Below are 72,089 nucleotides of genomic sequence, written 5' to 3'. Positions count from 1 at the left end.
CAGTTGCCGGTAGACGACGCCACAGCGATGGCCCAGACCATTGTGACGCACCGCAGGGCGTTTAAGTGCAATCACCTCCAATTCGGGGTGAGTGTCGCCCCTGGGCTGTTTCAGTGTTTGATGGAGCGATTGCTCCATGGGTTGGAGGGCGTCGTTCCATACTTCGACGATGTCCTCGTTTCTGCGGCTAGTCCGGCGGACCTGGCCGCGAAACTGAGGACCGTTTTGTCCCGTTTTAGGACTGTGGGGCTGAGGCTCAAGAGGCAAAAGTGCCAAATTAGCGTACCACAGGTGGAGTTCCTGGGATTCCGTTTGGACTCTCAGGGAATCCACCCTTCACTCTCTAAGGTGGAAGCTATCCAAAAGGCTCCGGCTCCGACTAATAAAATGGAGCTCCAGGCCTTTTTGGGGCTCCTAAATTTCTATGCGGTTTTTTTACCGCATAAGGCGTCCCTAGCAGAACCTCTGCACCGTTTGCTGTCAAATAGGTTGCCTTGGCATTGGGGAAGGGAGGAAGCTGCCTCTTTCGAGGCTGTCAAGGGCCTCCTCACCTCTCAGGCAGTCCTGGTCCAGTACGACTCGCACCTCCCTGTTACCCTGACCTGCGATGCCTCTCCTTTTGGCATCGGTGCAGTCCTGAGTCACATACTGCCTGGTGGGGCTGAGGTGCCAATTGCCTATTATTCCAGGACGCTATCAGCGCCTGAACGGAATTATAGTCAATTGGATAAAGAGGCCCTTGCAGCAGTTGCCGGAATCAAGAGATTCCATCACTACATTTATGGCCATCATTTCTTATTAATAACGGACCATAAACCGCTCTTGGGCCTGCTGGCGGGAGACAGACAGTCCCCCCAGATCCTGTCCCCTAGAATGTCACGTTTGGTTGAATTTTTAGCGGCCTATAATTACACAATGACCTATCGGCTGGGCAAGGCGATCGGGCACGCAGACGCGTTGAGTCGTTGCCCTTTACGGGTCCCATTAATTGACCCTGCTCCGGCAGCGTCAGTCCTTCTGATTGATGAGTGGCGGGCCCCAATATCCTCTTCGGATATTGCCCGCCACTCTGCATTAGACAAGACTGTGTCCCAGGTTTTGGACTGGGTGCGCAGAGGGTGGCCCCGGGACCCAGTGGCAGAAGAATTTGTCCCCTTTCGGCACAGGCAGCAGGAGCTGTCAGTCCTGAAAGGCTGCCTGTTGTGGGGAAATAGGGTAGTGGTCCCACGAGATCTCAGAGGAGGGGTGCTTGATACGCTCCACGAGGCCCACCCAGGAATTGTCCGAATGAAATCCTTGGCCCGCAGCTATGTGTGGTGGCCAGGGGTGGATTTAGAGATAGAACTTTGTGTCTCTGGTTGCTCACGATGCCAGCAATCGAGGCCGGCTCCCCCGGCGGTCCCTGTCAGGGAGTGGGAGGCCCCCCGTTCGCCGTGGTCTCGAATCCATCTGGATTATGCGGGACCATTTTTAGGGCAGTCCTTCCTGGTGGTAGTGGACGCCTACTCCAAGTGGGTGGAATTGGTACGCATGTCCTCTACCACCGCGGAGGCCACCATTAGAGTACTCGAACGTTTGTTCGTAACCCATGGGTTACCGGACCTAGTGGTTACGGACAACGGCCCTCAGTTTGTATCAGCACCATTCCAGTTGTTCTTAACTAAGCATGGCATTCGCCATGCCCCAACGGCGCCATTCCACCCGGCTGCGAATGGCCGGGCAGAACGGGCCGTTAGATCGGCCAAGGATGCATTGGGCAGAATAGGGGCCACCAATTGGCATGACCATGTATGCCAGTATCTAATGGCGCAACATTCCACTCCATGTCCAGACACCAATCTTAGCCCAGCTGAGTTATTGATGGGGCGGCGGCTACGGACAACGTTAGATCGGCTGCGTCCCCACTATGATACAGGAAGGGCCCCTGATAATTCCAGGGCAACAAGGGCATTTCATACCAGGGACCCAGTGTTTGCCCGAAATTTTGGGTCGTTCCCTAAGTGGGTGCCAGGCAGCATTACTCAAATAACGGGCCCCTATTCCTACAGGGTCCGACTGGCTGATGGAAGAGAATGGCACCGCCATATAAACCAACTTCAACGGCGGCTGCCAGACAACCAGGACACACCAGTTGAGCGAAACTACCCGGAAACTACAGAGCAGGATACTCCCGTTCTACCCTCCAGGCCAAGGGTCCTGGGAGGAAACCACAACCTTACCGCTTCCACTCTGGGAACCGGCCTTCCGGACCTGCAGGCCGGGGAGGGACTCCAACCCTCGAAACGCGGATCGATCTTGCCGGCTAACGTACCTGGGTCTTTTGTAGTTCCTGCATCGCCCAGGCCTGCCCCTAGGGTGGAGTTTCCATCTGCAATAGATCCATCAGCAGGGCCAGCCACTCCGACAGCATCAGCCACTCCTCCTCCTTCGGTGGCCGGCCCCGAACTGAGGAGATCTGGGCAGAGCCGACGTCGGCCTGCGTATTTGGCCGATTTCGCATGCGTGATCCAGGAGGGGAAGAGTGTAAAGTCCTCGGAGTTACGACGCGTCTTATTCGCCTGACAACAGCCAGGCGATTGCTGATTGGTTAAGACGCGTGGCTTTGAGGAAGCGGGAAATTGAAGCCCTGCCATTGGTTTAGCTCTCTGAGGCAGCGAGTATATAAGAGCTGTCAAGAGAGAGCCGAGTTGTTGCTGTTTTCTTTGCTGTTAAACACAGTTGTTATAAATAAAGTTATTCTTGCCGTTCCGGCTGAGTGGTGGTCACGTTCTCGTGGCAGATCTAATAATTACTCTATCAAACTATCTAACTTTATTTTAATGTACTTATGCACGGTCGCTCATGCCCTTGTTACATCCCGCCTGGACTACTGTAATGCTCTCTACATGGGGCTCCCCTTGAAGGGTACCCGGAGACTCCAACTGGTCCAGAAAGTGGCTGCGCGGGTGATAGAGGGAGCACCTTGTGGCTCCCGTGTAACATCCCTCCTGCGTAATCTGCACTGGCTCCCGGTGGTCTTCCGGGTTCACTTCAAGGTACTTGTTATCACCTTTAAAGCGTTCCATGGCTTAGGGCCGGGATATTTACGGGACCGCCTATTGCCACCATTAACCTCTCACCGACCAGTGCGCTCTCACAGGGAGGGCCTCCTCCAGATACTGTCAGCTAAACAATGTCGGCTGGCGACCTCCAGGGGGAGGTCCTACCCTCTGGAACGAGCTCCCTCTGGGGCTTCGTCAACTCCCCGACCTCAGGTCCTTCCGCCACGAGCTGAAGACGTTGCTGTTTCGAAGAACAGGACTAGCGTGAACGTAGTTTTAAATTGGGGTTTTAAATCAGGGGTTTTAAACGGGGTTTTAAATTTGTATTTAAAAGTTTTAGGCCATCAATTGAATTAATTTTCTTTTTTGCTGTTTTATTTGTATTATATGTTTTCTGTTGTTTTATTGGCTGTGAACCGCCCTGAGTCCTTCGGGAGATGGGTGGTATACAAATATAATAAATAAATAAATAAATAAATAAATAAATAAATAAATAAATAAATAAATAAATAAATAAATGTTATAAGCTCTGTCAAGTAATTTATTTCATTCCCCCAAAGTTAGCACACAGGACTATTCAAATAGAATAGAATAGAATAGAATAGAATAGAATAGAATATTACAGAGAATATTCTATAGAATAGAATAGAATTACAGAGTTGGAAGAGACCTTGGAGGTCTTCTAGTCCAACCCCTTCCTTAGGCAGAATGCCTATGCCATTTCAGACAAATGGTTATCCAACATCTTCTTAAAAACTTCCAGTGTTGGAGCATCCACAACTTCTGGAGGCAAGTTGTTCACTGATTAATTGTTCTAACTGTCAGGAAAATTCCTTAGTTCTAAGTTGCTTCTTTCCTTGATTAGCTTCCACCCATTGCTTCTTGTCCTACCTTCAGGTGCTTTGGAGAATAGCTTGACTCCCTCTTCTTTGTGGCAGTCCCTTACAAAATAATGATGCACTGTAGGTCATTATATACTAAGAATGTTGTTACTTCATAGAAGTTTTCTAGCATTAGCCAGTTTATGCTAAAGAAAAATACCTCATAATTATTTAACATTTTAAAAAATGAAAGTGTATTTTCATTTTAATATTGAACCTTATTTACTAAAAGATGCTGCAACTGCAAGTATATAAACAAAGTACTTCTAATAATTAGGTATCACTTTACACAAATCCTGCACAAAGAATAAATTAAGGAAATTTCATCTTATTCACAGAAAGTTTCAAATGTAAATATATTAACCACAAGGACAACAATTTACCCTTTTGTCCCAGTGATTGATCAATATTTAGATACAGAATAATTTTGCTTCTACTCTATTGTTGTATGTGTACCCGTATTGACATACCATCTTAAGAGGTTGTTTCATATAGCTTTTTGAGACTTATTTTCCATACACTTCAATCTAACCTTAACACTTTATCAACACTTAAATTTAGATCTCTCCTTACGTAGCTACCTGTGTGAGAATTTGCAACCTATGTTATTGGATGAAACCAAACTTTGGGAATAATTGCTTGGCCCAATTCATTTCTCTAGAAATGTGTAATTCTTCCTAAAAGAAAGTTGTGGTTAATGATCTTTCCCAGTAAAGCCTCTCAGCCCAGGTGCTGACAATGATAGGAGAATGTTATCTCTGAAATTGTACAATATGTTTTCAATCTTGATCTACATATTGACAAATCTAAAGCTCTGAATTATGCCCCAGGGAATGTTTATTATAATCCCCACATTATTCCAAATTACTTTTTAAAAGAGACTTTCCCCTTCAAACAAAAAAGCTATTACATTAGCAATTTTCAGTGCTCTAACTGTAATTTTTGCAGAGAGATGAATAGAAGGAATTATCCTTTATTTGTACTGCTGCTTTTTTTTTTTTGCATTATCAATTATATCAGGTCTATCAATCTGTACTGTTCAGAGGTGGGTTTCAGCAGGTTCTGATCAGTTCTAGAGAAATTTTGAGTAGTTTGGAGAACTAGTAGTGGAAATTTTGAGTAGTTCAGAGAACTGATAAATACCACCTCTGACTGGCCATCTATTCTCTGCCTCACGAGTCCCAGCTGATCGGGAGGAAATGGGGATTTTGCAGTAACCTTCCCCTGGAGTTGGGTGGGAATGGAGATTTTGCAGTATCCTTCCCCTGCCATACCCACCAAGCCACACCCACCAAACCATGCCACACCCACCATGCCACACCCACAGAACCGGGGGTAAAACAAATTGAAACCTACCACTGGTACTGTTGTATCTGCCTTTTGTTGGTGGACTGAGTTCAAGGTGCTACCATTTTTACTAGCAAACATCTGTACTGAAATGTCTAAGGAAGTCCATAATTCTTGCAATTGTCACTAGAAGCCAATGAAAGTAAACCTTATTTGGCTTGAAGCAGCCAGGCATTATTCAGGGGACCCAAATGGTAATTTTTAAATTTGAGTTATTGCCTCACAATTTATTATTTTATTGTGTTTGAATCCTTCTCTCTCTCTTTCCTGTTTTAGCTTATCCTATCTGTTTCACATATGCATGCTGCTTTTTTTTTTTTTTTGGCCTCGGATGGCCTATTATTATTTTTAAATAATAATCCACATTTCCAGTCTATATTTCATTGTTATCCAAGTTCATTTTGAATTTAAAAAATCATTTCAATTTGTGTAGATTTCTGAATACAGTTTAACTTTTTTTCCCCTCTCTCTCTCTCTCTTACCAAAAATGTTAGGACTTAAAATGGAAAAAAAAACAACCAACAACAATCCAGTGGGAGTACAATAAGAACAGGAAGCAACATATAAAGGGAAATAGAAACTACTTTTGTCCAAGATATGTCTTTTTTTTTAAAAAAAATGCTGCTTAGGATAGAGTCGTCTGAATTAAACTGGTCATGACCTTCCAGGTGTCTTTAAGGTTGAAGTGTTTCCTGGACCATTTAAAGCTACTCTGGCTGGCTCATGTGACCTGCCTGACACCAGAGATGGGGCTTTTAAGAATGTAGCCACCTTGTCAATGGAAGAGAGGTCACTAATAGCCTGCCTTGGGCCTTCAAAAGGGTCACGTTTGGATTTCTAGTCCTGTACAAAGGAAGAAAAAAAGAGTGGAAGACAGGCTGAGAAAGGGTGAGAAGGAGATGGGGGTAATTATCATTCTCTCCCCCCAATCTTCTTTCCAGGCTCAGAGTTATACTCCCATGTCACTTTGTTAATGTGCTTGCATCCAGGGAGAGACATAATGCTCCTCTCAGCCCTGTTTATTAGCAAGATCCATTTGTGCAAGGCCCTTCTCTTTCATGCCATAATGTGAATGTGCTTTGATAGCAAATAATTACTCTAGTCCTTTTGACATGGAGGATCCACAGGCTGCCCTAGTTAAGCCAGTAATTAGCTTGTCCTCCTTTTTTTATTATTATTGAGAAACTACAAATTATCCTTGTATGAGTACTGGCCATTCCTTCCTTCCCTCCCTCCCCTTCTCTTTTTCTTCTGTTCTGTTTTTTTTTTCTCCTTTCTCTTTCTCTCTCTCCCCTGTATTTCTTAGCACTATGGATAAGCAGAATGCAGCTGCACCCGAACAAGATAAAGCTGTTCCATCAAGATGATGAACAATTTGGATGAAGAGGCTTCGCAATGAAGACAAAAGCTGAAGAAGTGAAGCTGATACAACCCGGGACAGCTAAAGAATGCAGCAGTCTGTAGATGAATAGCCCTCATTTGTGAATATACAGATTTTCCATGATGAATAAAAACGGAGTGTAGGTCACAATAAATAAACTTTTTTTTCTCTTCTTCCCCCATCCTCCCACCCCCTCTTTAAATAATAATTCAGGTTCCCGGCACCAAGCAGCTGTAAATTGAAGGTTGTGCTTAGTTTTTGTAACTCTCCCAGGGAATAATTAAGCTAAGCTCATATTGTTTGATATATTAGGGTAATGATGAGCCAGTATAATCTAGCATGTTCGTTATTTTGGCGTGTGTACATGTTTTCCCATTAGCGTTGTGGTTCTTTTAAGATTACACAGTAACTGTAGGACAGTATTTTGGAAAACAGCTTGGGTTGTGAGTGTTGATCTAGTATGAAGTGAAATTATTAGAATATTTAATTAAAGAAGCTGTATTTCAGTGGGCCAGTACCAAGGTAAAAATATTCCCATTATCTGGTATATATCCTGACATCAGTTCAAACCTGCTGATCCAATTTCCTCATTGGTAGAAGATAATTAGAGTGAAATATCTTCCTTATCAATTGAGTCTATCATTAACCTCCTGAAACTTCATTGTCAGTATTTCTTGGCAACATTCTGGGAGGAAAAAAAGAGAGCAGAGCACTTTTTTTCCCCAGCATGTTCCCAAAGATCAATATGGAAAATATAATGTCTGAAATCTATAGTTCGGGTAATTTCATCTTTCAAAATACTATGAATTCATTATTTTCTGGTATGTGTGTGTTTTCAAAAAAGCATCCGGCTGATCTTTATTTTCTTTGGCCTGGTGATCATCACAGATTGATTCATTGGTCCTAGCCTGGATTCTGAAACATTGAATAAGTGCAGGCTCGCCCAATCCAGAATTTATACTGAGCTTTGTGGAAACTGTTGTTATGTGGCTGTTGCTATCCTTTGTGCATAAAAAAAAATAAATTCTTAAAACTCTAAATGCATATTGTTAAGTTCGGGAAGTAACGAGGCTGGAGACCAGGATAGTGACAACAGCTCTTTAATATAGAGTGAACCCAGCAACCTGGCTGGGGAAAACCTCTCTTTATATACTGTTTAACCGGCGGCTTCAACCAATCAGCAACGTGCTTGTTTCCCGCCAAAACATTCAAAGATACATAACACTCCTCCCCTCCCAGAAAACACTTTACCTATATTTACATATTATTTACATGTTATTTTTCGACGTAGTCACGCAAATAACCTGGGCGTCTCCTGATTCTTTCGGACCTGCGCGGTTCAGTCTTTATTTATTTATTTATTTATTTATTGATCAAATTTATATACCGCCCTATCTCCCGAAGGACTCAGGGCGGTGTACAGGCATTTAAAAAACATATAAATACAATATAAAAACAATTAAAAAACTTATTCTAAAAAAGCCCGTTAATTTAGAATTAAAAATATAAAATAAAACCCAATTTAAAACCAGTAATTTAAAATCTAGCTCAGTCCTGCACAGTTAAATAAATATGTTTTAAGCCAGCGGAAGGTCCGGAGGTCCAGCTGACGAAGTCCGGGGTAGTTCATTCCAGAGGTGGGAGCCCCCACAGAGAAGGCCCTTCCTGGGTGTCGCCAGGCGACATTGCCGCTGGCGGCACCCTGAGGAGACCCTCTCTGTGAGGCGCACGGGTCGGTGAGAGATATTCGGTAGCAGTAGGCGGTCCCGTAAGTAACCCGGCCCAATGCCATGGGCGCTTTAAAGGTGGTCACCAGCACCTTGAAGCGCACCGAAAGCCACAGGTAGCCAGTGCAGTCTGCGCAGGATGGGTGTTATCACGGAGCCACGAGGGCTCCAGCTATCACCAGCGCAGCCGCATTCTGGACTAACTGCAGCCTCCGGATGCCCTTCAAGGAGCCCCATGTAGAGAGCATTGCAGTAATCCAGGCGAGGCGTCACGAGTGCGTGGTGACCGTGCATAGGGCATCCCGGTCCAGAAAGGCGCAACTGGCGTACCAGGCGAACCTGGTAGAACGCTCTCCTGGAGACGGCCGTCAAATGATCTTCTAAAGACAGCCGTTCATCCAGGAGGACGCCTAAGTTGCGGACCCTTTCCATCGGGGCCAATGACTCGCCACCGATGGTCAGCCGCGGATTTAGCTGACTGTACCGGGATGCCGGCATCCACAGCCACTCTGTCTTGGAGGGATTGAGCTTGAGCCTATTTCTCCCCATCCAGACCCGTACGGCCTCCAGGCACCGGGACAGCACTTCGAGAGCTTCGTTGGGGTGTTCCGGTGTAGAAAAGTACAGCTGGGTGTCATCCGCATACAGCTGGTACTTCACACCGAAACCACTGATGATCTCACCCAGCGGCTTCATGTAGATGTTAAACAGAAGGGGCGAGAGGATCGACCCCTGCGGCACCCCACAAGTGAGGCGCCTCGGGGCCGACCTCTGCCCCCCCGTCAACACCGACTGCGACCGGTCGGAGAGATAGGAGGAGAACCACCGATAAACGGTGCCTCCCACTCCCAATCCCTCCAACCGGCGCAGCAGGATACCATGGTCGATGGTATCGAAGGCCGCTGAGAGGTCTAATAGGACCAGGGCAGAGGAGCAACCCCTATCCCTGGCCCTCCAGAGATCATCCACCAACGCGACCAAAGCCGTCTCCGTACTGTAACCGGGCCGAAAACCGGACTGGAACGGGTCTAGATAGACAGTTTCATCCAGGTGCAAGGGAAATTGATATGCCACCATACTCTCTACAACCTTCGCTGAGCGGGTTGGAGACAGACGATAATTACCTAAAACAGCGGGTCCAGGGACGGCTTCTTAAGGAGGGCCTCACCACCGCCTCTTTCAAGGCGGCCGGAAGACACCTCCACCAAAGAAGCGGTCGTAATCGCCTGGAGCCAGCCTCGTGTCACCTCTCGGTGGCCAGCACCAGCCAAGAGGGCACGGGTCCAGTAAACACGTGGTGGCATTCAACCTACCCAACAACCTGTCCATGTCCTCGGAGCCACAGGGTCAAACTCATCCCAAACAATGTCACCAAGACCACCTCGAGCATCTCACCCGCATCACTGCAATCTTGGTCCAGACCATCCCGAAGCTGAGCGATTTTATCGTATAGATAACGTTAAACTCCTCAGCACGTCCCTGCAACGGGTCATCCCGCTCCCCCTGGTGTAGGAGGGAGCGAGTCACCCGAAACAGGGCGGCTGGGCGGTTATCTGCCGATGCAATGAGGGAGGAGGCGTAGCTACGCCTCGCTTCCCTCAATGCCACTAGGTAAGTCCTGGTATAGGACTTCACTAGTGTCCGATCAGCTTCCGAACGGCTAGACCTCCAGGAACTCTCTAGGCGTCTTCTCCGGCGCTTCATCCCTCTCCGCTCCTCGGAGAACCAAGGGGCCGGTTGGGGCCTGCGCCGGGTCAGGGGGCGCAAAGGCACGACACGGTCTAAGGCCCCCGCCGCGGCCCGTTCCCAGGCCGCAACAAGTTCCTCAGCCGAGCCGTGAGCCAGACCCTCAGGAAATGGCCCAAGCTCCGTCCGGAACCCATCCGGGTCCATCAGGCGCCTGGGGCGGAACCAACATATCGGCTCCGCCTCCCTGCGGTGGTGAATGGCGGTCAGAAAGTCCAGGCGAAGAAGAGAGTGATCTGACCATGACAAAGGTTCAATGACTATTTCCTTTAAGTCCAGATCTCTCAACCACTGACCAGAGAGAAAAATCAAATCCAGAGTGCCACCCCCAATGTGAGTAGGGCCATCAACTACTTGGGTCAGGTCCAAGGCCGTCATGGAAGCCGTGAACTCCCGAGCTGCCGTCGATGACGAGCCGGAAGATGGCAAGTTAAAGTCCCCCATGACTAAAAGTCTGGGGGTCTCAACTGCCACCCCAGCCAGCACCTCCAGGAGCTCGGGCAGGGCAGCTGTCACGCAGCAAGGAGCCAGGTACGTGATCAGCAAACCCATCTGACACCTACGACCCCATCTCACAAAGAGGGATTCACACCCGGCAATCTGAGGTACAGTGGTCTCCCTCGGCTCTAGACTCTCTCTAATCACAACCGCCACTCCCCCACCCCTACCCTGGGCCCTCGGCTGATGGAATGCACGGAAACCCGGTGGGCACATCTCAACAAGGGGCACGCCCCCTTCAGTGCCCAACCAGGTCTCCGTAATGCCCATAAGGTCCGCGGAACCCCCCTGTATAAGATCACAGACAAGACTTTGGGAGTGGGTTGAGCTGGTCGGAGGGGCTGTTTGCTCCTCCCCGCTCTTTTGCTAGGCCATCCGGCCGTGGATTACTTGCAGACTCTTTTTCTAGGCCATCCGGCCTTGGATTACTTGCAGAGTCGTCCCTGCTGTTTCCAAGGGGAACCTGATGGCGTCGCTGGACCTCCTGGGACTCAGCTAAGTCTTGCGCCTCTCCCGGGTTACGGTCAGCTGTGGGTTCAAATAATGTGTGGTCATGGTCTGTGTCATTTAGCTCGGATTGTTCGGCTATTCGTTTTCTTATTTGATCTATGTGGCGCCTCCATACTCGGTTGTCTTGTAACTCAACTAAGTATGACTTTGGACCGGTTGCTTTTATGATTTGCCCTGCCAGCCAACTTGGGCCGTCCCCATAGTTGCGGGCCCACACTCGGTCGCCTATGCCCATCTCTCTAGTTTTTTCCAGTTCCCCCTTGTAACCCTCTGGTGTGTAGTGGGGATTTAAACGGTCGAGTGGGCACCGGAGCTTCCGTCCCATCAATAATTCTGCTGGGCTTCTGCCTGTTGCAGTGCTGGGGGTTCTATGCTGAATGGCCAGAAAGAAATCTATCTTTGTTTGCCAGTCGCCTGGCTTGAGTCTGGACAATGCCTCTTTAGCGCTCCGGACGGAACGCTCTGCAAGGCCATTCGACGCAGGGTGGAAAGGTGCAGAGAGGGCATGTCGGATGCCCTCATCTGCCAAGTATTCCTCAAACTGGGTTGCCGTGGTGCGGGCGTTATCGGATACTAGCGTGTCGGGCAACCCGTGGGTTGCAAATAGGTGCCGTGGGGCTGCGATTACTGCCTCGGCTGTCATGGATCTCATGAGAATGATTTCCAGCCATTTAGAAGCGTCGACTACCACTAGGAAGGTTTGGCCGTGGAAGGGCCAGCAAAATCAATGTGGATTCTTGACCAGGGCCCTTGGGGTTTTCCCATTCCTGACTGGGGCCGTTGGGGGTAGAGGTCTGGACTCTTGGCAAGCCTGGCATTTCCTACCCTCTCAGCAATTTCTGAGTCCATTAAGGGCCACCACACATAGCTTCTTGCTAGCCCCTTCATCCTTACGATCCCTGGGTGACCCTCGTGGAGAAGGTCCAATACCTTTCCTCAATTTCTCCGGGATCACCACTCGATCTCCCATAGCAGGCACCCCTTGAGCCGACAGTTCCCACTTTTTTCAAATTCCTTAAAATGCTCGCCCGGCGCAGCGGGCCACCCTCTTTGTACCCAACCGAGTACAGTCCTCAAAGTAATGTCCCGGTATGATGCCCGAGCCACCTCCTTAGATGTGATTGGGCCAGAGTCCAAAGAGTCAATTAGCAGGATGGGCGTCCCGGAGTGGGGTCTTCGATCGCCCCTGGTAGTGGGCATCTGCTTAAAGCGTCTGCATGCCCCACTTCTTTTCCGGGTCGATGCTGCAGCTTGTAGGAGTAAGCGGCTAAGAAGATAGTCCATTGGGTCAATCGTGGCGAAAGTGCCACAGGCGTTGGGCGGTCGCCAGCCAGTATCCCTAACAGCGGTCTATGGTCAGTAACAATTTCAAAGTTTCTACCAAAAACATATTCATGAAACTTTTTTACCCCTGACACAATTGCTAGCGCTTCCTTATCCAACTGGCTATAGTTCCTCTCTGTCGAGGACATCGTTCTGGAGTAGAAGGCTATTGGGGCTTCTGTGCCGTTTGGAAGTCTGTGGCTGAGCACAGCCCCCACCCCGTATGGGGAGGCATCGCAAACCAGTAATAATGGCAATGAGCTATGATACTGGATCAGTAGGCTATCGCTCGAGTAGGTTTTTTACTGCTTCGAAAGCCCTAGCTTCCGACTTTCCCCAAGACCAAACATTATTCTTTCCCAGAAGCTTATGCAGCGGCTCAGCAACGGTCGCCTTTGTTTTTAAAAGACCGTAAAATTCACTAGCCCCAGGAATGCCTGTAGCTCTGTTTTGTTTTTGGGCGCTGGAGCCTTTCTGATTGCCTTGACCTTGCTCTCAGTGGGGTGAATTCCTTTCTTGTCTATTCTGTAGCCCAAGAACTCGACGGATTCTACCCTATCTGGCATTTGTTCACTTTAACCTTTAGTCCGGCTGACGGAAAATGCCCAGAACTTTCTCAAGCGCTCCCCAATTCCTCTAAATTTCGGCTGATATCAATACATCATCGAAATAGGGGACTACCCCTGGGAGCCCTTGCAGAAGTCGTTCCATTAAATTTTGGAACAGCCCCGGTGCCACACTCACCCCAAATTGTAATCGGGTACACTTGAAAGCACCTCTGTGAGTTACAATCGTTTGGGCTTCGGCTGTGTTGGCGTCTACGGCAGTTGTTGATAGGCTTGAGCCAAGTCTAACTTTGCAAAGACTTGCCCTTGCCCCAACGAGTGCAGCAAGTGTTGCACCACGGGAACCGGGTAAGCGCTTTTCTGTAAGGCTTTGTTTAACGTCGCCTTGTAGTCAGCGCAGATTCTAACTGACCCATCTGGTTTTACTGGGGTGACGATTGGTGTCTCCCATTTTGCGTGATCGACTGGCACCAGAATCCCCTGATTTATGAGCTTATCTATCTCCTTGTCAATCTTAGGTTTAAGGGCAAAAGGGACTCTCCTCGCCTTTAACCTAATGGGGGCTACCTGGGGGTCTAAGTTGAAGGAAATAGGGGTCCCCTTGTACTTGCCCAGGCAGTCCTTGAAGACATCTTCGAACTCGTTCATGAGTATGTCTTTTAGGTTACAGTCACTTCTGTAGATGCCAGTCACTCCCATGCCCAATGCACGGAACCAGTCTAGCCCCAACAAACTAGGCAGGGTCCCTTCGACGATCGTGATGGGCAGGGTCTTCTTATGTGGTCCGTACTCGACTCGGACAGAGGTGGTCCCTCGAACAGGGATGCGATTCCCTTGGTAGTCGTGGACTCGTAGCCGTTGTGTTTGCAGGTGGCGCCATGACTGATGGCAACGCTTCGCCAAAGTGTCCCAGGACATGATGGTGATCGCTGACCCGTGTCCACTTCTAGTCGGCACGGCACTCCTTCTATTTTGGGTTTGGTGAAGATCTTCTCCACCGGGTTAGGCGCGCCTATGATCACGTCGTTTGGTTGATTCGCGCCTTTTTGTTTGAGCCAATCACGGGTCGCCTTGCCGATCCCGCGCTCTGATTGGCCGATTTGAATTTTCAGCGGGAAGGTTGGGGAGCTTGACAGACTTGAGCTAAATGCCCCTTCTTCTCGCACCGCCGACATGTAGCGTCCTTGAACTTGCAGTGTTGGCGCTGGTGTTGACCTCCGCAACTTCCGCATTCGTCCCGGTCTTCTTTGCCGTGTTTCTCGGTTCGGCAAACCCCTTCCTCATCCTCACCGTCGGATTCGGTCTGGATCTCTACTTGGTGCACCGGGGTTGATTTTGTCGCCTTTGGTGTGAGTGGCTTTGCAGGGTCTCCGCCGCTTGGGTGGACATTTCATGCGCTCTGGCCGTCCAGGCGTTTGCCAGCGTTAGATTGCTTTTGATAGCAGCCGCCTCCATAAGCGCATGTCTCTGACCCCCGGATGAGTTGCTCCAGCAGCGCCTCGTCCAGTCTCGGTACCCACAGTCTTTGGAGGCTTTCCGCAGGCGGCCATGTAGTCGCTGATGGATTCGCCCTCTGCTCGCTCCAAATTCAAAGCGCCGCACGTATTTGGACGGCGTTGGCGCGAAATGGTTTTTTAGCAGGGTTTGCAGAGTTTGCCACGATACCGATTGTACCGGCGTTGGCTCTGCCAGGGCTTCCGCGATGTCGATGACCTCGGGACCGCAGTGGCTCAAGAAGTATGCCCTTTTGCGGTTGTCTGGAACTCCTTGCAGTTCGTTTGCTTCTAGGAAGCTTTCGAAACGGGTCATGTACGTTCCCCATTTCTCTCGGGCTGGGTCAAACGGCGCGGGCGGAGTGTAACTGGCCATCTCCGCGTTTCTGCCCTGGGTTTGCTGGGTTCGGTTCTTCCGTGCTTCAGCTCGGTTCTGGTGCTCCTTAGCTTCGAGATCCCATCCTCGTCGCCAGTGTTAAGTTCGGGAAGTAACGAGGCTGGAGACCAGGATAGTGACAACAGCTCTTTGATATAGAGTGAACCCAGCAACCTGGCTGGGGAAAACCTCTCTTTATATACTGTTTAACCGGCGGCTTCAACCAATCAGCAACGTGCTTGTTTCCCGCCAAAACGTTCAAAGATACATAACACATATAAACAAGATTTTCCTATTGGTTGGTTTGATGTTTTGAATTCTTACTAAATCACCATAGGCTGACCAGCTTTCCAATGTGGAATGATCTTCAAAGAGCTGGAATGCTTCTCTTCTTACCCGCTTTTCATTCAAATATATCAGAATGCACATTACAGTGTACAGTCTCATGGTACCTCTTCCCCATTCTTGGAATTGGCCGAGTTTTACCTTATTTCTATTGAAAATGAGATTTATTGTTTCATTTTGCACATAATAAATGACACTGTTAGTAAAGAGATAATTCAATTATAGTTAATGGCAGAAAATCCTTCTACAATTCTGTTTATGTATTTGGGTACTTATTATTATCATCATTTTTATTATTATCAAATCTATTTGCTGCATCTTGCCATTCACGGTGACTCTGAATGGCTTATTAAGATATTATTTTTATCTTGTTTTACAAATTTATTGTAAGAGCAGAGTAGGAGATGAAAAATTAAAGGAATCAATTACCCCATTATTGTTATCTAGTACACAGACAGAAGAAAGACTGAATGAATTTAACCAAATTAATTTAGAGTTGCAAAGGAAAATAGAGGAAATTCAAATTAATTTGAATTTAGAAAATAAAATAGATGATATTCAGGTTAAGGCTGATAAGGCAGAGGAAGAAAGGGTTATATTACAATATAAATTAATGGAATATGCTATAAGGGTGAGAGGAATAAGAGAGTGTAAGGAAGAAAAATTTGAAAGAGATTTTTATTCAGGCCTTTGCTCAGATAGAGGAGTGGAACCAAAAGATTTTGAAGTTAATATTGAAAAAATTTATCGTGTTAATTCTTGGTGGGCAAGGCAGAAGTGTTTACCGAGAGATGTGGTTATTTATTTTACAAATAAGAGGATTAGGTATGGAATTTTGCAAGCATTTTATAAAATAAATTTCAAATATTAGGACAAGATATAATAATGATGAAGGAAATTCCTCCTAAAATGTTAAGAAGAAAAGAATTTGCCTTTCTGGTGGATGAGCTTAAGAAACATCAGATATATTTTAGATGGGAGGTTCCAGCTGGTTTAACACTGAATTATAAAGGAAGAAAGTATTTTCTCAACACAATTTGTAAAGCACGAGATTTTATACTAATGTATTAAAGATTGGGAATTCTTTGTTAACAGATGTTAAGTTGAATGGTGAATAGATGGTCGAAAATGTGTAAGACAGAAGAAGGGGAGGGAGAATGTTTAACTTTATTATATATGATTATGGTTAATTTTAGTAATTGATTTATTGTGGATATAAATGTGTATTTTTAGGGGTACTTTTTGATATATTTAAGGTATAAAGGAATAGGAAGATGGAATATTGTTTAATTCTGGAGGATAGATAGTAAAATTTAGGAATTTGGATTAAATATTATATTTAAGAGATGGATGTAATGTTAATTAGAATGTAATTGTTATAATAGTTATATTTTGGATAAGGTATAGGTGTAATTTTAATAATGTTATTTGATATAAGTAAGGTAAAGTGAAGATTTTAACTACTACAATTGATACTATGAATATTTGTAACATTATTTGTTGTATATATAAATGTTAAAGATGTGAAAAGATGGACTATTGCTTACCCTTGAAGGTTGGACAGAAAAATTAAAGAAACTAAGTTGGAAAATATGAACTATTTTGAGAGACTGCTAAGGAAGAAAGACATTTTAGAAGAACCCTTGGTGAATATTGGAAGATGGAGCGTTGTATTGATATTGATTGATGAAGGTTGGATATTAAAAACTATGTACTTTATTCAAGAATAAACACTAACTCAATCGGAAACTTCTGAGAACTCTAGGAGTGGAATGGTCTGATATATAATGGATTGGAAGAAAAGTATCTTCTTTGTCTTTGGAAGGGGAGTGGAGGTTTTAAGGAATGACTATGGATTATGATTTGTGCTAGATTTTAATTTTGTTGTTAGTTTTATACCCTGTATTCGGTTCTCGGAAGTCCTGGGGGTGGGGAGGAGGGGGAAGGGAGGGGGAAGGGGCAGAAAATGGATTGATAGTTAATGTACAAAGATGATTGAAGATGTATAATTAATGTAAGATCGGACCTGCCTGGCTACTACTTTAGAATGATGGGAAAGAAGGAAGTAGAAGAGAGAAGGAGGAAAGAGAAGAGGAGGAGGAGGAAAGGAAGGAAGAGGGGAAGAGGGAGAAGAAAGGAGTAGGGAGGAAAGAGGAGAGGATGTAGATAAGAGAGGGGGAGGATGCTTATGGAAAGTAGAAGAAGGTAGAGAAGGAGAGTAAAAGGAAAAGGAAGGGGGGGGTGACCGGGCAGATCCGATTAATTGTATATGATGGTACATTAAATATGTTATTGGATATGTTATTGGATAAGAATGTCAAAATAAAACTTTTTTGAACAACAAAAAAAAAACATGTAAGTATCTAAATAGAACTCATTCTTGACCTAAACCCCTATTTGAACAAAGCCTGAGAGTCTCCATTAGCATCCAGTTTCCTTGAAATGCTCTTATTAGATGCTTGTTAGATGTTTAAGAAGTAAGAGTGTAAGAAGCGGCCATGGCAAAATAGCATGGCCATCCAATCAAGCATTTGGTTTCCAATGATAGCAAACCAGATTCTTCTAGAAAGGTTCCAAGCACAGAGAGCTGGAGGTGATCAATTCCTATTTCATTCCTACTGATGCAGCATAGCATCGGGTATACAAAAAGTCTATCACATGGCATCACATGCTTTATTTAAGCATGAATAGCCTGTCACTCATAAGTCACATGTAGTCATTTATCTAGGTTCCCCTATGCTCACCACAAAGAATTGGAAATTTAAATTAATTTAATGTATTAAATTCAGTAGGCTGCCCATTCCAGAAGAGTCTGGACTGAAGCATACTACATTCTTAATGATTCTTTAATGTTAAAAAAAAAACCTTTGCATTTATTTCTTTTTTCAGGATTCTTTTGTTACTTGTTCCCTCTGCTTTGTCTGTTGTGTCCATTTGAGCATTCATCTATTGGAAAATTGTCCACCTCTGTTTATATATTTGGAAAATATTCTGTTCAAAAGCCCTTTCAAGTAATTATATGATTGATTGATTCATTGATTTGATTTGATTTGATTTGATTTGATTTGATTTTGAGACATCCCCACACAAACTTGAGAAAAAACTCTGGATAGTTTACAATATTTACAAACACATTTTTTTAAAAAATGCTAAGACAAAACCTGTAAAAATCTAAATTTCAAGAACCTATTCCTCTTGCTGTTTCTTTACAGGTTAAACCTGGGTAACAAGGCCATCTTTAAGTTTTTCACCTGGTTTATAGGCAAATAAATGTTCAGTGAAACAATTTTCCAGTAGTTCAAATGTGGGGGGAAATTATCATGAGCACTAGGCAGAGCAAAGTTTCATTTATCCTGTACATGTGTCTGACAGGGTTTGCATCTCCACTATGCTCCATATCTAGTTTAATTGCTTTGGGACATTGCACTCAAAAATTGTAATCATTAAACAAAAATGAATATGGAAACCGTGAAAATATGTCTACCTGCACTATTAAAAAATATAAGAATCTTCCTGGATCCTATCCACTATCCTATGTTACACAGTGCACAATCAGATATATCACAAGGATGGAGATATTTCTCTTGTTGTTACACATGCCAAATGGTATTTAAGATATGCTGTCAATAATTGCAAACTTCAGGATCCTCTCTGAATTTTCTAGAACGTCCATGTATATAAGGATAAAAGATATTAGAATGTTGTCAGATGAAATGTCTGCAAGTAAAGGATGTGACAAATCAGGATGTGACAAAAGGGTTTGAAGGAACTTTTAACTAACACGAGAGCACAACAAAGTTTCATTGGAGACTTGGCCCATATACATAAAAAAAGAAGAGGATTAAACTATTATGAGTTCCTTTCTTCTTTGGACTTAAATTATTAGCAAAGTGCATATACCCGTAGAAGAACCAAATCTACTTGAAACATTTCCATTTTCAATACTAAAATAAGTAGCTTGATATACAGTGCTGAATAATAGGTCTTTTAAATAAAATTATTAAAAGAATATATCAGCAATTTGATATGAAATCCTAGACTAGTATCACACAATGGATATTTAACATTCATTATAAAATGTCTGAATGATAAGACAATACAATATATATGTTGCATTCAAAGAAAGGGGTTCTTTTTGTTTTTAATATAAGTGTTTTATGATGTACTCATATATCATTTTCAGCCCAAATGCTAAACAAAACTATCTTTTTTTCCTCTCTGAAACATAATGATAGATTTTCATTATACTGTGTGATTCTTGTGAGCTAATTTTTCAGCCCAAACTTTTGTGTCATTCATTTGTGGCAATGAGAAGGTTCCAGTATATCTGATTTCTTATTGTAAATAATGTTTGTGAAATAGCAGAAATAAATCAAACTGTACCACAATATTTTACTCATTCATTGCTTTTTTCCCACTGAAATGGGAAACAAAAGTGGGGAGGGGGAGAGGGGAAAGATTTAAAACTAAATTATTAAAAAAGAAAATAGGCAGCTACATCTTTCATGAAATGTGCAGACTGAGTTTCTTAATTCTACTGGACATTAAGCCATCTCCTTACTTACCATATTTTTGGAGTATAAGATGCACTCCCCCCAAAAAGTGGGTGGAAATGTCTGTGCATCTTATACAGTGAATATTGTGGTGGGGGAGGAGTTGGTGTGGTGCCGATCAGCTGTTCTAGAATGGGCCGTGGCAGCAAACAGGCCATGGCGAATGGGCCATGGTGAATAGGCTGTGGAGGTGAATGAACCATAGGGGCAAACAGGCCATGGCAGCAAATGGGCCGCAGCTGCGAACGGACCATGGCGGTGAATGGGCGGCGGCAAACGGGCAGTGACAAATTGACCATATGAATATTGGATGGATGCTGGGAGGCAGAGGCAGATTTTTTTTCTTGTTTTCCTCCCCAAAAGCTAGGTGCGTCTTATAGTCTGGAGCATCTGATAGTCCAAAAAATATGGTATATATTAATTGTTGCTATAATTTAGTACATATCAACTGACCATCATTTTGCATTTTGCATAAAACCTCAATGCCTTTGTGTATTGTGAGGAAGGTATTAGCATTTCTACTTTGCAGAAAATAGCAGCAAATATTTGTAGAACATTTTGCAAAATAGCCTTAAAAGGAGAGGGGTGGTAATAAGGACAAGAGTCTGATTTTTGCCTGAAAGGGACCTTTCAAGAAATCCTATGGAATTGACAGTAAAGTTCCCCATTCATCTCATTTGGGAGCTCAATGTTTCAACTCTCAGGTGAGGACTCAACATGTGCCTTGGAAGTCTCTTATCCTCATGATATTACTTGAACAAATCACTCTAAGTATAAGGCACAACTTCTCATAGTTGTGCTCTGAAGGTCATCTAGGTATCTTTGGGAAAAAATAAAATTTTGAGTCAATCCAAGGATTTAAAAGGAATTTATGGAAGTCAGAAAAGATACAATGGGAACTGAACCTCAAAAGTTGAAAAAAAAACCCTGCACCCCAATTCTATACCTGTCTCGTAATTGGATCTATGATGTACTAAACTAACTTGGTTCCACCATAATGAATGGGGATAATAGTAAGAGATTAGTGAACTTTTTTGGAGTCAAGGTTTTTATTGGTTGTCAAATCTTGCATAATTATTGGTTGGGGGAAAAAATAGTAAAGCATTTATCCAATGTTAAACTATGAAGTTCTTCTCTTGCTTTAATTAAATTACATAGAAGTGAAAATTAAAGTCATTTCTATATAACAATTGGTTTATCAAATGAAGCTTAAAATGGAAAAACGATGATGCTTTAAAAGATTACCTCTCAATTGGAGCATGCTTTTATGAACTCTGTGATTCTGTTCCAAAACTAGCCCTGAAGAATATTTAAAGTGGAATTGAAACATCTGCCTTCTCAATTGGTTGGAATACAAAGTGTCCATCTTCAAAATCCTCCCAAAACATTTTGAGCAAACCCAGTAACCAAAGAGAAAACAGGAGACATCAACAATATATAATATAAAGTTAGTAACAGGCTCTATGTAGGACAATCAGGTAGAAAACTGGCAGACTGTATCCAAAAAACCAATTGGTCAAAAGGGATGATAAAAATTCTTTAATCTCATTATATATGAATAGAGTCAGCCACTGTTTCAACTGGCAAACAACAAATTGAAAAATGCTAGGGAATTTTTGGATGCCTGGCATTCAGACAAATAAACCATCAGTAGACACATGGAGATAAATCCTATTTACATAGCATTTAAAAGACACAATTAAAACCCTAGAAAGGGAGGAAACAGCCTAGAATACATCCCTTCAGCATCCAATATCCAGATAATCAAGTAACAATATTCTAATCAAGGAATGATAGGATAAAGCCATACCCCTATCAAGACTGGATGCACATGATTCCTTAAGCAGTCAACAAACCACATTCTCTGGACAAGTAATTAAATATCTCCAAGAAAATAATAAAACCCAAAGAGAAAAACAACCCAAATAAATAATTATTTGAATAATTTAATGATTTGACAATTTGTAATTGTTATTTAAAATATTTTGATTATATCGTGTTTTTAGTTTTATGGTACTATATTACAGGGGTCCCCAAACCCTAGGCCGTGGCCCACTACCGAGGCTTGAATCTTTCAGAACCGCACCGTGGAAGTGGTGGGTGAGCACGTGCACATGCACATTCACATGAGCAATGGGTGAGTGCAGGCACATCTGCTCCATTTGCACAAGCGGTGGGTGTAAGCACCCGCTACCCATGCAAATGAAGTTGAATATGCGCACTGCTTGCCCTCCGCAGAGCCATCCCCTTTCCACCACACCACCAGTCCACAAAGCCAAAAAGGTTTTGAGAACTCTGCAATATTGTGTTGCTGTTATTTATACTGCTTGGAGACTTTGTAGACAAGGGATGTCAAACTCAAGGCTTGCAGGCCAGATCCAGCCCACAAGGTGCTTAAATCTGGCCCACGGGGCCAGCCTGGAAATAGCAAAGGAAAGGCCTGTAGTGCCTCTGGCAGCCAAAACAGGGCATGAGGGGGCCACACATGCCCCCATACCCTACTTTTAGCCCCAATGTCCTCCAACATCATGCCAGCCAAAATAGGGCATGGGGGGGGGGCTATGGCCCGTTTTGGCCAGCAGGATGCTGTGTCCTGTCTCTCCCCCTGTCCGGCTCATGGAGGAGAATTACAATGCTGATCTGGCCCTCGAAGAAATCCAGTTTGCCACCCCTGTTGTAGACTAAAGGGGCCTATTTATGAATAAATTAGTAGTCTTAATTCTGATATCACCTGAACCAAACTTGTAACTTTGGAATCCATTGCGGATTAAATGAAATTTCCAAATCGTTTTCTTATTACTTGTAATTCTTCTTGGTTACTGTCTGAACCTTTGTGCTATAATGGTGTATCAAATATACATGAACTATTTCTCAGACATTCTATGTTGAAGAAAGGTTAGGATCACAGTTATAAAGAAGTCCTATCCACAATGTAAAGTATATGTTCCAAACATGGAGCAGAGTGAATTTAGGATCCATATCCTGAAATCATGGAATCTGACCATGATTGCTATTTGTATTTGACTCAAATGGGCATAAATATCTCTACAGTATGAATCAAAGAAAGTAATGAAACTTTGCTTTTTCTCTCCTCTTTTTAGATATATTATGAGTTCACAAGAATAAGTTCATATAGAAGACTGCAATAGATTTTTCACTATATATTGCAGGAGAAGAGACAGAACAAAATTTTAGTAATTTATTTACATGCTTGTTTTGTCAAATTGCTGTACTTAGAGAGGCCATTTACACATTACAGAAAAAGAAGAAATAACTCACCAAGGAAGAGGATAAAAGAGGACACAGATTTTCAGAAAATGTTCCTATGCTAATTTGGATGTATATATGTGTTTAGAAGTAATTGGCATACTTTAAATAGAATTGAAATACATCTCTGGAACTTAGAAGATGTGTACATCTGCTCTGTCTGCTGTCCAATGCTAATTCTTGAAGTACAACATGAAATTAAAGTACAACCGCTATATTCTCTTTCTAGTTTGTTTTTGGTTTTAACATTCATCTGGATTTGAACTGAACAACCTTTCAGATAGATTATACCTTCAGATAACCAGGAATGGGGAAGAGCTATTTTGGCTTTTGAGATAGAATTGAATGCATACAAAAGAGTGTGTATATTATGATAAGCATGCATAAAGCACATTACATTGTGAAAAACCACTTATAAAAATGCACAAAGTACACAAAAATAAACACATAAGAAATGTTCAGGAAATGAATTTTCATATGGACTCCACTGATGCCACCTTTAGAATAGGACGATATAAAAATGAAAGGTTATGTTAGGTATAGATTATTTTTATTCCAAATGGAAAATACAGAACCAATCATCAATTGGAATTATTTAGAGCTTCCTTTTTGATAGATAGTGTGTATATTTATATGTGTAGAATATGTCCTAATAAAATAAGCATGTTATAGTAAAATATTAAAACTTTCCATCCATAATGGAGTAGGGCATTGATAAGGATTAATTTATCAGCTGCAGTTCTAGAAAAAAATAATTTGAAGAAACAAATTGTCTTTCTGGTGATAGGAATACACAGTGAAAGTAGGAAAAGAAGAAAAATTAATATTGCCCTTTATCTTTGTTTTCGCCCTGAAATAAAGACTATAGGAACTTAGTTTCAAACAGAGACTCAAGATCAAGAAAGCAAGTGTTGTAGCAGTGAATTACAGTTTCCTTGGATTCAAGATATCCATCCAAATAAACAAGGCCACTGGAGAAGAGAAAATTATGCTTCATTTAGGCAGATTATTCAGCAGGTTTACTTATATATTGGTTAGATTCATATCCCATTTTCTCAAGTAATTTAAGGTGGCTTTCTCTACCGTTAAATCCAACATTTCCCAGAACAGAATTTATATCTTAGGGCACTCTGTGTTTGTAATTTGATCAAATTCTAGTTTGATCTCTCTGCACTGTAATTTACTTATTTGCTTTCCTTTGTTATTTCTCTGTTGTGTTTATTAATAGCTGTAACTTATTCTTTATTCTTCCATCAGGATATTGTACTAAAATTGCACAAAACACAATAAAAACATAAAACCATGTAATGCTGGTCAAGAGAACAGCAATGGATTTTGGCAAGTCCCTCACCGTTCAATGATGTAAATCTACTTGCCATGTTACAGGCTTTACTTTTATTGTATTCTGTACAATCAAAGTACAATCTACCTATTTCTTCAAAACTGGCCCTCAATCTGCTTTTTTCTTCTGTGCTTTGCAGTACAGCACAACTAGAAGACTCCTATGAGCAGCTCATCACTAATCAGGGCTGTTAAATTAAAGTGCTCTAACTGTATTTTATGAGATTCATAATGTTCACAGGCAGAGGCACCCAGAGCTCCATTACTGATCTTTCCTGGTGAGCCTTCCTCAGTCTCAAATGTTTCTCTTTTATCCAATTGGCTGGAAACCAGGGCTTCTCTGACAGTTATTCCCCTCTGTCACTTCTAGGCCTTAAGGATTTGTTTTAAGTCCCTCACCCACATAATGATTCTAAAATTCCTGAGGTCCATTCTTAGAATGAAGCTGGGAATCTGAGGTAATGCCAATTAACAAGCCAGGCCTCTAATGCACAGATGGAATTCACAGCCCTTTCTCCGTGGAATACCTTCATAAGGAGATATTGGAATGTTGAGGTATTTGAACTTCTGTGTCTTTAACTTCCACCTTGTGTGCATGTAAATAAACCTAGCCCATCAGCAGGTGAACACTTTATTACACTTGTATACCATTTTCTCTCTATGCCAGAAATCAAGGCAATAAAAAAAATAATCAGAACTACAAAAAAATCATGGAAAAATCCTGTTAAATTGAACTAAAAACTTACAAATCAAGCACGTTGTTTGCAAACTGGGCAACTGGACAGCTCTGGGAAGGCCCAAACAAATAAGGAGAGAATACTCCATTCATAGCTACCTATGCCTCCATTCATAGCTACCTATGCCTTAGATATCATCAAAGTCATCATCAGGATTAGTAGCTACTTAGATTTGAACTTGTCCAATTCCCTTCCACCCAGCGTGGATTGAGACCTATGTAGCTTCAAAAATAGGAGCCTTCAGGTGATGTTGTGGAACTTTGAAATTATCTATCAATAGACAATTGACCTGTCTTCCTTCCTCCTTATCTGCAGAGTAGAACAAGTTAGATTTGCCAGGAAAATGTTTCTCCTGCAGTAGTTTGTGTTATCATCATATTTTGCCCAAGTACATAATCTGAGGCTGGAAGATAATATATATTCCTCACCAAGACCTGGAGATCTGTTCCTCAGAATTCCTAAAGAGAGTACCACAAAACTATACAGTTTACTGTGATGAAAATAGTAGCAGCAGCAGCAGTGGTAGTTTTTATAACCATTTAGTATTTAGTAAGGTTAAAAACTATTAGATATATGGGATTGTACTAACCCTACATTATATTAATTATCTTTCACTAATTTAATATGTTTGTTACCTTGGAACCATCCCATGGCAAAATAACTGAAAAATAAAGAGGCAAATAGCAAAGACGTGAAAACAGGAACTGATTTGACTTTATAGAAATCAATTTTTTGTGCTATCCTGTGTAAAATTATCATTTTACACAGAATAGATAAGTGGTATGCCTTATATCTATTTATCAATATCTCTACAGATTTTTCAACATTAGTTCTAGATAAGGCTATACCTCCCCAGACAGAACTGTTGTGCAATTTCCAGGTTTCTTAAGTCCCATGCTTAAAGAGTTGGAGTGTGACTAAGAGGAGATTTGCATAAATTTATTTCATGTGTCTGTTGTGCTCATTTCTGGATTAAGAGACCCTGTTCTAATCACATGTACCTTAGTTACCTTTCATTTGAACTATTGCAATGTGTTTTTACATTGAACGCCTTTGAAGATCACACAAAAGGCTCAGAAAATGGCAGTGGGAAGAGCTGTGGGTGAAATTGGATATGAACTACTGGCATTTTTGTTCATTCTATAACTTCCAAGTCCCATCTTGTGAAGAATGTCATATCATGGAACCAGGAGATATGCCCTTCTGTTGCAGTACCTGCCTACAGAACAGAATTTCCCCCATCCCAAGACTTCAAATGACCCCAGCTCTGCTAGCCTTTGAAAGGTCTCAGAAACCCTGGTTTTTCCTGAAGGCACAGGGCTAAGATGATGTATAAGCCAATTTTAATTATATGTTTTGTTTCACATGGCATTGCTTTTAAACTCTTATTAGCCATTCAAAGTCACCTGATAAGTGGACAGTCATATACATTAATTGGTTGAATGAACAGACAGACAGACAAACAGAGATGTGATTTGCTGGGTGAAATATAAGAGGCTGAAGGCAATGTGATGCATCAGTGGCCCCCAACCTTTTGGGCATCAAGTACTGGTTCTGTGGAGAGAGGTTTTTCCAAGGACCAGACATGGCATGGTTTTGTGTGCTGCCTGCATCCCTCGGATGTGGCTTCACTTGTTTGCATGAACTGGTTTCTGGCATGCCATGGATACATGATCATGCCTCTGATACATGATCTGATTATAGTAATAGCAATTGCACCTAGACTTATTTTTTTTAATTTATTTATTTGTCAAACACAACAATATATATAAGTATAAGCATGAAATAACTATACGAATTGGATACAACCAAAGGGAACATTAGGACAGGAACAGTAGGCACACTGGTGCTCTTATGCACGCCCCTTACAAACCTCTTAGGAATGGGGTGAGGTCAACAGTAAATAGTCTTTGGTTAAAGCTTTGGCGATTTTGGGAAGAGACCACAGTCAGGTAGTGTATTCCAAGCATTAACAACTCTGTTACTGAGGTCATATTTTCTACAATCAAGATTGGAGCGGTTCACTTTAAGTTTAAATCTATTGTGTGCTCGTGTATTGTTGTGGTTGAAGCTTCAACAGGAAGGACATTGTAGCAGATGATTTTATGAGTTATACTCAGATCATGCTGAAGGCAGCGGAGTTCTAAATTTCCTAAACCCAGGATTTCAAGTCTGGTGGCATAAGGTATTTTGTTGTAATCAGAGGAGTGGAGAACTCTTCTTGTAAAATATTTCTGGACATGCTCAATTGTATTAATTGTATTATTTACTGCTTCATAGTGCTTTACGGGCCCCTCTAAGCAGTTTACAGGGTCAGCATATTACCCCCAACAACCTGGGTCCTCGTTTTACTGACCTTGAAAGGATGGAAGGCTGAGTCAACCTTGAGCCAGTCAGAATTGAACTCATGGCAGTCAGCAGAATTAGTGTGCAATACTATATTCTAAATACTGCAGCACTACAGCTCTTTATATTACCAGTATATCAGCTTTCCTAATCTGAGGCTCTCCAGACGGGTTGGTCTTCTCATCTTTCATACCAGCTGAAAAAGGACACAGTCTGAATTTTCTTATGAACAACCTGATCAGCAGGTTTTCAAAGTTCATATCTACAAAGAATACTCTGGACCACACTCATCTGAATATCTTCTTTATATTGTGCTTCGGGATAAAACGATGGCTGAAGAGAGATTATTTGAAAGCTGGAAGATGCACACTGAGTTTCTGGCAACCCCAGCCTTGTTCTTGCTGTAGCTCCTAATTGACTGAATGAAGCCTTTTCAATGAAGGTGTGAATGTCATTCCCTTTGTGGCTTGGCTCTGTCCTACAAACAGCACATTGCTAAGCAACACTTGGCAGCATCCATATTGGAGTTGCAGATTTCTCTTTTCAAACACTGTGTGGAAGCCTTACTGATATCCGTCTCTGGCACTGATCTGGTTGAAACCCATCACAAAAACAATGTTGATTGAACTGTCTGGTAATAAATGATTGACATAAAACACAAGTACTTCTTCTGTTAGTGTTTTGGCATCCTATCATTGGACTATTTCCTGGGAAATGCCATCCAATTATGCCAGATGTACTGCTGAAAGATATGCCAACCTGTGTTTATTTTTTTAAAAATAAACTAGTGTAGCTATTTATCAGTGCCTCTTAGCATGCATCCACATATCTACACATGGAAACACATGCATATGTATAGGGTAATGAAAAGATTTTGTTTTATTTACTGGATTTCAATATTATGCGGGCAAATCTACAGACAAATCTACAGCATGTATATCTTCCCCTAAAGTACAACACAATGAAAACCCAATGACACTGTTAGATTCGGGCAATAACGAGGCAGGAGACCAGATGAGTAACAACAGCTCTTTAGTTTATAGTGAACCCAGCAACCAACAACGGAAAAACCCCTCTTTATATACAGTTCAGTCGGAGGCTTCAGCCAATCAGCAACGTGCTATTTCCCGCTCTAATTTCCCTCCAAAACTCTTAAAGATACATTACACTCCTTCCCTCCCAGAAAACATTTTACCCCTATTTACATCAAATTAGCATCTTATTTCTCTACGTAGTCACGCAAGTAGACTGGGCGTCTCCTAACTCTTTCGGACCTGCGCAATTCATTCTCTGGGAGTGAGTCGAGCTGGCCGGAGGGACTGTTTGTTCCTCTCAGCTCCTCCTCTAGGCCATCCGGCCCTGGATTATTTGCAGAGTCGTCCCTGCTTTCTTCAGGAGGGACCGGTTGGTGTCGCTGGACCTCATCGAACTCAGATAAGTCCCGCGTTTGCCCCGGGTTTGAGTTAGCTGTGGATTCAAACATTGGATAGTCAGGGCCTGTTTCGTCTGTTTCTGGATTTTTGGTTGTTCTTTTCCTTAATTGGTCTATGTGGCACTTCCAAACCCGGCCATCCTCTATCTCTACCAGATACGATTTGGGCCCGGTTGTTTCAAGGATTGTCCCCTTTACCCAATTTGGGCCTTCTCCGTAATTGTGTGCCCATACTGGACTTCCCACTGTCATTTCTCTTGTTTTACCGTTTGTCCCTTTGTACCCGTCTGGGGTGTAGTTTGGGTTTAACCGGTCTAACGGGCACCTAAGCTTCCTCCCCATCAGTAGCTCTGCTGGGCTGCGGCCAGTTGCTACACAGGGGGTTCTGTGTTGTACTGCTAGGAAGGTGTCAATTTTTAATTGCCAATCGCCTGGCCTGATTCTGGACAATGCTTCCTTTGCGCTCCGAACGAAACGTTCTGCAAGGCCGTTCGTCGCAGGGTGGAAAGGCGCCGAGAGGACATGCCGGATGCCCTCTTCCGCCAAGTACCCCTCAAATAGGGTCGCTGTGAATTGCGGACCGTTGTCGGAAACTAGGGTGTCGGGTAACCCGTGGGTTACAAATAGGCGCCGAAGGACTGAGATTACGGCCTCGGCTGTCATGGATCTCATAAGAATGATTTCCAGCCATTTGGAATAGGCATCGACTACCACTAGGAATGTTTGCCCGTGGAAGGGGCCGGCAAAATCGATGTGGATCCTAGACCATGGGCCCTGGGGTTTCTCCCACTCTCGAGTTGGGGCCGTTGGTGGTAGTGGTCTGGACTCCTGGCAGGCTTGGCATTTTCCTACCCTGTCACTAATCTCCGTGTCCATCAAGGGCCACCACACATAGCTCCTTGCTAAACCCTTCATTCTCACGATCCCAGGGTGGCCCTCGTGCAGGAGTTCCAAAACTTTTTTCCGCAATTTCTCCGGGATCACCACTCTATCCCCCCAGAGCAAACACCCTCCTTGAGCCGACAACTCCCCGCGTTTCTTTACATATTCCTTAAACCGCTCGCCCGGCGCAGCGGGCCATCCTCTTTGCACCCAACCAATTACAGTTCTTATTGTAATGTCCTTGTAAGAAGCCCGAGCCACCTCCTTGGAAGTGACTGGACCAGAGTCCAAAGAGTCAATTAGCAGGACGGGTGTGCCCGGAGTGGGGTCTTCGATAGTCTCTGGTAATGGGCATCTGCTCAAAGCGTCCGCATGCCCTAACTCCTTTCCTGGCCGATGCAGTAATTTGTAAGAATACGCAGCCAGAAAGATAGTCCATCGGGTCAGTCTAGGCGAAAGTGCCACGGGCGTTGGGCGGTCGCCTGCCAGCAGACCTAGTAGGGGTCTATGGTCTGTGACGATTTCGAAGTCACGACCAAATACATATTCATGGAACTTCTTTACCCCGGAGACTATGGCCAAGGCTTCTCTATCTAGCTGGCTATAGTTTCTTTCAGCCGATGACATTGTTCGGGAGTAAAATGCTATAGGGGCTTCTGTGCCATTTGGTAACCTGTGGCTGAGCACAGCCCCCACCCCGTAGGGAGATGCATCACAAACTAACACCAATGGCAGCGTGCCATTGTATTGAATCAGTAGGCTATCGCTAGACAGAAGGTTTTTTACTGCTTCGAATGCCCTAGCTTCCGCCTTTCCCCAAGACCACACAGCTGTCTTTGTTAGTAATTTGTGTAGCGGTTCGGCTATGGTCGCCTTATTTTTCAAAAATACCGCGTAAAAGTTGACCAGACCTAAGAATGCCTGTAACTCCGTTTTGTTTTGGGGAGCTGGGGCCTTCCTGATTGCCCTAACCTTGCTCTCAGTGGGGTGGATTCCTTCCCTGTCTATCCGATAGCCCAGGAATTCCACGGATCCTACCCCGATCTGGCATTTATTCAGTTTGACTTTGAGACCGGCGGACCGGAAAATGCTCAAAACTTTTCTCAGCCGTACCCCTAAGTCTTCTAGATTTTCGGCGGATACCAGTACGTCATCAAAGTACGGTACCACCCCGGGGAGTCCCTGCAATAGCCGCTCCATTAGGTTCTGAAATAACCCTGGAGCCACACTAACCCCAAACTGTAACCGGGTGCATTTAAAAGCACCCCTGTGCGTTACGATTGTTTGTGCTTCCGCCGTGCTGCTATCTACGGGTAACTGCTGATAGGCTTGGGCCAAGTCTAACCTGGCCTTGCCCCAAAGAGTGCAGTAAGTGTTGTACTACTGGGACGGGGTAGGCACTCTTCTGCAACGCTTTATTAAGCGTTGCCTTGTAGTCAGCACAAATCCGGACCGACCCGTCCGGTTTGATTGGGGTGACTATGGGTGTCTCCCACTTCGCATGGTCAACTGGCACTAGTATTCCCTGGCTTACTAGTTTGTCCAGCTCCCGGTCAATTTTGGGCTTTAGGGCGAACGGAACCCTCCTAGCCTTTAACCGGATAGGGGCAACCTGTGGGTCAAGGTTAAAGGAGATCGGGGTCCCCTCGTACTTGCCCAAACAGTCTTTGAAGACGTCACCGAACTCCTTCATTAGTTCGTCTTTTAGGTCGACGTCGTTTCGGAAGACTCCGGTCACTCCCATGCCCAATGCCCGGAACCAGTCCAGTCCCAACAAGCTCGGCAAGGTTCCGTCGACCACGGTGATGGGCAGGGTCTTCTTGTGCTGTCCATACTTGACTTGGACAGACGTTACCCCTCGGACGGGGATGCGATTTCCTTGGTAATCTTGTACCCTTAGTTTCTGTGGTTGCAGCTTGCGCTTCGCGATGGCGGGCAAGTCTTTCACGAGAGTGTCTCAGGACATGATCGTGATCGATGAACCAGTGTCCACTTCCATTCGGCACAGCACCCCTTCAATGTGTGTTTTAGTAAAAATCTTTTTTACAAGGCGCGTGGCTGCTTGACCCACTCTCACGGCAGTCTGATTAAGCTTCGCGCCTTTTTTGAATCGACCAATCACGGGCCGCTTCGCCGTTCCCGCGCTCTGATTGGTCGGTTTGAATTTTTGGCGGGAAGGTTGGGGCGCTCGACAGGCCTGTGCTATGTGCCCCTTCCTTTCGCACCGCTGACAAGTCGCATCCTTAAACTTGCAGTATTGTCGTTGGTGTTGTCCCCCGCAACTCGCGCAGTCGCCCCGGTCTTCTTTCTCTGGCCTCCCGGTGTGGAAGACTTCTTCCTCTTCCTCGTCGGCCTGGACTTCCTCATTGTGGACCGGGGTTGTTTTCACCCCAGTCCCTGGCGCGATCGGCGTTTGCAGGGTTTCTGCCTCTTGGGTGGACATCTCATGAGCCCTGGCCTTGTCCAAGGTGACTGCCAGTGTTAGGTTGCTTCTGGACAGCAGCCACCGTCGCAATCGGATGTCTCTGACCCCGCAAATGAGTTGGTCGAGTAATGCGTCTTCCAAGTCTCGATATTCGCAATGGTTAGCGGCTTTTCTCAGCGCTGCCATGTACACACGAATCGATTCGCCCTCTCGTTGCATCCGTTGCCGTAATTCAAACCTTTGAACGAATTTTGAGGGCGTCGGTGCGTAGTGAGCCCGAAGGGCGGTCTGCAGGGTTTGCCACGGTACCGACTGTACCGGCGTTGGCTCCGAAAGCGACTCTGCGGTGTCGAAAACTTCCGAACCGCAGTGGCTTAGGAAGTACGCTCTCTTCCTGTTGTCGGAGACTCCCTGGAGTTCGTTCGCTTCGAGGAAGCACTCGAAACGAGCCATGTATGACCCCCATTTTTCTTTAGCTGGGTCGAATGGCGCTGGCGGTGTGTAGCTGGACATCGCTGCTATCCGCCCTTATTTTGCTGGGTTCGTGTATTCCTGGTTAGCTCAGCTCTTTCCTGGCGCTCTTTTGCCTCGAGATCCCACCTTCGTCGCCAGTGTTAGATTCGGGCAATAACGAGGCAGGAGACCAGATGAGTAACAACAGCTCTTTAGTTTATAGTGAACCCAGCAACCAACAACGGAAAAACCCCTCTTTATATACAGTTCAGTCGGAGGCTTCAGCCAATCAGCAACGTGCTATTTCCCGCTCTAATTTCCCTCCAAAACTCTTAAAGATACATTACACTCCTTCCCTCCCAGAAAACATTTTACCTCTATTTACATCAAATTAGCATCTTATTTCTCTACGTAGTCACGCAAGTAGACTGGGCGTCTCCTAACTCTTTCGGACCTGCGCAATTCATTCTCTGGGAGTGAGTCGAGCTGGCCGGAGGGACTGTTTGTTCCTCTCAGCTCCTCCTCTAGGCCATCCGGCCCTGGATTATTTGCAGAGTTGTCCCTGCTTTCTTCAGGAGGGACCAGTTGGTGTCGCTGGACCTCATCGAACTCAGATAAGTCCCGCGTTTGCCCCGGGTTTGAGTTAGCTGTGGATTCAAACATTGGATAGTCAGGGCCTGTTTCGTCTGTTTCTGGATTTTTGGTTGTTCTTTTCCTTAATTGGTCTATGTGGCACTTCCAAACCCGGCCATCCTCTATCTCTATCAGATACGATTTGGGCCCGGTTGTTTCAAGGATTGTCCCCTTTACCCAATTTGGGCCTTCTCCGTAATTGTGTGCCCATACTGGACTTCCCACTGTCATTTCTCTTGTTTTACCGTGTGTCCCTTTGTACCCGTCTGGGGTGTAGTTTGGGTTTAACCGGTCTAATGGGCACCTAAGCTTCCTCCCCATCGGTAGCTCTGCTGGGCTGCGGCCAGTTGCTACACAGGGGGTTCTGTGTTGTACTGCTAGGAAGGTGTCAATTTTTAATTGCCAATCGCCTGGCCTGATTCTGGACAATGCTTCCTTTGCGCTCCGAACGAAACGTTCTGCAAGGCCGTTCGTCGCAGGGTGGAAAGGCGCCGAGAGGACATGCCGGATGCCCTCTTCCGCCAAGTACCCCTCAAATAGGGTCGCTGTGAATTGCGGACCGTTGTCGGAAACTAGGGTGTCGGGTAACCCGTGGGTTACAAATAGGCGCCGAAGGACTGAGATTACGGCCTCGGCTGTCATGGATCTCATAAGAATGATTTCCAGCCATTTGGAATAGGCATCGACTACCACTAGGAATGTTTGCCCATGGAAGGGGCCGGCAAAATCGATGTGGATCCTAGACCATGGGCCCTGGGGTTTCTCCCACTCTCGAGTTGGGGCCGTTGGTGGTAGTGGTCTGGACTCCTGGCAGGCTTGGCATTTTCCTACCCTGTCACTAATCTCCGTGTCCATCAAGGGCCACCACACATAGCTCCTTGCTAAACCCTTCATTCTCACGATCCCAGGGTGGCCCTCGTGCAGGAGTTCCAAAACTTTTTTCCGCAATTTCTCCGGGATCACCACTCTATCCCCCCAGAGCAGACACCCTCCTTGAGCCGACAACTCCCCGCGTTTCTTTACATATTCCTTAAACCGCTCGCCCGGCGCAGCGGGCCATCCTCTTTGCACCCAACCAATTACAGTTCTTATTGTAATGTCCTTGTAAGAAGCCCGAGCCACCTCCTTGGAAGTGACTGGACCAGAGTCCAAAGAGTCAATTAGCAGGACGGGTGTGCCCGGAGTGGGGTCTTCGATAGTCTCTGGTAATGGGCATCTGCACAAAGCGTCCGCATGCCCTAACTCCTTTCCTGGCCGATGCAGTAATTTGTAAGAATACGCAGCCAGGAAGATAGTCCATCGGGTCAGTCTAGGCGAAAGTGCCACGGGCGTTGGGCAGTCGCCTGCCAGCAGACCTAGTAGGGGTCTATGATCTGTGACGATTTCGAAGTCACGACCAAATACATATTCATGGAACTTCTTTACCCCGGAGACTATGGCCAAGGCTTCTCTATCTAGCTGGCTATAGTTTCTTTCAGCCGATGACATTGTTCGGGAGTAAAATGCTATAGGGGCTTCTGTGCCATTTGGTAACCTGTGGCTGAGCACAGCCCCCACCCCGTAGGGAGATGCATCACAAACTAACACCAATGGCAGCGTGCCATTGTATTGAATCAGTAGGCTATCGCTAGACAGAAGGTTTTTTACTGCTTCGAATGCCCTAGCTTCCGCCTTTCCCCAAGACCACACAGCTGTCTTTGTTAGTAATTTATGTAGCGGTTCGGCTATGGTCGCCTTATTTTTCAAAAATACCGCGTAAAAGTTGACCAGACCTAAGAATGCCTGTAACTCCGTTTTGTTTTGGGGAGCTGGGGCCTTCCTGATTGCCCTAACCTTGCTCTCAGTGGCGTGGATTCCTTCCCTGTCTATCCGATAGCCCAGGAATTCCACGGATCCTACCCCGATCTGGCATTTATTCAGTTTGACTTTGAGACCGGCGGACCGGAAAATGCTCAAAACTTTTCTCAGCCGTACCCCTAAGTCTTCTAGATTTTCGGCGGATACCAGTAAGTCATCAAAGTACGGTACCACCCCGGGGAGTCCCTGCAATAGCCGCTCCATTAGGTTCTGAAATAACCCTGGAGCCACACTAACCCCAAACTGTAACCGGGTGCATTTAAAAGCACCCCTGTGCGTTACGATTGTTTGTGCTTCGGCCGTGCTGCTATCTACGGGTAACTGCTGATAGGCTTGGGCCAAGTCTAGCTTGGCGAAAACCTGGCCTTGCCCCAAAGAGTGCAGTAAGTGTTGTACTACTGGGACGGGGTAGGCACTCTTCTGCAACGCTTTATTAAGCGTTGCCTTGTAGTCAGCACAAATCCGGACCGACCCGTCCGGTTTGATTGGGGTGACTATGGGTGTCTCCCACTTTGCATGGTCAACTGGCACTAGTATTCCCTGGCTTACTAGTTTGTCCAGCTCCCGGTCAATTTTGGGCTTTAGGGCGAACGGAACCCTCCTAGCCTTTAACCGGATAGGGGCAACCTGTGGGTCAAGGTTAAAGGAGATCGGGGTCCCCTCGTACTTGCCCAAACAGTCTTTGAAGACGCCACTGAACTCCTTCATTAGTTCGCCTTTAGGTCGACGCTGCTTCGAAGACTCCGGTCACTCCCATGCCCAATGCCGGAACCAGTCCAGTCCCAACAAGCTCGGCAATGTTCCGTCGACCACGGTGATGGGCAGGGTCTTCTTGTGCTGTCCATACTTGACTTGGACAGACGTTACCTCGGACGGGATGCGATTTCCTTGGTAATCTTGTACCCTTAGTTTCTGTGGTTGCAGCTTGCGCTTCGCGATGGCGGGCAAGTCTTTCACGAGAGTGTCTCAGGACATGATCGTGATCGATGAACCAGTGTCCACTTCCATTCGGCACGGCACCCCTTCAATGTGTGTTTTAGTAAAAATCTTTTTTTCAAGGCGCGTGGCTGCTTGACCCACTCTCACGGCAGTCTGATTAAGCTTCGCGCCTTTTTTGAATCGACCAATCACGGGCCGCCGCGTTCCCGCGCTCTGATTGGTCGGTTTGAATTTTTGGCGGGAAGGTTGGGGCGCTCGACAGGCCTGTGCTATGTGCCCCTTCCTTTCGCACCGCTGACAAGTCGCATCCTTAAACTTGCAGTATTGTCGTTGGTGTTGTCCCCCGCAACTCGCGCAGTCGCCCCGGTCTTCTTTCTCTGGCCTCCCGGTGTGGAAGACTTCTTCCTCTTCCTCGTCGGCCTGGACTTCCTCATTGTGGACCGGGGTTGTTTTCACCCCAGTCCCTGGCGCGATCGGCGTTTGCAGGGTTTCTGCCTCTTGGGTGGACATCTCATGAGCCCTGGCCTCGTCCAAGGTGACTGCCAGTGTTAGGTTGCTTCTGGACAGCAGCCGCCGTCGCAATCGGATGTCTCTGACCCCGCAAATGAGTTGGTCGAGTAATGCGTCTTCCAAGTCTCGATATTCGCAATGGTTAGCGGCTTTTCTCAGCGCTGCCATGTACACACGAATCGATTCGCCCTCTCGTTGCATCCGTTGCCGTAATTCAAACCTTTGAACGAATTTTGAGGGCGTCGGTGCGTAGTGAGCCCGAAGGGCGGTCTGCAGGGTTTGCCACGGTACCGACTGTACCGGCGTTGGCTCCGAAAGCGACTCTGCGGTGTCGAAAACTTCCGAACCGCAGTGGCTTAGGAAGTACGCTCTCTTCCTGTTGTCGGAGACTCCCTGGAGTTCGTTCGCTTCGAGGAAGCACTCGAAACGAGCCATGTATGACCCCCATTTTTCGTTAGCTGGGTCGAATGGCGCTGGCGGTGTGTAGCTGGACATCGCTGCTATCCGCCCTTATTTTGCTGGGTTCATGTATTCCTGGTTAGCTCAGCTCTTTCCTGGCGCTCTTTTGCCTCGAGATCCCACCTTCGTCGCCAGTGTTAGATTCGGGCAATAACGAGGCAGGAGACCAGATGAGTAACAACAGCTCTTTAGTTTATAGTGAACCCAGCAACCAACAACGGAAAAACCCCTCTTTATATACAGTTCAGTCGGAGGCTTCAGCCAATCAGCAACGTGCTATTTCCCGCTCTAATTTCCCTCCAAAACTCTTAAAGATACATTACAGACACTAAATGCAGTGGCTTATTTATTTATAACGCAAATTTATATGGCTGCCCATCTTGCAATCAACTCCAGGTGGAGAACAAGCTTTAAAATATATTAGAGAGTAAACAATAAAAAAATAATAATAACACCAGGAAATAATTCCTCAATGAAGCCAAACCAAACACAGACCAAGCTCCATTAATATCCTAGCCCTAAAACCTTAGTGAAGACCAAGATTTTAAACTTTTCCGAAATGCCAGTTGCTTCAGGGCCATCCAAATATTAGGGAAAAAGCTGATTTACAGGACAGGCCATGTAAGATGGTATTGTTTCACAGAAGGAATCTGGAGCAGGCCCACTCTTCCAAATCTAGTAGGGTGGGCAGAAATCATTGGAGACAGGCAGTCCCTCAAGTATCCTCGCTCATATAAAGCATGAAGGCTTTGTAGGTTATAGCCAACATATTGAATTGTACCTGGAAACATATAGAGATCTCATGAAGATCACAAAGACTTGGTGTTACATGAATATATCGCAAGGTATACCTGCCGGTGCTGCTACAGTCTAGATCAGTAGCAGGTTGCAAATGCAGTCTCATGCACCATATATTGTAATAGTTCAATTGCTTAAGACATGAGAGGAATAGGGAAAGGGATAAGGATCATTTTCCCATTCCTGTCATCCATGTGACTCTGTTGTTCTAAATGGTACATTTCTAAATACACACCAACCATTGTTGGTTGCCTGCCCTATGTTTGTTTCTCTTTTGAAAAGCGTAGTTAGTAGGGTACTGTTGCTGAAATGGCATGAGGTGCTAGGCTGAGAAAGGAATAGACAACATAGGGAAGCGATTAATCCCTCCACGTATATTAGAGTCTTGATATATGCCAGAGTGAGGTGGGCATCAGAAAATGTGTTCACGAGCCAATAGGTACCACATTAGGATTCCAGAAACTTTAAATAAGCAAACCAAATTTATCTCAGGTTGCAACATTTACAGTTATTTTAAAATATGCATGAAGCTAAGCAGGATTGCATCTGAATAGCATATAGCATAAGGTTCGATAGACTGAGCTTTTCAAATAATTTCTTTCAAAAGGTCAGGTCTTTGTCCAGTCTTCTCCCACCCCAGCTGCTCCTAATATTATTTTTGAGAGCAAAATCCTATTTAATTGATCAAAAAGAGGAAAGATTCATTGCCTTATATTTAATTGGGTCTGCAAAAAAAATTTTTTTAATCCTTCCACTCAATCTAATCACCACAAATTATGAGACTCACAATCAGTCACCTTTATCCACTGTTTATGACATCTGGGTCCAATAAGGCACAAGAACTCCTGAAATTGGAGCTTTGTCTCCAAATGCTGTGTTGAATGCATTTGATGCTTAATTTCTAAAAAAAAAAAAAACCCAACCCCAATCCAAAGATTTCTCACCATTGTTCTGTATTCAGCATAGCCATGTATTCTTTTATATTTCCCTTTTATCCCTCAATTCATCCCACAAAAGTTGTTTAGGGTTCTTTGTTACTCCTAGCTGAAACAAAGAGTTAAAAGTTAAGGTTAAAGAGTTAAGAGAGTTAAGGATCCATAACAAGAAGACATGGAGGAAAAAACTGAACCGGAATCTTTTAACTCACAGAATTTTTTTCTAGTCTCTAATATTCCACCAAAATTCTCTTTTATGACAATGGAGATAGCTTTCTTCTGCATTTTGAGAAATGATTACCCTTTCCCCCAAAATTAGTCAATTTATTGCTATCTATTCTACTTAACTTAATGAAACTATTGAAGTATTCATTTCTTTTTTATATATATATTTAAACTTTCAACTAGCATGCCTTTCTTTCCAGAAACAAAGGACATTGTGACAGGAACTGTAATTACTCATTAGGGAGACCAAGAGGCTTCTTCTGTCTTTGTTTAATTCTAACATCACATACAGTATTTATACATAGTAACACACTATAAATACTAACTAAAGCTATAACTTCAATGCATTAAATCAATTCTAACTTTCCATAAAAATAAAAATGTAGACTCTTTGTATAAAACAACCTAAATTTTGGGTTGCTAGAAATCCATGTATAAGGTTGTAGTGTAAGAATGGTTTCCAAATAGAATTTTATCTTACAACATATTCATATTTTAAATATGAATTTATTCTAGATATTGAACTACACTCCCACAATTTATAGTAGTTAAGTTTTCTTCCAATGAAAGAATCAAATATCCTTTCCAGTGGAAAATATATGATATCCTTGCAGCTATTAACATATACAAAGCTAGTTCAGTATACAAGTAATCCTTGACTTATAACAATTCATTTAATGACCATTCAAAGTTACAACAGCACTGAAAAAAGTGACTTATGTCAATTTTTCACACAACTATTGCAGTATCCCCATGGTCACATGATCAAAATTCAGATACTTGGCAACTGTCTCATACATACGATGGCTGCAATGTTCCAGTTCATGTGATCACCTTTTGAAACCTTCTGACAAGTAAACTCAATGGGGAAGCCAGATTTAACAACTGTGTAACTAACTTAACAACTGCAGTTATTTACTTAATAACTGTGGCAAGAAAGGTTGTAAAATGGAGCAAAATTCACTTAACAAATGTTTCACTTAGCAACAGAAAGTTGGGGCTCAATTCAGTCATAAGTCGAAGACTACTATATTTCTAAAGGATATGTGAGTGAAATTCAATAATAATATCTCAGCTTTCAGTAGGATTACAACTTTCAAGATTTCTCTATTTTACTAAGAACTGTTTTCCAGAAGTGTTAAACTTTATAGCATTGTCTCCGCATATTGAAAAATGGAGTTGTTCATTCCAGTTCCAGCATGTTTTAGAAAAATACTTCTTCATTTAGCAATCAAGAGTGATTTGATATATCAGTGGTAAAGCATACAAATTTTCTCTAGGTTTTGTATAATATTCTGAGCAAAATTAATATTCTTCTATTGAAATTCCTATTATTGTATCTCTGTTACCTTTTTCAAGTTTTGCATCCATTTGATTGTATAGTCTTTGACAGTTCAGATTATAAATTAAGCTCAACAAAGTGTTCAGCATTATGTGTCATAAGATTCAGTAAAATTTCTCATATTCCCTCTTGTTTCTGAAATTTTTGATGCCACCCTATTTAATTGAAAGTACTAGAACCAATCAAGTGGAGTCACAATTGTTAGGTAAAATATTTAAGATATTTTGCAATGAAATCTTGCAGTCTAAGCAACTTGTTTTTCCACTAAACAGATTTCTGAGTGTGTTTACCTTCATTAAGAGGACAAAGGGGGTTACGGAAATCTGCTTAGAACTATCAATCTTTTCTGACCCTTGTTGATGACGATTCATGATCAACCTTAAAATCTTATTAGCATTTCTTCTTGAATGTCTTATCATCTCAGTTCAATATGAGTAAGTCAGAATCTGCTGCATTTGGACCAGATTCTCTTTCTATCCTTTATTTTATTCTTCAGTTACTAGTCTCCAGGACTTCCAGGTTGGCATAATTTCCTTTGTCCACAGTTTTAGCTGACTCTGTTACTATTTATTGCTCTTATGACACAGCCTGCTAATTTTTATTCAATAAGTATTTGTATGATCTGGGGGTTTCTGAGAAACTGCAGCTTGATTTGTTCATACTTTGGTTGTCTCATACGTTAATTACTGCAACAGACCCTTGCAGGTATTCCTGAGTCCTTCCTTCATCCCCTGATTTTAGTCCAAAACTCTGCTATTCGGATTCTTCCATACTATTTTATCACATTACAGAGCTCTTTGTTGGCTCCTTGTTCAATCCAGAGCCCAATTAAAACTGCTAGCTTTAATTCATATTTCAAGCTCTCCACTCACAACACTCTCATTATCTGTCTATCCTAACTTGTCCCAACAATCCTTTTTGCTCCTTATACCACTGCAGGCAGGGCTTTTCATTCCCTATTCCAAAGTTTTGTCCTCCAGATCAGGGGTCTCCAACCTTGTCAACTTTAAGACTTGTGGACTTCAACTCCCAGAATTTCTCAGCAAGAAAACTGGCAGAGGAATTCTGGGAGTTGAAGTCCACGAGTCTTAAAGTTGCCAAGGTTGGAGACCCCTGATCCAGATTGTAAACCTTTGAGAACTCAGCCCCATGATTCTAGAGCAGTGTTTTTTGAACTTGCTGGCTGAAAAAATTCTGGGAACTGAACTCTACACACCTTAAAGCTGTCAACTTTGAAAAATGCTGCTCTGGAATCAGTTCCCATTTCCCTCCTGCCTTTTGGAGAGTTGATGGCTTTAATGGGCCTTAAAGATGACTAGTGGGAGTTTGCAGAGTCTGTTTCTTGCATTTGGAGTAGTTTAAAAGAATACATAAAGCAAAAAAAAAAAAAAAGCACAATAATACCAAAGAAAACCCAACCTGGCAGCTGTAATTGCTGGCAACAGCTCTTACATTCAAAGACTCTGTGAAATAATTCTGTTTTGACAGCCTTCCTAAAGGCAAATGGCAAGGGCACCATCTGAATTTCAAAGGAGGGGAGCAGCAATAGTAAAAGACTCCTAGCCCTTGCCTACTAATCTTATATATGGAGATTACCTTGAGTATATCAACCCTGGATGAACAGAGGGCTCTTCTATTCGAAAGAGACAGCTTTGAGGATAAATGAGAGCAAAGCCATAAGAAGCTTTAAAAGTCAAAACTAGCACCTTGAACTATACTATTTAAAACCAATGCAGCACCCCTGTGTTGGATACATCTTCCCATCTACCAAATTGTTTCCTCTATGGTGCAGAACAGAGATGCGGTTACCTGGTGTCATATTTTCCATCTCTATTTTTCTGACGTTATGTGTATATAAGTCTTAAAGCTAGAGTAATCAAAGGCTACTCCCTTCGTAACTATTCAGGCTAACTATTCACAGTATTGTTTCTATTGGCTCTGGAGGGTTCTATGCCTTTCATAGAGATATTACAAATTCTTGTTTATTGTTCATCTCTCTCTGTTTCTCTCCCTCCCACCCTTTCTTTCTCTCTCTCTCTCTCCTTTCTTTTGCTTGCTTTTATCCCATTTTTGATGTTTAATAATGTGAAAGGGATATGGCAACACTGATTCAGCACCATTAATTTTCTCCGCAACACTGATTCAGCACCACAGGATTTCAATCCCAGACTCTAAAGCTCTAAACTACCCAAATCATCTGATAGAATGAACAAATTCAGCCCATTTTGTTGTTTTAATTTTAAATTCTTATCATCCCATTATGAAGAAATGTAAAATTTTTAGTAAGCTTAGGCAAACTCTATAAGGTGGAAATTGGAGATCAACTATTTTAACATGTCCAGAAGGTAGAAACAATGATAAAGTATCAAACAGGGAAATGTCACAGGAGAGATGTTAGTGATATGTTTCACAACTGCAGCAATGAATATTCTTACTTAAAGAAAAGACTAGAAAGTCTAGAGGACCATAAAGTCCAGGATTTGGGGTTTAAAATGATTTGAATATTTAATATCTACTTTCAGGCAAGTCATGTGGGAAGGTTAACTCCTGTAAACCTGTTAACTCAGATCAGCAATGTGGCAGATGATGGGTAATTTGCAGACAATATGTGATATACAGGAAAAAGACAGCATGGACTTTCCAATCTTCCCCAATTTTTTTTGTTTCCATCAAGGATCATAAATGGTATGTTTACTGGTGCTGTTTATTTGGGGACTTCAAGGACTTTGCAATGAACCCAAATCAGATTCCTTCAAATCAGATTCCTGGATCTGAAACTACATTAAGCCCTCCAGATTCTTCTTTAAGCATATTTATATAAATGTAAGATTTAGTACCAATGTCATTGTAAGTTAAGCAAAGTGCTGCGTCTTGCACCAGATAGCAAATTATTTGTGGTGAGGGTAGACTGGGAGAGGAAGAGAAGGCCTCTTTTTATGCACATGCAAAGTATGTGTATAACATTCTGACAGCCCAGAAAACTTTAAGATTTTCTTGAAGGCATAACTTTAATTCATTCCTTTTTCTGGCATCAACTTTTTCATCCCATTATGTCAAGAAATGTATTATCCCTCCATTTGTCTGTCAGAACTATTCCCACTGGTCTCATAGACTACAGGCTCCTGTACTTGAAACTTTCCGAGAACATCTTGCTATCAAGAGTTGCAGTTTTCAGTGAATGTCTCTGGTGACTTTTGACAATGTTTTACAGCGAACCAGAGCAGGAAGCTTCGGAGTTAAAGAAGTCTTCTGTCCCAGCCATGAATATGTAATAGGCCTTTTTCACTGTTCAGCATTCCAAAAAATGTAAGGTTCATTAAGTCTTTTGGAGATGAGAGCGTGGATGTCACTTCTGAATGAACCTGTCTTCAGGATGGCATTAGCAAATGACATGTTGAGGTAGGAAATATTAATATCCCACATTAAGGAATAAATTTGTTTAAATGCCCCTCGTGGACACCGAGGATGTAGAGGAGGGAATCATCTTCTAACTTTATATGTAAATGTCTTTTGCTTATATGCATAAGAATGCTCTTTCACTATTCAATTCCTTCATATTAGCAAGCAGGAGTGTAACTAATATATAAAATAAAGTCATTCTCTTTAATGAGAATGCTAAATATTTTAAAGAAATGCACAGCTGTGAAATATTGTCAAGGGCATTTTTATACTTAAGTTTAAGAACACTTATGACTTAACCGCTGAATTATTTAACATGCTCAGCCTTGAAGTTCTATTTATGTAGGGGTTTTAATGTTCGTATGCTTTTTGTTGGCTTTTCCCATGCTAAGGATTTAGGACCTTTGATTTTCGGTTTATAAAATTTACATTTTTAATCTCTTATTTCTGTGTATTTCCCTCATATGGCTTCTACAGACAAAAACAGAGTGAAAAGAGAAGAGTGTAGAATGAAGATTTAGAAAGGAAGGGAAGGAGAAGAGCAGGTAGAAAATGCTCAGTGTTTTAAGCTTTTTAATAAACATCAGGATATATTTTAAAAAATAATATGCACCCAGAAAGAAATCTTTTCATATGAATTACCCATATAGACAAAATCACTGGATTTATATTATAAATCAGTGAGGTAATTGGTAGAGAAATAAACAGACAGACTCATTCTGCTTTTGTTGGCTCTCATGCAACTCTTTAAGCAATTGTTAAGGTCTTGAGCCTTTAGGTCAGTGTCTCTGAAGCTTGGCAGCTTTATTATGTGTGGACTTCAATGCCCAGAATTTCAGACTGAAAGTAGTGTGGAAATAGAAGTCCACTCAAAATTGTGAAGGTTGAGAAATGCTGCTCGAGGTTGATAGTACCAATCACTGATTAATATGTAATTATTGTTCCTGAATGCACTGATTTAATCTCATTACAAAGGTCCCCCAAACTGTGTGTGTGTGTGTGTGTGTGTGTGTGTGTGTGTGTGTGTGCATGTGTGCGTGTGTGTGTGTGTGTGTGTATGAGGGAGGGAGGGATGGAGGGAGGGAGGGAGAGATATTATGTTGGATGTGGACCTCCAAAGTTCTGCTGCAGGCATATCCAATTGTCATGGCTCAGAGAAATCATTACTATTCTGAAGCTGCTGTGAAGAATAACTGTATGTTACTAATGGACAGTATTGCATGCTTCATTCTGTAGTAGTATTTTTCAATTGTTAGCTTGAATAAAAAGCAGAAGCAAGACCAATAAGAGGTTGCAATGATTCTATTTTGCTTTTCCTGCTGTTTTTGCTCAGCATTTATTTATTTATTTATTTATCGTATTTATATACCGCCCTATCTCCCTAGGGACTCAGGGCGGTTCACAGGCAAATAAAAATGTACATATAAATACAAAGTAAAATAACAGTTAAAAAGCTTATTCTATATGGCCCAATTTTTAAAAACAATATAAATAATAAAACCCATTAAAACCAATATAAAATTTAAAATCTAATCCAGTCCTGCACAGATGAATAGATGTGTTTTAAGCTTGACTTAATTCATAAACATCAGCTGGATGATCCTAAGTTTTCTCTCTAAAATAAAGAAAAAAACAAAATGATCATTTTTGGGAAGCAGGATATGAGATGAAACTTACTTTAATAATTGGACATTTTATACATGGTACATATATGGATATATAGTATTTATATAACCAATCGGGCAATGTTCTGATAATCATACTTATATCCTTTCTTGACATTACTGAAATGTTGAGAGAAGTGGGGGACTTCCTCTGGTGCTTATTAAGATGTTTCTCATTTTCAGAAACATTTACATTAACTTTTGGCAGAAGTTCATGGAAGTTCTCATACTTATATACATGCTTAGGTTTATTCACCTATCAAACTCAGCGGGGTAGTGACGACAAAATATACCAAGTCTTAGAGATATTTCAGATAGCTTTACTTTTTGTTGTTGTTGTTCCTTAAAACCAGGTGTATTAAAAAAAATCTGGAAGTTGGTCAGGACTCTCATCAGTTCTCCAATAGAAAGTAACAGAAACTGATAGGAGGGGATGTTTGTCTGAAGTCAGCTGATGTTTTCATAATGCAAAACCAATGGATGTTTCATGTTCTTTCCTTCAGAAGAAAGAAGGAATTATTATTATTATTATTATTATTATTATTATTATTATTATTATTATTATTATTGTTGTTGTTGTTGTTATTGTTATTGTTATTGTTATTGTTGTTGTTGTTATTATTAGACAGTATACACAGCAAACGAGATAACTATGCTGGATTTCATAACACAGATCACTAGTCGAACACCAGTCGAACACTTCCCAAGCATTTAGGACTGCATGATGTATTGGTGAATAATTATTATTATTATTATTATTATTATTATTATTATTATTATTATTATTATTATTATTATTATTATTATTGAAACAAGTAACAGTATAAACATAGACATGGGCACATGAAAAAATTGGCACACAAAAAAAGGATATAAATAGGCAAAACATAGCCATAAACACATAGAATGATTAGATATAACGTGGTCTCTGTTCAGTAGAGATTGGTACTGCAGTGACTCTTCTATCATACACTGCAAAATAGTATCTTTACTAACATCTAAGAAAGATTTTTTTGTAATCTTTAGAGGCAAAGTGGGTAGAAGATCTAATTACCAAGAGTCTGCTTTCTGAAGCAGTCCCAACTGGAAGCTGCAAGACAGAATATCCATGGATTACCCAACACAACTCTTGTCATTCTTTCTAGTTTACCTTGCCAAAATTTATAGCCATGGCAAGTTACATTTGATAGCAAGTTTATTTGTTTCACATTTTATTGGTCTTAATTTGGTCTTCCTGAGCAAACATTCACAGTAAAATACTAATAATGTTTATAAATTGTAATGCAATTTATGAACAAAGGCTAAATAAAACCTCAATGAGAAACTGAACTAAATTAAATTTTACAGATTTGTCTCTGCCTGTTCCTGACAATAGGTGTAGATAACCTGAAATATCATCAATTAAGCAATGATGTGACTTTCAGAAGCCATGGAATATGTTCTTTTTTCCAAAAGTTCCAGTACATAGCATGTGGTTTATATCGAGAGTATTATAACAATAATGAAAAATAGATGGCTTGAGTTCAAGTAATTTGTTCTCATCTAATTGCAGCTGTACCTAATATAACAAATTCACGCTTAAATGAAGAAGAAGGCCAAAAGGAAAATGTTTTTTAATATCTATTCTCAATGGAGGAGATACAGCTATTGGAAAAACAATGCACACATCTTGTTTTTAATATAATGCCAACTAGAGAGCTACTTGGCTCAATCTAATGAAGGGTGATCTGTTGACTGAAAGAGAATTTTATACATGGATAATTCCCCATCTATCAGATATAGATATTTAAAGAAAGAAATAGGTAGGGAACTAAAACCCCAAAACAGATTTAGATAAGGCATTGGACCCAAAATTAGCATAATTAAACTCCCTCATATCAAGTGCAAGTGAACTATTTTCATAGGCTGTTCAAGATGAGAAGAGAAAGGACTGGACCTTTATTCCATCTTGAAGTAACAGGTGCCATTAGTTCATACAGTGTACTCATAACAGCAGTTCAGCCAGGCAGTAGTTTCCAGTTAAGTTCTCTATAAAAATTAAATAGTAGTATTGATAGTATTTAAAATTTCAAAGTGCAAAACAAAATTTCATTACAGTGCCCATTATCTCAGAGTTTCATGTTTATTGGAATTAAGAAAAGTTCAGGGTATGGTAGTGAATTCCTTGAGAATCTTGGCTGTCTTTTATTTTTATTTTTTAAAAAGGAAGATTTTAACCCATATGACTTTTTGAACATGAAGAGTAAATATCTATTAGAATCTCTAATGCCAGGAAGGCAGATGAGTTAAATTCACTTTTTTTTTCAGAATCCTCAGTTGTTCCATATCTTCCTATGACTAGAAAGTTGAAGGGGAGAAGAATACAGAATTCTATTTTTATGTATAGAAATCATGCAATAAGATGTTAAACATCAATATATGCATAAAGGTCCATATCTAATACATGAAACAATATATATTTGCTATATATTCATAGTTACAGAATTGGGGTTTTTAAATTGAAGACTTACCCTTCTAAGATGCAGCATTTTAATTTTATATTTAGCAAAGATGTCCAAAACCTTGACTGCAACAGTATTTTGAACTATCTGAATTTCAGTGAAGCTAATATTTGTGATGAATAAACTGTATATTTGCTAACTTCAGCAGGAGCCAAACTGGTGTAATTCCCATTTCCTTCTCTTGATCCAAGTTAGACATGTTGGCCTGTTATATTAGATTCTTCCTTCTCCAGAGAATTAGGGTTAAATGCAGTTTATTCAGGGTTTCTTCTAGGTATTTGCCAAGCTGGAGATTCTATTGTAGCGGTCACTGAAAGGTTAAGCAAGGGGGTAATTCAGTGGAATAGTTTTATGCTCCAGAGAGAAGGGATTCCCAAGAAGTAATCATGGGGGACTACTCTGGTAAAGACTTTCTCACTAGCAACCTTGACGGAAACAGTAGGTACGTAAAAATCAACCATGTCGAATAAGAGCAAGAACTTTTCTCAAGAGATTTGCCAAGCTCTAATCTTGCAAACAGATCTCAGAGGATCAAACCCTTGTTGACTATATATTGCTCAGCAGGGATTAGCCCACAGTAAGGTACCTATGAAGAAATTTTGTCTTCCTGTCAACAGGGGCATTGCTGTTGCAGGAATTCACAGACTAATACAATGTAATGAGCAGTAGGGGCTGTTTCAGGGAGGATTCTCCCCCCCAAGATCAAAGGATCTTGAATGTGCTGAGTTTTTAGAGACCATCAACTAGACATCAGACTAGATTAGGCTAAATATAATATTCTCACCTACAATTCCTTTTAAATATTTTCCAGATCACACCTAATACCTATTTGAATTTGTCACAATGCTCCCAAGATAGTGTGTTTAGGAGCAAAATGTGGATATATTATTGAAAGTTAAAATGCAGCACCCCAGATTCGGCTACCCAAAGATGACCCAGTGCAATACAACAGCTTAGTATTACTGCTACAACTTTCACTCACAGTGGGGAGGGCCCTTTAGAAAGCAGTTCAGCAAGGACTCCTTCAGAAATGAAATTTGCTCTATATGAAGATATGGTTCAGCATATCTCTAGTCTAAACCTGGCTTCAATGCCATGCAATATCCTATGCAGAAGAAATCAGACAAGGGATTATGATTTAGAAAACAATGTAAACTTCTAATATATTCTGGGAAAATAAATGGCCATAGAAATAGAACTTGTATATGTTCAGATAAATGTCTATATATAATTGTAAATTAAGGCTGAGAAAAGACATGTGTACTTTACAGAGTTGCAACTAAATGCTATGTTTATGCCCCCATTTTTGGTATCATATCTGAAATCATATTGTGCACTCTCATTCTAGATGAATACATTGCTCATCACTTACAGCTAAAAATTTCTTTATTTACCAATTCCCTCAAACCCCCAACCAACAATAGCTGTATGCAAAGTCATCCCTCAAAATACTTCTGTATATGGGTATCATTGCCTTGCCTTTCGCCTCAGGCAGCCAGAGGCCTCTAAAGGCCCTGCAAGTGTCACTAGCCCTTTCTTGAAGTTACAGAGTCTGAATCTGAAAAAAACTGGTCACTGGTTAGGGGGAGCATCATAAGGGCTTAGGGAAGGCCCTAATTATCCCAGGTTCCAAAGCAGTCTGATTAGGGACTCTATAAATGCCCGTTTTTAAAGCATCTTTCACGTTTTTTATGATTAGCAGGCAGAAAACTATCACAACGCACTTTTCTCAGATACTTGCTTGTTATCTCTTTCTCTTCCTTTACTTCTTGTTTATGTCTCTTTCAAAGGAAGATTTCTCTTGGTTGATTGGTTGCTTTTATTCCTCACCAGCACCTGAAAAAAAGAATGTTTTGAGATAGGAAGTAGCCTTTTTTTGTCCAGAAACAGCTTAGACAATCTGTCAGTCTTTCCCTAAACTATGTGCTAGACAAAGGGTTAGCATAGCAAGTGCCACAATAATGTCGACACAGAAATATTACAAAGTAAAGGCTTATAAAATAATAAAAATTCTACTTAGTTCAGATACCTCCCAGTGCCTTTGGCAAAACACCTTGAGCATTCCACATAAGGCGGGCATTGTCTTCATAAGATGGCACCTCATAAAATGGTATTAAATATCACCGACAGGGCTTCATATTTCATCCAGCAGGGTTTAAAGTAGACATGTTCTATATCACACATTATTAGAATGACATCTGCTTTGCAAGTTCTGTACCCAGGAGCATACCTTGATAACTCATTTCCGCACTCCTTCTCGGAGGGCTTCTGTGCCTTCATAATACCTAATATGTTTAACTCATTTTGAACAGAAGTCTAAAGGCTGTCCTGGCCCTCTGGCCACAACTGTAGCTGTCAGGCAAAGGAGTCAGCTATCAAACATTACTCATTTATCATTAGCGGGGATGCAGCTGTACAAAGGAATCCAGCCTCTACCCTGAAGAGCTGTCAACTCATCCCTGTATATGATTCTTCTCTTCTCTCAGTGGGGCATTTTGCAAAGTGGAGGCATCCCCATTCTCCCTCCAAAATGATTGGTGGTAGGAAGAGTATATATGAACAATGCCCTCACTTTTAAATCACTTTGCCATCTGATTTTCTTTTTTTTAATTTGTGTCTTCTTTTCATTGGCCTGTGTGTTCTGGCTCACCGATCCCATTTTGAGATCAACAGCATTTTACCCTTTCTCTGTTGCCTAAGGGGCATTTCAAAATGTGTACCATCTGCTATTTTATGTCTCATGGCTGGGGTTCAATAACCTCCTTCCCTAAAACACACACACACACACACACACACGGAAAAATGGTGTAGTTCTGAGCACATACAGCACATACAGGGAATATTTTTTTTCTATGCACAATCCCTCAAACCTTCTGGAGTTCTCCTGTTTTTTCAGGCAGGACACTGCAACCAAAACTACAGCTAATACCACCATCTTAAGAAAGCACCTCAAAATTATTTAACATTTCCCCCAGTCATTTATATTTTTATGGCAAAGTGGTTGAGGTTGCAATTACATTCACCATAAAAATGGAGAAAGGATTTTGAAAACAGAAAAGGTTGTAACCATTTAAAACTGCCATTGGGTGAGTCATTTTCCCCAAAGGGGATCCTCAGTTCAGAACCTCTACATTCAGGAGATTTTGAGTTCATGACTCCAGATGTACCATAGTAGACACATTATATGCCTATGATCCTACAATCTCTTGGAATAATGGTAATTCTGGCTCTAGTAACATTTTCTTTATTGTTCTCCAGTCTCAGAAGATCTGCCCCTCCATGTGTAAATCAAGAGATCACCCTACAAAATTCAAATCCCACACATTATAAATACAAGTAAGGCAACCTTGATGTGATAGGAGGGGCTTTTCTCTCCCAAGAATAAGAACTGGGTGGGAATGTTGGGCCTGAGGGTGAATGTGGGCAGTGGTGGAATTCAGTTGGTTTGGGCCGGTTTGGGAGAACCGATAGTTAAATTCTTGGCTGGCTCCACTCCTTCCCACCCCTCCCCTTCCAGGAGTTCCCACACGCCCAATTTTGGCTCCCAAGTAAGTACAGGGAGGCCTCCTCGGACCAAAATGGGCTGTGGGGGTGTGTCGTCAGGGAGGCCTCCTAGGCGCAAAATGGGGACGCTGCCCCCCCACCCCATTTTCACTCCCAGGAGGCTTCAGGGAAGCCTCTTAGGCCCAAAACAGGGCACGGAAGTCTGTGCATCCCCCCATGGCCCGTTTTTGCTCCCAGGAGGGTGCAGGAGGCCAAGTGCTGTGTGTCACACTCCCTGGCCACACCCACCATGGCCACGCCCACCCAACCAGTCATTAAGGCAGAGAATCAGTTGTTAAATTATTTGAATCCCACCACTGAATGTGGGGGATATGTGGGATGTGCATAGGTCAGTTTGAGTATTTACTTCTGGCATGAGAGTAGGGAAGTGGGAAGATATGACTAAAGGCCAGCAAGATGGGGCAGTTGAATGAGAATGGGGTTAGGGGCTGGGGACTCCCCTCTATCCCCTGGCTTGGTAGCAGGATGGCTAAATTATATGAATGAATAGAGGGCTCCAAAACTAGGGGAGCCAGAAGGCAGGAACTGGAAGATGCGTCCTGTAACAGGCCAGTACATTCAGATAATGATGGGCATGAGATATTTCAATGGGAGACAGAGGGAAGAAAATTACAGGAGAAGATGCCCATGGTATCTGGTACCAGTGGCATGTTCTGGTCCTCTAGGGTCAGAGATCTCAGCCTTCAGCTGTTGCTGCTCAATGTCAATTATAAAGCCCCCTCCCTCCTTACAAACCTATTAGCTGGATAACTGCAAATATTATCAAAATCTGACTGGGCCTGGAAGTGGGGGATTCCCCTCTCTGAAATGTGCCTGGTGAGATTTCAGACTACAGGCCTGGGGAGTTATCATTCAAGAGTTTCTGTTAGCCTTCAGGGACATTGTCCTACAAGTTGCCCATTGTGAGACCCTGTTTCTGAAGATAGGTTTGCAGGATTAATTGCTCCTGCATAACCTCCCTACTGTATAGCAATCTCCCTTCCTGAGGTTTTGTGGCTAGCTATGGAGTTCCTCAGGCTTATGGTCTTGGGGGATTTAGTTTGACATCCCTGTGGCTCACCTCAGAAGCATTTCGGGAGTTCATGGCCACTCGGGAGGCCATAGTCTATCCTAGGTCATTCAATTCAAAACACTGGTCACACACCAGATATATTTATCTGGCCAGATCAATGACAGTGTGATCTGAGTGGGGAGCTTTCTCTGGCCCCCTCTGTCATGGTCATTTCACCCTGGTGACCTTGAGATTGTCTTATGCTATCCCCTTCCATGGGGAGAAAAGATATGTTTAATTGATCTGCCCTCAGCAACTGGTAGATCCACTATGGTTTCAAAGGGAACTGGGTTTTTTACCTGGGATGCTACTGCATAGTCCTGCTAAGGTCTTGGCCACGGCTTGGAATAGAGAAGTAGAAAAGTGTTGGATAGTGTCATCCCCTTGGAATCTCTCTTGGCCCATTGCTCTTAGAATTTCCTGTTGTTTATGGAGGGCCTGAGGGAGCCGGAAGGGGTTAAGAGGTATCCAGAGCATTGCTGGAGGAAGACAAGAGATAAATCAAATTGATAATGAGTTAGAGCCACTATTAAACAATAGCTCATGGTGGTAAGAGCAGTGAACCACTAATATTTCTCTTCTCTTATTGCATTTACAGAGTATTGCCCAGTGATCCAGTTTAGGGTTTCCCAATCCCTTTCAGATAAAGGGGAATTCACCTTTAGGGCTGTGTTGGGAAATTTTCAGCGCACCTTAAAATCACTCAGATCCATTCTTAGTTGGAGCAAGCATGGTGCAGGTCCTTTGGAGATCTCTATGGAACAGATTTACACAGTTATCTGTGAACAGTTCGATCCTTTTGGCAAATGGACAGGATCCTCCAAAATGTAAATGCAGCTATCTGTGTCTAAGATCTGTACCTCTTCTGGTTGATCAAGGCCACCTGGGAGTTGACATGTGACTGGAGCCTAGTGATACCTGTATCCCACAAAATAAGACATCCCCTGATAATAATAATAATAATAATAATAATAATAATAATAATAATAATAATAATAATAATAATAATAATAATAATAATAATAATAATAATAATAATAATAATAATAATAATTTAATTTGTATATCGCCCTTCTCCCGAAGGACTCAGGGCAGTGCACAGCCAGAATAAAATACAAAAAACAACACATACAATACTAAGAACAACCCTTAAAAAACTTATTCAATTGGCCAAATTTAAAATACAATATCACCCTATAAAATTTACAAAAATTTAAAACCCATAAAATCAAGTTAAAATTCTAAAAATTCAAGCCAGTCCAGCAAGGCGGAATAAATAAGTTTTAAGTTCGTGGCGAAAGGTCCTGAGGTCAGGTATTTGTCGAAGTCCAGGGGGAAGTTCGTTCCACAGGGTAGGAGCCCCCACAGAGAAGGCCCTCCCCCTGGGGGCTGCCAGTCGACATTGCTTGGCTGACGGCAACCTAAGGAGTCCTTCTCTGTGAGAACGCACCGGTCGCTGGGAGATAGAAGATGACAGTAGACGGTCCTGAAGGTATCCCGGTCCTAAGCCATGGAGCGCTTTAAAGGTAGTAACCAATACCTTGAAGCGCACCCGGAAGACAACAGGCAGCCAGTCCAGTCTGCACAGGATAGGTGTTACATGGGAGCTCCGAACTGCTCCCTCAATAACCCGCGCAGCCGCATTCTGGACTAACTGGAGTCTCCGGGTGCTCTTCAAGGGGAGCCCCATGTAGAGAGCATTGCAATAGTCCAAGCGAGAGGTAACGAGAGTGTGAGTGACTGTGCATAGGGCATCCTGGTCCAGGAAGGGACACAACTGGCGGATCAGGCGAACCTGACAAAAAGCTCTCCTGAAGATGGTCATCAAATGGTCTTCAAAGGACAACCGCCCATCCAGGAGCACACCCAAGTTGCGCACCCTTTCCATCGGGGCCAATGACTCACCCCCAACAGACAGCCGCATCTGCAGCTGACTGTACCGGGGTGCCGGTATCCACAGCCATTCCGTCTTGGAGGGATTAAGCTTGAGCCTGTTCCTCCCCATCCAGACCCGTATGGCTTCCAAACACCAGGACAGTACTTCGATAGCTTCGTTGGGTGGCCTGAGGTGGAAAAGTACAGCTGCGTATCATCAGTGTACAGTTGGTACCTCACCCCAAAACCACTGATGATCTCGCCCAGCGGCTTCATATAGATGTTGAACAGGAGAGGCGAGAGGATCGATCCCTGCGGCACCCCACACATGAGATGCCTCGGAGTCGATCTCTGCCCCCCTGTCAACACCAACTGCATCCGGTCAAAGAGGTAGGAGGAGAACCACCGATAAACGGTGCCTCCCACTCCCAAACCCTCCAACCGGAGCAGCAGGATACCATGGTCGATGGTATCGAAAGCTGCTGAGAGGTCTAATAGGACCAGGGCAGAGGAGTAACCCTTATCCCTGGCCCTCCAGAGATCATCCACCAACACGACCAAAGCCATCTCAGTACTGTATCCGGGTTGAAAGCCGGACTGGAACGGGTCTAGATAGACAGCTTCATCCAGGTACTGGGGTAGTTGACATGCCACCGCACTCTCTACAACCTTCTCCGTAAAGCGAAGATTGGAGACTGGGCGGTAATTTCCTAAAACAGCTGGGTCCAGGGAAGGCTTCTTGAGGAGAGGTCTCACCACCGCCTCTTTCAAGGCAGCGGGAAAGACCCCCTCCCACAAAGAAGCATTTGTAATCCCCCGGAGCCAGCCTCGTGTCACCTCCTGCGTGGCCAGCACCAACCAGGAGGGGCACGGGTCCAATAAACATGTGGTGGCATTCAACCTTACCAGCAACCTGTCCATGTCCTCGGGAGTCACAGAGTCAAAACTATCCCAAACAGTCTCAACAAGACGGGTCTCGAAACTTTCGCCTGGATCTACCCAATTTTGATCCAATCCGTCCCGAAGCTGAATGATTTTATCGTATAGATAACCGTTAAACTCCTCGGCACGCCCTTGTAATGGGTCCTCCCGCCCCTCCTGTTGAAGGAGAGAGCGGGTGACCCGAAACAGGGCGGCCGGGCGGTTATCTGCCGACGCAATGAGGGAGGAAACGTAGGAACGTTTCGCATCCCTCAATGCCACTAGGTAGGTCCTACTATAGGACCTAACTAGTGTCCGGTCAGCCTCAGAATGGCTGGATCTCCAGGCACTCTCTAGGCGTCTTCTCCGGCGTTTCATCTCCCTCAGCTCCTCGGAAAACCAAGGAGTTGGTTGAGACCGATGCCAGGTCAGAGGCTGCAAAGGCACGACATGGTCCAAAGCTCCAGCTGCGGCCTGTTCCCAGGCCGCGACTAGCTCTTCAGTCGTGCCGCGGGCCAGATTCTCAGGAAACGGCCCAAGCTCCATCAGGAACCTCTCTGGGTTCATCAGGCGCCTGGGACGGAACCAACGCATTGGTTCCGTCTCCCTGCGGTGGTGGGTAGCGGTCTGAAAGTCCAGACGAAGGAGAAAATGATCTGACCATGATAAAGGTTTGACAACTAAATCATTTAAAATCAGATCATTCAACCACTGGCCAGAGATAAAAAGCAAATCTAGGGTGCCTCCCCCGATGTGTGTAGGGCCGTCAACTAATTGAGTCAGGTCCATGGCCGTCATGGAAGCCATGAACTCCCGAGCCGCCGAGGATGCCGCGCCAGTTGATGGCAGATTGAAATCCCCCATGACCAACAGTCTAGGGGTTTCAACTGCCAACCTAACCAGCAACTCCAACAGCTCGGGCAGGGCTGTTGTCACGCAGCAAGGAGCCAGGTAGGTGATCAACAAGCCCACCTGAGTCCTACGACCCCACTTCACATAGAGGGATTCACACCCAGCTATCTGAGGCACAGTGGTCTCCCTCGGTTCCAGACTCTCCTTAATAATAACCACCACCCTGCCTCCCCTACCTTGGGCCCTCTGCTGATGGAATGCTCGGAAACCTGGTGGGCACATCTCTACTAGGGGAACCCCCCCCTTTGGTGCCCAACCAGGTTTCCGTAATGCCCATAACGTCCGTGGTCCCCTCCTGAATTAGATTTGAAATCAGGGGGGCTTTGTTAACCACGGACCTTGCATTACATAACATCAGCCGAAGGCCCAAGTCCCGAGTACTCTGGCCACTCGGGGAACGGGAAAATTCTGGGGGCCCGGAGCATGCGATCGCTCTTAAATAGCGAGGACGTACCCCCAAAACCTGATGTGCCCCACCCCCTTCCGCCATATCTGCCTCTCCCACTTACCGTATTGATAACACAACCCTGATAAACTGGAATGAAACCCTCCCCCGCCACCTTCAGACCTGTTAAATTACCGCCGCGAACACATGTTGGACTTGGCTCCCTCCCCGACGGGTTCCACCCACCCACCCATCCTCCCCCCAACCCAGACCCGTCAATTCCCATCCTCCCCTTAAAATTCCCATTAAGACTTCCCTTAAAAAACGATTAAAACAATTTGTTAAAAATCCGCTAAGCCTCCTAGATTTAGCATGCCAACTCTCGGGGTTCCAAAACCCATCCTCAAGATGGGCCCTCGATAATGTGGAGGGCCAAACCTGCGAGAGAGGGGAATCTCGCAGGGCAAGAAGGTCCGCAGTTGAAAATGTCCGCATGACAAAAGTACGGTTAGCAACCCCATCCTGGCCGGTCAAGATGTCACCACAGCAGAACGAGGCTCCCCGGCTGGCAGAATGGACCGTGGACTTCCAGGACTCCGTGGGGCCGCTATTCTACCACCAAACCCAATTGGTCACCACTCGCCCCAGGTCCAGATGAAACCAGCCATTCTCCTCCGAGCCAATCCAGTAGGTCTTGATGTTAAAGCCAATATGGGGCAGGGCTTTTGAACGCATGGCAATAAGGCCAAGTGCTTATTTCAGGGTTTAAAAAAATATAAGACAGTCTTATTCTGGGGAAAACATGGTAGTTAACTCATCCTTGAGAGATAGGATGTTTCCAGTACCGTTTAAAGAGGTTCTGATGTACCTCTCCTTAAGGAGTAGTCACTGCATTTTACTATTCTGGATTATTTTAATCTAGTCTCCCACCTCCCATTAAGGTGGTTGAAAAGGTGGTCACACTGCATCTCCAGAGGATCTTGGATGAGATGAATTATCTGGGTGGATTTCCAGTCAAGTTTCAAACCTGGATATATGATATGTGACAGAAACAGCATTGGTTATGCTTTTGAATGACCTCTGGGGGGAGCTGAATGGGGTTATGCATCTTTTCTGCCTCCTCTTAACCTTTCAATGGATTTCAATATCATCAACTATAGTATCCTTTTGGATAAGCTTTAGGAGATAATAGTGCGGTAGGGCACAGTTTCGTGTTGGTTCTCCTCCTTCCTCCAGGACTGGTCTCAATCACTTTTGCTACTGAGTGAGAGGATCAGACTCCTGCTTTGTGGGGCTGCCTCAGGATTTCATGTTCTCTTTGTTCCTTTTTAACATCTGTAGATGGTAGGAGTTATCCTAAAACACGTATATTTTGTGTTTTGTTTCTGTATGTATGTATGTATGTATGTATGTATGTATGTATGTATGTATGTATGTATGTATATATGTATGTATGTATTTATGTAGAAAAAATGCTTGACTGACCAGCTATATTAAATGCTTGGATAGTCAGCTCCATGAAAAAATAATAGTTTTCAAATGTTAATCTAAATATTTTTAAATATAGATTAGGAAATAAGGAAACTACAATCTAGGAGTTTTATCATTTTAACTGTATTTATTTATATCTTACCTTTTTTTTTTTTTAAGTGACTCAAAGCAGCAAACATACCTAATACTCTTTTGTCCTTCTATTTTCCCCTCAACAATAACCCTGTGAGATAAGTTGGGCTGAGAAAGAGTGACTAGCTGAAAATCACCCTGCCAGATTTCATGCCTAAGGTAGAACTAGATACCCATTACAAACATTAATAAGCATTTTTGTAATCATAGCTAGTTTGCTATTTTCAAATATATACAGTAAATGGGTACAGAGAATGCAACAATCAGCAGAGAAGCGGCTAAATAAAGTCTCAGAAGTTAGTTAAATATTAAATGAAATATTAAACGGTGTTAAATATATTTATTTATCTGCTGTGTTTCATATGTATTGGATTACAAATATTTTTTGCAAATGGATGGATGGACAGATAGATATGTAATAATTCTGTGACCAATGTCCCCGCAGGCTTTTAATGAAAGGTCATTTTTAAATATATTATATAACTTTGCAGTCAAAAAAGAAGCAAATATAAAATGAGAACTCTTTGGTTAACTTGAGAGCACTCATGTATACATCCGAAAGGCAGTGAAACAAATTTCAAAACAATGTAGCAAACAGCTTTGATGTCTCTGTTTGACCACTTTCTCCATTCTGGTTTCCTCTTAACCACATGCTTCCCCCCTCCTTGCTTCACCCTTAGGCCTTTTCTGGGCCCATCTGTTTCCTTGGGCAGATGTTTCCTTCATCACCAAATCTTCCTTGGCTTCATTGAGCCACATAGCTTCCACTTTTCTTCAGCTACTCATGTCACGCTTCAGACCACCATGAGAAAATCTTCTTTTTGAGGTACATGTCCATTGTCTGGCAATGGTCAAAACATATGCTCACAAATTCTTCTGGGTTTTTGTTGTTGTTTTTTTGTTCCTTCCTCTGTGCTAATGTTGTATTCGCATTCTGTACTTGTAAACACAGTTCTATTCTTCAGGTTCACTTACATGGTTCAACCACCATCCTGCCCACAATGATCAACCTGATAATTGTTTGAAGCAAAAACATTCCATCTTAGAATTGCCTTCTGCAACTGGAATTCAGAAACCTACATTGTCTCTAGGCATGGTAGCTATATAAAGCAATCTTGTTTAAGGACAGTCACCCTGCACAATAAAACCACCCAGGAGCCTGCTGGTATAAAAGTTGTAGAATATCTATATCAGAGGTCTTCAAACATGGCAGCTTTAAGACTTGTGGACTTCAACTCCCAGAATTCTACTTCTGAAGACTTCTGATATATATGCTTGGACAAAAACACACTTCTAGCTAAAGTGAGTGTACTTTTTGCTTTTGTTTGTGATCATCCATACATCTTTTCTATCTCATACATCCATTATGCTGCTCTCTTTTGGGGTGAGCAATGTTATCCAAAGGGCAGAAAAGCAGTAAGGATTAGCAGGAAAATACAATTAAAGGAAAAAGACAGAGAAACAAATGCTAACATAAATGTTTTAAAATATAATTAAGCTAGTTTAATGTAGTGCTGAAGGCATCAAGCTGCAAATCGAGAAACTGTGAGTTCTAGTCCCACTTTAGGGCATAAAGCCAGTTGGGTGACCTTAGGCCAGCTCTCAAAGCCTAGGAAAAAGACAATGACAAACCACTTTTTGAAAAACCTTATTCCTACCCCCACCCCCCCAAAAAAACCTGTAGGGATTTATCCAGACAATCTCTGAGAACTGCACACAATTGCATGGAATTTTAAACAAGAAAGTAAGATAACTGGGATATATTTGGATATCCTATATTTGGTCTACACTAACAGCATTTTCTATACATCTCCATCTTTTCCTAAGCTTGCAAACTATGCAGTAATGGTGAATATCTGTAGCTTGAGTATAGGAGCTTGTGGGTTTAGTTTTGTTACCAGACTAGCAATAGCATTTAGACTTATATACCACTTCACAGTGCTTTACAGCCCTCTCTAAGCTATTTATAGAGTCAGCATATTCCCCCCAACAATCTGGGTCCTCATTTTACCAACCTCGGAGTGATGGAAGGCTGAGTCAACCTTGAGTCTGGTGAGATTTTTACTGCCAAATTGCAGGCAACCATCAGAAGTAGCCTGCAGTACTGCATTCTAACCATTGTTGAACTTCAACTCTGCTGAAGATGTTACCTAGCTTTGGAAACCAACCCACAAGCTTGGAGAACAAAACTTCACCCTTGGAAATTATCCTTGTTTCCATCATGTATTGTCTTTCATTCCTTAAGCTTACTCTTATCATCTTAAGGATTTCAGGTTCATGCAGTTATAACTAGATCAACAGATGATGCTGTTAATATGGCTCTGCACTGCATCCTACAACATCTTGAATCTCCAAAGACCTATGCAAGGGTCCTCTTTGTAGACTTTAGTTCAGCATTCAATACTATCATTCCAGACACTCTTCTAACTAAGCTAAACCAGCTACAGGTAACTGAACAGACTTGTAAGTGGATAACAAGCTTCCTAACAAACAAGAAGCAGCAGATGAAGCTAAGCAGGATCACATCAGATACCTGTACAATTAGCACAGGGCCCCCCCAAAGCTGTGTGCTCTCCCCACTTCTCTTCTCTCTGTATACCAATGACTGCATCTCCAATGATCCATCTGTTAAACTACTGAAGTTTGCAGATGACACAACAGTGATTGGTCTCATTTGAGACAATGACAAATCTGCATATAGACGAGAGGTTGAACGACTAGCCTTGTGGTGCGACTGAAACAATCTGGAACTGAACACACTCAAAACCTTAAAATGGTGGTAGACTTTAGGAGAAACCCTTCCATACTTCCACCTCTCACAATACTAGACAACACAGTATCAACAGTAGAAACCTTCAAATTTCTAGGTTCTGTCATATTGGGAGATCTAAAATGGACAGCTAACATCAAAAACATCATCAAAAAAGGACAACAAAGAATGTTCTTTCTGCGCCAACTCAGAAAGTTCAAACTGCCCAAGGAACTGCTGATCCAGTTCTACAGAGAAATTATTGAGTCTGTCAGTTGCACCTCTGTAACTGTCTGTTTTGGTTCTGCAACCCAACAAGAAAAACACAGACTTCAGGGGATAATTAGAACTGCAGATAAAATAATTGCTATCAACCTGCCTTCCATTGAGGATCTGTATATTGCACGAATCAAGAAGAGGGCCATGAAAATATTTACAGATCCCTCACATCCTGGACATAAATTGTTTCAACTCCTACCCTCAAAACGATGCTATAGAGCACTGCACACCAGAACAACGAGACACAAGAACAGTTTTTTCCCGAAGGCTATCACTCTGCTAAGCAAATAATTCCCTCAACACTGTCAAACTATTTACTAAATCTGCTCTACTATTAATCTTCTCATCGTTCCCATCACCAATCTCTTTCCACTTATGACTGTATGACTGTAACTTTGTTGCTAGTAATCCTTATGATTTATATTGATATTGATTGTTCCTGATTGCTTATTTGTACCCTATGACTATCATTAAGTGTTGTATCATTAAGTGTTAAATTGTACCCTATGACCATCATTTGTGTTGTAAATGTTGTACCTTGATGAAGGTATCTTTTCTTTTATGTACACTGAGAGCATATGCACCAAGACAAATTCCTTGTGTGTCCAATCACACTTGGCCAATAAATTCTATGCTATTCTATTCTATTCCTTCACTACTTATATTTTATATCCAAATCATCTCAAGGTACTTCTTTCATACTATTCACTCACTTTTGTAACAAATCCACATGTGTTCTTGAATATCTCTTCTTATACAATATCAACACACATACTCTTAAGTAACCTATTCCCCTCATTCCCACATTCCATTTTTATGAATTTTCTGACATACATGTTACTTCCATTTAACAGAGTAGGGAAAAGCACACTATTACACACAGACCTTTTCACCTTTTTATTGTTTACATATTACTATACAATCTATCTTTCAAACAACTTTTGCACATTTTTATTTTTTTCATCAATGTTTACATTTTTGGTAAATCAAAGTACAAAAGTTAATCTACTTGCTGTATCATTTGTCATATATGTATGGATTAAATATATTCAAAACCAACAGGGCATCATACTTTCTTGTCTTGGCTGAACCGACTCTGAGAGGCAGCAATTATGACTACATTGAGTCTGCAGGAGATAAGAAAATAAACTGAACTCTGATGGATCAAATCCATTATTGCATTCTTGGAGTGTCAAATGGAATCTCCTGGTAAGTCCACATGAGGATATCTGTTTGTTTATTTGTTTGTTTGTTAGATATTCATTCATTTTTATGGTTGACCACCACATAATTCTGGAGGGCTAAAAGAGAATTTAAAGAATTCAATAGAATTCATTAAAACATATTGGATGCAATTTACATTCACAAAATTCCAAATTTATGGAAAGCTACACTATGGAATAAAAACACTTTTCATCCAATGCATATTATACAACTCAGTCAGGCCATCTCCTCAATCATGATACAGTACCCACTTTTCAGCCTCTGGTAATTGGTTATGCAGCAGAGATAAGCAATCTGGAGGTGCCTATCAGACATCATTAATTAGGGTTCCTTGTAATTGTCTATGTTGGCAGGAACTGAATTCTTAAATATATGAGTTGTGCCATATTGTTTATCACTAATATAGCAATTAAACATTTTATATACTGTCACTACAACTACTTTGTTTGAGAATAGTTGCCACCAATATTTTTCTTTCAGTGAAATTTGAAGCAAAGTTGGGTTCTCTCCTTTAGATAATGCCCTTCCCATTTCAGAGTTAATCAACAGATATAGTAATGATGTCTATATATGTTTTGTAGTGATTTCCAGACTACCACAGGATGTCACCTAAAGCAAAGATTAAAGCAAATGGGGAAGTTTGGATCTGAATTAAAGCCATTTGAATTAAAGCCATTTGAAAAGTATAGAGTCTCCTGCTTGGACTAGAAGATCTCCAAGGTCCTTTCCAACTTGGTCATTCTGTTATTGATGGAAACCTAAAATGAGAAACAGTTCTGGGGTGGAGATAGGGAGGTTGCTATTTTGTATTTTGAAAGAAGTTATTGGTCAAGAGAGTACCTTTTATTTTCACCACAAATCTCTTCCACCATTTTTTTTTCTGCAAAGAAGTTGTCATTTGTCTTGTGATGGTCTCATTAGCACCACATCCAGATATACTGGCAAATCATCTTCTCAAAATTCATCAGCGGAGTTCTGTGATACAGCTGCTGTTGAATAGTAATGAAGGGGAAAGACCACTCATAAGACACGAGCTAAGCTTTAATTCATACTGTTAGGGGCTGTTGAGATGATTGATAGATTGATATATCTGCATAGCCAAATTTATGGGAAGAGAGTAGAAAGGTTCCATAAGAAAATTATCCAGGAATGTTTCCTTTGCTAAAGATGTACAGATATCTGTTCCCTTTAATCTTTCCCAATACACACGGAGACATTCATATACAACCCCAATGTAATAAAAAAGGGTGGGTCAGCATGTTAATTATGGGTTGTTTGAGCCACTCTAGAGAAGTAAAATGAAAACTTTTCCTATTCCAAAAACCGTTCCCCCCTTTTCAGTCCAGTTTAAGATAAGGAACAATAAGAAGGGAGGGCAAGATGGGAATTGAATACCAGGATTATAGACCAAAAATATATGTAGTTACTTCATCACAATCTCCCACATTTAGGTGAGATATATTCCTATTTTTATTCTTTATATCACAGTGGTGGATTTCATAAATTTTTACTACCGGTTCTATGGGTCTGGCTTGGTGGGTGTGACATGGCTTGGTGGGCATGGCAGGGGAAAGATACTATAAAATCTCCATTCCCACCCCACTCCAGGGGAAGGTTACTGCAAAATCCCCATTTCTTCCCAATCAGCTAAGACTTGGGAGGCAGAAAATAGATGGGGGCGGGGCCAGTCAGAATTTTTACTACCGGTTCTCTGAACCACTCAAAATTTCTGCTACCGGTTCTCCAGAACTGGTCAGAATCTGCTGAAACCCACCTCTGTTATAGAAGAATAATCTAAATCTGAATTCATACACATCAGCTAACATATGTAAGATTGCTACAAATCTGTAAGATTGCTACAAATCTGTCTTCTTTTATCCTCTTTTTGGATAATGCATAAACGGCCACCTTGCCGTCCCTGTGCCCATTGTCCAACTCTTCTCATTTTCTTAACAATCCCTGAAGATGTTGTGGCAGTAACGAAATATTCATTGTTTTGTGTCAAAGCAGCACCAGGAAGACAATGAATACACCTGCATGCTTGGCGATAATGATGCCTCTTCCTTTTCTTAAAGGTGCGCTACCATGATTAAATATAGATGAGCTGAAACTCTTGATTGACTTAGCATCTATAAACTGGGGCTGGAAGTGCAACCCCCTGAGGGCCACACCCCCTGATAGGCCTAGGGCTATGTCTTTCAAGGTAGGACAATTATAATTAATTGAGCAATATGACAGAAGATACAAGTCCAGGGATAGCAGCCACAAGTGACACATTGCACAATAAGAGCAAGAAGACCACTCAAAGGGTTAATCTGGATTGTATGAAATAAGACAGAAAATTGCATTCATACCAGTGCCATCTTATTATGCCAGAGAATTCTAAGAAGTTTAGCTTTCCTAATCTCCTTTCTTGCTACCTTTATGAAAGGGTGGGATAAAGATACATGCTATCTTTTGTCATTCATTTTTGATGCACATTTTTTAATTAGTGAAGGTTTTCCCAGAGAGAACAATAGATAGAGCTGTAGCGTATCAATTTTACCGATGGCACTATAAGTACCGTTCACACGAGTACCACACTACTTTCACTGTGGTGACGTTTAGTCCTTAGTTCAGGATTAAGTTGTAAAATTTCAGCTGAAGTGAATTTTCTGAGTAAAATAGGAGGCCAGGCATTCAGGTATAATGCCAGTAAATTTATAAAATGATTAAAAGACCCTTGATTTTTTAAAAAAATCATCATTCACGTTGTTCCTAGTGCCCATTGCCCATTGAGGAATTTTAGTTGGGGGAAAAGGGAAAGTGAGGAAAGAGGATACAGTCATGTATACTTACTTTTATATTGAGTGGACCAAATGGACAGGGAAACCTTTTTATTAGAACTTAAAATCATTCAGTTTCAAAATCTTAAAAGGCGACGCAGTAAAAGTGCTACACCCAATTTGCCAGCAAATTTGGAAAACTCAACAATGGCCACAGGATTGGAAAAGGTCAGTTTACATTCCAATTCCAAAGAAAGGCAACGCCAAAGAATGTTCTTTGAACTATCGCACCATTGCACTCATTTCACACACTAGTAAGGTTATGCTTAAAATCCTACAAGCTAGGCTCCAGCAGTATGTGGATCGAGAACTACCAGAAGTACAGGCAGGATTTCGTAGAGGCAGAGGAACTAGAGATCAAATTGCCAACATACGCTGGATCATGGAGAAAGCTAGGGAGTTCCAGAAAAACATCTACTTCTGCTTCATTGACTATGCTAAAGCCTTTGATTGTGTGGATCACAACAAATTGTGGCAAGTTCTTAAAGAGATGGGAGTACCAGACCATCTTATTTGTCTCTTGAGAAACCTGTATGCGGGTCAAGAAGCCACAGTGAGAACTGGACACGGAACCACTGATTGGTTCAAAATTGGGAAAGGAGTCCGGCAAGGCTGTATACTATCACCCTGCCTATTTAACTTATATGCAGAACACATCATGAGAAAGGCAGGGCTAGATGAATCAAAAATTGGAATTAAGATTGCCGGAAGAAATATCAACAACCTCAGATATGCAGATGATACCATCTAATGGCAGAAAGCGAAGAGGAACTAAAGAATCTCTTGATGTGGGTGAAGGAGGAGAGTGCAAAAGTTGGCTTGAAACTCAACATTAAGAAAACAAAAATCATGGCATCCGTCCCTTTCAATTCCTGGCAGATAGATGGTGAAGAAATGGAGGTAGTGACAGATTTTATTTTCCTGGGCTCCAAGATCACCGCAGATAGGGACTGCAGCCAAGAAATTAAAAGACGCTTGCTCCTGGGGAGGAAAGCTATGGCAAATCTAGACAGCGTACTAAAAAGCAGAGACATTATCCTGCCAACAAAAGTGCGTATAGTCAAAGCTATGGTTTTTCCAGTTGCAATGTATGGCTTTGAAGGTTGGACCATAAGAAAGGCTGAGCGCCAAAAAATTGAGGCCTTTGAACTCTGGTGCTGGAAAAGACTCCTGCGAGTCCCTTGGACTGCAAGGCGAACAAACAAGTCAGTTCTAGAGGAGATCAACCCTGACTGCTCTTTAGAAGGCCAGATCCTGAAACTGAAATACTTTGGCCACCTAATGAGAAAGAAGGACTCACTGGAGAAGAGCCTAATGCTGGGAAAGATTGAGGGCAAAAGAAGAAGGGGACGACAGAGAACGAGGTGGCTGGATGGAGTCACTGAAGCAGTAGGCATGAGTTTAAATGGACTCCAGAGGATGGTAGAGGACAGGAAGGCCTGGAGGAATGTTGTCCATGGGGTCGCGATGGGTCGACACGACTTCGCAACTAATAACAAATAATCATTCAAAAACCAAACAGAAGTCCGGAGTACTATCAGCAGTACAGGATTCTTTTTCTCATTACGACTTAAGAAAAATTGTAATCTTTCGGTGAAGTTATTTATTTATATTTATTTATATTTCATATTTCTTAACCACCCATCTCGCTCAGAGCAGGGCTCTGAGAGGCAGTATACAATATCATATCAGTAAAACTAAATATTAAAATCAGAATAATTTAAGATAAAAATTTTCAACTGATGTCATTAGAAAAGGCAAAACAGAAAACAAGAAATGTGTAATTCTATCCTAAACCAAAGATTAGGCCAATCAAATCCTCAAAATAAAACAAACTATCAAAAGAATGAAGGAAGCAAGATGAGAAATCATGATGGAAGGAAACTCTAATCCCCAGATTTCATAACATAGAAGCTGCAATCCTGTGCACATTTGTCTTTGAAAAAGGCCCATAATTTAGTGGGACTTACTTCTAAATGCATGGAGTTGGACTGCACATTTGAGGTCGGATTCAGAATTTTTTTGGGTAAAAAAAAATATTCACTGAACCAGAGATGGGTTTCAGCAGGTTCTGACCAGTTCTGGAGAACCAGTAGCGGAAATTTTGAGTAGTTCGGAGAACCGGTAGAAAAAAATCTGACTGGCCCACCCCCATCTATTCTTTGCCTCCCAAGTTCCAGCTGATCAGGAGGAAATGGGAATTTTGCAGTAACTTTTTCCTGGATTGGGAACAGAATGGAATTTTTACAGTATCCTTCCCCTGCCACACTCACCAAGCCACACCTACCAAACTGTGCCACGGCCACCAAGCCACACCCACAGAACCGGTAGTAAAAAATTTTTGAAACCCACCACTGCACTCAACCATAATGTTTAAATATGAATATAGGATGATCTGCCATCAGACATATCAGGAACAGCACATTCTTTTTTTTTTAATTGAAAAAGTTTTTTAAAAAACAAAGACATTTTTCCCCCTTTTTTTCCCCCTCCCTCCCAGAAAACCCCTTCCCCTCCTTCCCCCGGCTTCCCGGGTCAATCACAAGGTATTGTTATACATAAACCAAACATAGAATAAAATTTTCCCTTCCAATCCAATTAACCTCATCCAAAGCTTTTCATCTCCCAACCCCCTCCCCATTAGATAAAATAACTTTCTAATTATTCAAAGGCAATCTGATATTTCTTAATCTGATATCTGTTTTGTAGATAATCAATCCATTTTTTCCATTCAATTAAATATCTTTCCTGCGTATTGTCTTTTAAAAAAGCTGAGATTTTAGCCATCTCAGCCAAATTAATGACTTTCAGTATCCATTCTTCTATTGTAGGTACCTCTTCTTTCTTCCAGTATTGTCCAATCAACAGTCTTGCTGCTGTTATTAAATTCAGAATCAATTTAGTCTCAATCCCTGTACAATCCGTTATAATTCCCAAAAGGAAAAATTGTGGCAGGAACTTTATCTTCTTCTTCAGTACATTTTGAATAATCCACCAAATTCTTATCCAAAAGGCCTTAATTTTCTTGCAAGTCCACCAAATATGAAAATATGTAGCGTCATCACAATCACACCTCCAACATTTCGCTTGGATATTAGGATACATACGTGATAATTTTTTGGGATCTAAGTGCCATCTATAAAACATCTTATAAAAATTTTCCCTTAAATTCTGCGCTTGTGTAAACTTAACATTTCTAACCCAGATTTTCTCCCATGTTTCCAACATTATTGGTTCCTGAATATTCTGTCTATACAACAGAAACAAAAACTAGAGGAAATGACAGGATTTGAGGTGGTAAAAAAGGTTAAATACTTAGGGGTTTATATTAGCTCATCGAACAAGAAACTTTATAAGAATAATTATGACTTGCTATGGCAAAAAGTTCAGAATGATATGAGTGTCTGGAAAAAATTGCAGTTATCGCTATTGGGAAGGATTGCGGCTATTAAAATGAATGTGTTACCTAGATTTTTGTTTCTGTTCCAGATGATACCAATAATTAAAAAGGATAAAAATTTGGAAGATTGGCAGATTGGGATTAATAAATTTATATGGCAGGGTAAAAAGGCGAGGGTTAAAATGAAAATAATACAGGACTCACGGGAAAGAGGTGGTTTAAGAATGCCTAACTTTAAACTATATTATGAAGCAGTAGCCCTTTCAGTAATAAGTGACTGGTTTAATTTAACGGAGGAAAGAATTTTGAATATAGAAGGTTATGACTTGTTATATGGATGGCATGCGTATTTATTTTATGAAAAAAAAGTGGATAGGGCTTTTAAGAATCATGTGTTGAGAAGTGCTCTTTATGGTCTGGAATAAATATTCCTATAAATTAGATTACAAGATTCCTATATGGGCGAGCCCTAGACATGCAATAGAGAATATAAATATAGAACAGAAACAGGAAATGATTACTTATAAAGAACTTTTGTATGCTGAAGGAGGTAGGTTGCAATTAAAATCATTACAGGTATTAAATGAAGAAGGGAGGAATTATACTTGGTTTCAATATGGGCAAATAAGTGCTAGATGGAAAGAAGATCAAAAAATTGGTATAATGCAAAGGGAGGAAAATTTAATAAAGCAAATTAGAAATCAGACCCAGGAGCATATAAAGAGATTGTATAATGTGTTGCTTGAAATAGATTCGGAAAAGGATTTGGTAAAGGACTGTATGATAAAAAGGAACAGCACATTCTTAATCTGTTCTGTCAGACAAGGTCATCTAATGGGATCCAAGCCATCTTTGTGGTAGTGCCTGCCCCATGGAAAAGGCTTTACCTTGAGACCTAGAGATCCCACCCTATTGGCCTTTGAGACCCTATAAACCAGGAGTGTCAAACTCGATTTCATTGAGGACCACATCAGGGTTGTGTTTGACCTTGGGGTGTGGGTGTGGCCAGAGTGGGTGTGGCTAGCTCAACGTCACTCATGTGATCAAATGCCACTTTTGCTAGTAGTTTGTTTTGCTAGCACTCTGCCAGCGAAAACAGAGCTTGTGAGGGCCACGCAGGCAGAGGCACCATGGGTTGGTCCTTCGCTGTTTTCAGGGCAGCCCCACGGGCTGAATCCAGCCCACAGGCCTTGATTTGACACCTCTGCTATAGTTTCTTCTCATAAGTGCATAAGTCAAATAAATAAATGCAATTACAGGAAATTTAATATTTGAAAAATCCTTTCTTTTGCATTCCCCAGAAGTGGCAAAACGATGATGTTAAGTGAACTTCTATTAAGGCTCAAAGGATGGGTTGAACTGTGCCCTTCTGAAATTATACCAGTTCTCAAGGAGAATTGAACTTCAGTTTTTCTGGCTTTTGTAATTTAATTCTATATTACAATTACCTTAACTAGTTCAGTTTTTCCTAATGCAATAAATGTGTCCAAGTCTCTTAAGTGAGTTGTTTGGTTGTAGAATTAGTTTATTTTATTGGCAGGGAAGAAATGAGAAAACCCTAGCAATAAATATGAGGAGTCAAATGTTCAATAACCAAAGAGACCAAGGACTTAGCATTTCCAGTTTATCTTAGTGACAGGGAAGCTTTTATTGCAGACTTACAAGTTCAGAAGGTGTAAGAATATTTCCCTCCCTCCCCCTTTTACAGATAACTTCATGTACAGTAGTGCTTTACTTTCTTTTTTTTTTTTCTTCAGCTGATTCCAACATAACGGAAACAAAGCGAAAATGCTACAAAAAAACTCACAATGCTTCTCATATGGTGTTTTGACAATACAATATGACTCCCCTCCAAAGGTCCTAGAGCTTCATGGGCTAGCTGATTTTGCTTACCCCTCCTCAGGTATAAATGGGAATAGCTGTGTGTACTATTAGCTTCTCCAATTGGCAGGCAGTATGACTTTTATGGATGGGTTGGACTTCTGTAAAGGCTTGGAGTTTGATCTTCTGTCCCTGTCTGGTGAACAAGAGCATTCTGCTGGTTCGCTCCAGCTTCTAACCTCTGACATTAAAGCCCTGAGCTGGAGAAAATGCCTCCATCTAGACTCCAGTATGATTCCTTTTGACCCTGACCTAATTGTCAGAATTAGACTGAATAAGTGATGCGACTGCTTTTTGTACAAATCATAAATCCAGGAGGGAAACTGTCACATGTATAATTCAAGGAAGATATGTACATGTTTTTGTGACACAAAAGAGACTTAAAATCTCTATCTATGATCAGATTCATCATCCAAAATAAACATTGAATTACAATATGTGGTAGAAAAGTATTTCTTTCAGCAATGGAACTGAAAAGTACTATAAAATAGTGGCTTTAGTGGCTCTAGTCACATAGAACATGCATGAATTGTGAAGACATGGAAGTGAGATCACAACTGTTTCTGTAAAGATTTGTAACATGCATATATGCTGTTTGTATATTGACTCACTCTACAGGATCATTGTAGATTAATCTGGATTAATCACTAGAGGCTTCATCAAATAGTTTCATATTTAATCATCACTCTAATAGTATATGGTGTGGCATGTCCTGATTTTGAAAGTCCTGTCTTCTCTTTTGAGCTAGCCTAGTCTGAAAGTATGTCCAGTTACAGTTATAACAAATGAAGGCAATTGCCTTGAAGGTTCCTATCAATTTAAAGCATCTACTTGGCAGACCAAAGAGGTACATAGATGACCTATCTGGATTTCCAGTAAAGGGAAATGGGCTGCATTACTATGTAAGTTAATCAATATGTACACCTAATGCTATTGAGCTGCAGATTTAAGTAGGTTAAATAGTGAGAGGCAGTTTTGGTAAATGATTAAACCTGACCGAACTGCTTTTGAAGCTAATATCCTTCCTTTAGAAATATTTTATCTACTCTGTTGAAAAATAAGAAATCATGGTGCATTCCTAGTACTGCCTGTGTTGATAACCTCCAACTGAATTGAATTTCGACTTCTATAACTCCTAGTGAGCACAGCCTTTATGAATTGAAGTCCAACCTCTTTGGAAGTCACCCTACTGGAAACAATATGTCCACCTGTAGATCAACCCTTGTTGTTGTTAGTTGCGAAGTCGTGTCTGATCCATCACGACCCCATGGACAATGTTCCTCCAGGCCTTCCTGTCCTCTACCATCCTCTGGAGTCCATTTAAACTCATGCCTACTGCTTCAGTGACTCCATCCAGCCACCTCATACTCTGTCCTCCCCTTCTTCTTTTGCCCTCAATCTTTCCCAGCATTAGGCTCTTCTCCAGTGAGCCCTTCCTTCTCATTAGGTGGCCAAAGTATTTCAGTTT

The 72,089-nt window shown here is 42.3% G+C and overlaps 1 protein-coding gene and 1 long non-coding RNA gene across 2 annotated transcripts; both read right to left on the bottom strand.

The window, feature by feature from the left end:
* Positions 1-29,024: 29,024 nt before the first annotated feature.
* LOC131188971 (uncharacterized protein K02A2.6-like) lies at positions 29,025-39,086 on the bottom strand (the record flags this gene model as incomplete). Its single annotated transcript, XM_058164690.1, has 2 exons — positions 39,014-39,086; positions 29,025-30,835 (listed from the first exon to the last, which is right to left on the bottom strand). Coding segments are annotated over exons 1-2 (1,884 nt in total), but the record flags the coding sequence as incomplete, so codon positions are not given.
* Positions 39,087-45,523: 6,437 nt separating this feature from the next.
* On the bottom strand, positions 45,524-50,449 carry LOC131188516 (uncharacterized). Its single transcript, XR_009152795.1, has 3 exons — positions 50,163-50,449; positions 49,657-49,768; positions 45,524-45,928 (listed from the first exon to the last, which is right to left on the bottom strand). It is a non-coding gene; the product is annotated as an uncharacterized LOC131188516 (long non-coding RNA).
* Between the last annotated feature and the right edge of the window lie 21,640 nt (positions 50,450-72,089).

This window comes from Ahaetulla prasina, chromosome 1, assembly GCF_028640845.1.
Source record: "Ahaetulla prasina isolate Xishuangbanna chromosome 1, ASM2864084v1, whole genome shotgun sequence".
Taxonomy (NCBI): Eukaryota; Metazoa; Chordata; class Lepidosauria; order Squamata; family Colubridae; genus Ahaetulla; species Ahaetulla prasina.
Note: the sequence above shows the minus strand (reverse complement) of the source record. Positions and strands in the feature narration are given on the sequence as shown.